The 72,089-nt window shown below is 37.8% G+C and overlaps 1 protein-coding gene and 2 long non-coding RNA genes across 4 annotated transcripts; 2 read left to right on the top strand and 1 right to left on the bottom strand.

Moving 5' to 3' along the window:
• Window positions 1-29,055: 29,055 nt before the first annotated feature.
• Window positions 29,056-30,485, top strand: LOC132642622 (uncharacterized). Its single transcript, XR_009583275.1, has 3 exons — window positions 29,056-29,119; window positions 29,497-29,559; window positions 30,341-30,485. It is a non-coding gene; the product is annotated as an uncharacterized LOC132642622 (long non-coding RNA).
• A 9,466-nt stretch (window positions 30,486-39,951) lies between these two features.
• LOC132641169 (uncharacterized) lies at window positions 39,952-48,350 on the top strand. Of its 2 annotated transcripts, none has more exons than XR_009582739.1 (5): window positions 39,952-40,261; window positions 40,579-40,629; window positions 40,730-40,819; window positions 47,590-47,908; window positions 47,997-48,350. It is a non-coding gene; the product is annotated as an uncharacterized LOC132641169 (long non-coding RNA). The 2 variants fall into 2 exon arrangements; XR_009582738.1 differs by having other exon boundaries at window positions 39,952-40,285.
• Window positions 48,351-49,375: 1,025 nt separating this feature from the next.
• On the bottom strand, window positions 49,376-54,964 carry LOC132641168 (uncharacterized). Its single transcript, XM_060358062.1, has 2 exons — window positions 54,574-54,964; window positions 49,376-49,657 (listed from the first exon to the last, which is right to left on the bottom strand). The coding sequence occupies exons 1-2, from the start codon at window positions 54,867-54,869 to the stop codon at window positions 49,648-49,650; spliced, it is 306 nt and encodes a 101-aa protein (XP_060214045.1). The 5' UTR covers window positions 54,870-54,964; the 3' UTR covers window positions 49,376-49,647.
• Window positions 54,965-72,089: the final 17,125 nt, after the last annotated feature.

Here is a 72,089-nt window from a genome sequence, read left to right as displayed (position 1 = left end):
TGAGAAGGAGCATGACACCTCAGTCCGGTGATTATGGCAAACTCCTTAATGCCAAAACAAACTGGCATGCCGCAGTAGTTTATCCATATCTCATCAGTTTTGCTGCAAATAATTCTTCGTTTGCGAAGACCATACACAATGGTCATTTGAAACCTTGCATTGTTGTCCTCAGGCAAATCTAGATATATGCCAAAACATGTGGCCCTGAAGAAATCCTCCAAGTCCTCCTCCTGAAGTATCTTCCTAAAGTAATCAATGGGCTTTCCCATGACTGATTTTACAACAAGATCACCATTCAATCACCTAGTATATCCTTCGGCATCTGCACATGGAACTTCTCAATACTGAAAGTTTTGACTACTTCATCAGTGGAAGGTCTGTCAATATCAGTCCCAATAGAAAAATCAACAGCCCCGGTCGTCGGCCTTTCAAAAGATACATTTTTATCCTCTTCATTGTCATCATTATTTACATCATCATCATCATCTTCTTCTTCTTCTTCTTCTTCTTCTTCTTCTTCTTCTTCTTCTTCTTCTTCTTCTCCTCCTCCTCCTCCTCCTCCTCCTCCTTCTTCTTCTTCTTCTTCTTCTTCTTCTTCTTCTTCTTCTTCTTCTTCTTCTTCTTCTTCTTCTTCTTCTTCTTCTCTTCCTCCTTCTCCTCCTCCTCCTCCCCCTCCTCCTCCTGCATCCCCTCCTCCTTCTTCTCCTCCTCCTTCTTCTCCTTCTTCTTCTTCTTCTCCTCCTCCTCCCTCTCCTCCTCCTTCCCCTCCCCCCCTCCTCTTCCTGCTGCTTCTTCTTCTTCTTCTTCTTCTTCTTCTTCTTTATATTGTTCATCTACTTGATCTTCTTTACTTTCTTGGCCAGAAACTCCTACTTGAGAGGTTTCCTGTTCAGCAGTTTGTTCAGAAAGAATATTTGCCTGTTCAGCAAGATCATCTAACGATGCCCCCTTAGCTCTTTTACTAACTGTAGATGATTCCTCATTTTTTTTTCGTGAAGACATTTTATCTGCACACAGGAGATAAGCAAAAACACTTTCAATTGATTTGTGCACCATTTAATGTAAACAAATAATGAATCTTTACAACAGCTGAAGCATATGTTGCAACAAGTGTGTAATATATTGGAACAACTCCATCATATGTTCCAACAACTTCATAAGTTATTGCAACAAATTATACATTTGTTGGAAAATATCAATACAGTTACTGCAGCTTCCTCAGCAACTGTATTGATTATTTCCAACAGATGGATAATCTGATGTAACAACTGGTAAAGTTGTTGGAACATATGATTGAGTTGTTCCAACAGACTAATCTATTAGAAACCATCAGAACAGTTGCTGCAGCTTCCTCAGCAATTGTTTTAACAATTTTCAACAAATTTTAAATCTGTTGCAACAACATATTCACTTGCTGCAACAACCTCAACAACTGTTTGGGTTTTTACCAACAGATAAGAAATCTGTTGTAACATATTACTCAGCTGTTGGGTAAACAAAAAAAAAGGCAAGGCCCTTTTTCCTAAGCATTACAAGGACAACAACATCTATTTCACTATCAGGGGGCAATATCAGTGTATTACAAACACACAACAGTCAAAAATTGAACAAAATACACAGCATTGCATAGACACCCTGCCCATGTTCTTCCTCTTCTTCTTTAACCAAAATTAATCATTTTCGTACTTTTATTTCAAAACCCTAACTTTTGAACCAGAAAAACATTTGTTTCAATACAAACACACAACCATCACAAGTTAAATAAAATAAATCAACCTCAACTATCAAACAAGTGCTGAAGTTGCTGGAACAACTTACTCAGCTGTTGGAAAAAATCCAAAAAAAAATTCAAACCCTTTTTTCGAAACCCCAAAGAGAACAAGAACACAAACAATACCAAAAACCATAATTTCACAACCACATACACTATTTAACAACACAGAAACCCCAACAAATGGAACAAATAGAGCAAATACAGGTTTTGTCAAGCCCAACAAGCCTTTTTTTGAATTCCTAAGGAGAACGAGAACATAAACAACACCAAAAACCAAAATTTCACACCCACATACACTATTTACAAACACACAAACCCCAACAACTCGAACACATACAGCAAATAAGGGTTTCTCAAGCATTGAACAACAAAATAAACAACATTGCAGACAAACCCATGTTCTTCTTCTTCTTCTCTGACCAAAATCATCATTTTCTCACTTTGATTTCAATACCCTAACTATAAAAGAAGAAAAAGTTGAGCGATTTTACCTGAGAGAAATGGAGAGCAGCAGTTCGTTTCTGAGTCGGCTTTTTAAGAGGTTGACGACGGTTTCAAGAAGCACAATTAGCAGTTAAGATCAGTTCGTGGGTTTGAAGTTGAAAGTTTGAATGAGCAGTTGAGATCAGTTCGTGTTTTGAATGAAGTTCGTGTGGTTTGATATTAGACCGATGTTGAGTTTGAAATAAATAGGGGGGGGGGGGGGGTGGATTAAATGGTTTGAGGTCTTTTTTGTATTTTATAAAAGATTAACAAGTTTGGCAAAATACATTTTTTTCAACCCCAATTTTCTTAATCTCAAATTTAATTGGGTTTTGACTTGATGTGGTCCCTACAAGTCACCTCTAGTAATTTCCAAAATTAAAAGACACTTCCAGTTAAATTTTCGTGTTTTTAGGATTTTTTTTTTCAAATATTGCTCGTTAAGCTTTAACCTTCTTGTATGTGTGTCGGAGTATTTTGAAGCTTCACAGAGTACAAAAACTATCCATTCCATGGTTTTCTTGCTCAAAGTTGTTCCGCGCATCAAGTTCCTACTTCTTTCCACCTATTCGAACCAAACTTCAGCTCTTGCTGCAAGTCTGGTAATATCACATGACTTAAAAGCTACTGCAAAGTAGATTCTGTTATCACCCATGTGAAAATCGTAACTTCAAATATAATCCCCGAGATATGATTAGCAAAACAAACATAATGCAAAAGGACGTCAGAAATAAACCAAACGATCACGGGAAAAAGAGATCCCCCCTCGCCGGGAAGTATGCCTCAGAGCTTTTTAAAGAGAGAGAAAATGGTGTGTCTCAATATTTCACTTGAAATTCCCAAAAAAAAAAGTTTGTTGTCTTTGCTGTGTTGTTATTCCAAATTTGAATATGCCAGCTTCAGATTTTAGGATTTCGCGAGCATTTGACTTAAATGAAGGCATTGGGCACATGTCAAAATGCAAACACTAGTCTATTTGTCCATTTTTTTCTGTCTTAGAGCAAACATTCGTTCACTAAATTACTAATGATTCTGGTGAGAATTAGTCATTTCATAGTTCTCGGTCACTGCTTATTAGGATATTAGAAATAATAGACTGTCTTCGATGCTCTTGTTCTGACCCCTCGAATTGAAGGACCAAAAGTTAGCGGTGCATGGAGAGTGGAGAACTTTAGGGCCTGAGAGGATAGTAAGTTGAAAGGTATGGTGTGGATAAGGTATGAGGATCTGGGAAGCTAAAAGAGAAGGAGTAGGAGAATTCTGTTCTCAGAAGGAAGTCTAGTTTTTCTTACTGAAAATCATGAGTGACTTTGCCGTGGAATCCAACTAAGAAAAGATTATCTTATTCATCATTTATGCTCTAAAATATTACAAGCAACAGAAAGCATGGTGTCCAAGCACAAAAATAGACACCAGGTAAAACATTAGGAGAGTAAAATATCATCTGATTGTCACTCAGACCACTGAGCAAAAGAAAACAATTATTGGAAAAAAGGATCTGTGAAGGGGGGGGGGGGGGGGGGGGGATGGGGGGCAGTTACTACAAAAGTCAGGAAGGAAAAAGTGATGATGGTTCCATCTATCCCGGGTACCTATATTGGTGGGAGGTAGCAAGTAACCCGTGGAATTAGTTGACCTTATTGACCCTTTCCCCCGAGTCTCGTTAATATGACCTATGACTTAGTGAAGCCATTGGTTTGGGTCCCAAGGCATTCGGGGATGTTTTGAGTCTCGAGTGAAGGCTTAACTTCATAGTGTTAGGGTTGACTTCGTCAACACCGAGTTGATCTCTTTTGGGAATTTTGAGGTCACAGTTGCGTCCGTAGCGTGGTTTACAATCAAAACGCGTATATGGTTTGTGTTCAGGAGGTTCCGGGGGCTAAAATGAAGTTTTGAAAAAATCAGAAAATTGGGCACCCGTTATAGCGAAGGGTGCAGGGTGCACCACTGCAGCGGGTGCACTGGGTAGAATTTCGTTTTTAATTGCCTTTTGTTTTTCAAGTCTTTCCCCTTATAAACCCAAAAACACTTCCCTAGAACATAAGGGGCTATTTTCCTACGGCTAGGGTGAAGTTCATCCTTGAAGGTAAGTGCAAACCCTTATATGATTCATTATCATTCCTTCCTCAAATTCCATGACAAGCTTAAGCTCCATTAATGGTGGGTGCAAGATTAGAACCCAAGTATTGATGAAACTTTTAATAGTTGGAGGGTTGGGGAGAGAGTAATGAAAAATCATTTATAAGCACTTTGGGGTAAGATTCTAACCTAGTATCCATGATTTATTTGTCGATTATCATCATCTCATAGTCATCCTACACACTAATTGTGAAGAACTAATGGGTTAAGAACCCTAGGGCTAAAAATAGAAAAGATGAATTTGGACATCTTGTGATGAATGGAATTCCATGAAATTATTGAAGGTTAAATAAATGATGGGTAACATAATAATGCACTAAATTTCCCGTTTTACCCTCATGAACCCGGTTCACATTATAGGGGTATTTTAGGAATTTTTCTAAAAGTATAGCATTATGGGTATTGTTGGACTCGTTTAGAGTCGTAGAGTACTATTTTGACTATATTGTATCTGAATATTCAATAAAATTATAGTTTTACCCTTGTGGCTCGGGTTTGGCTATTTTGGGTCTATTTTTGGGTTTTGGGTAAAACTATGGGAATATGGGTATCCTTAGAATCGTATTCTGACATAGAATTCATATTTGATAGACGTTAATCATTTTGAGGTTCTCCAAAGAGGAAGGCAAGGCTAAAGTTTGGCGATTCGAGACTGTTGCTGGCATTCTAGGTAGGTTACGACTTACTTTAGTTAGACTTTGATTAGCGAAACGTATGTATTGTGTAGAATTGACGGGAGAAAACATGATTAGGTCTTCGGACATGGTGTTTTGGTTGGATATTATCTAGGTTGGTATGACTTCTGATTTTGTGAGCTCGTGGCCATTACGTTATGTATTGAAATATGAGGTGAAGTTGTATTCATACTGTGGTGATTCAGGATGGATTTCTATTAGATTGATTTTTGTTGATGGTGGCTTGTTGCCCTGTTATTGTGATTAGACTTATTACCTAAATTGTCGTGTTGTACTTAGTTCTCTCTTATTGTGACACGTATCATCGGAGAAAGGAAGGAGACTGAGTTGAGACCTGCATTGTGATTTATATATTTATGATAGTACGTAGATAAACACTGGATGTATGATTTACTGTTAATGATAATATATGGAAAAGTGGAGCTTCGTGGTGATGCATGACTTAGTTATGAGGTGTACTTTCTATATGAGGAAGTAAAGAGGGATATAGACTCTTATGTTGGTTAAGACGGTTTGTATAATTCATTTCATGGTTGAGTTGATCCAAGTCTTGATATGACTTGTGGCTTTGTGACTTATACCTTCACTGTTGCTTTATTGGTTTGCATTGATTTACTATGTTTACACTCATTTATGCATTCATACACTCATGCATGATGGAAATGGTTGGAAGACTTGTGACATGATGCCTTGTTTTTGACATTGATATTGCTAATTGTTCATAGTCCATATATACTAATGAACTGGAATACGTTGAGACATACATTGTGATGTGAAATTAGTGAAGAAGTTGATGTAATCTTCTTGTTGAACTTGTGATACTACTTGATACTTGGTACTTGATGAATTGATCATTGAGAGTGATGTGGCAGTGTTACTATACATATGAAAAGACACATTTGACTGGGAGTGAGGATGTGGCCAAGTTGTGAGCTCGTGGTCCGAGGTTTGTTCCGAAAACGAGGGACATATTGATATGGCCGTGTCCGAGGTTCTTTTTGAAGCGGAGTGGTACATGGACACGATGGGTCCCCTGCAGGTCATGACTACTAAGCCATGAAATTAGTAGCATGTGTGTACAATATGTATTTGGCCAGGGCATTGCATTACATTGCATTGGACATCATTATATTTTGCATTGCACATCATTAAATTTTATTTTGCATTATTATATGGCTCGTTGAGTTCTGATTTTGGTGTGTTTGCTAAAACGGTTGTTGTGGTATTGATATGATCATTGACTAAGTTAAATTGTGGATCAGTTACTCTACCTAGGGAAGGAACTTGAGCTTATGCTTATCAGGTGAGATTATTGGGACTAGATAGACTTGTGGTTTAGAAGCTTCATCTTAGGTTGTGACTCTGTTATGGGATATTCTGTGACTTGGATTTGAGTATCAAGTGCCTATCTGTTTATCTTGTTGAGTTTATACTTATATGCGTGAACTAATCTTAGTCAGCCTATGATGCTTACCGGTACATAGTGTTTGTACTGATACTACCTTGCTGCACCCTTTTTGAGTGCAGATTGTGTTCCAGAGATTTCATCCAAATTAAATCTCTAGCTTGAAGCTAGTTTGCTCGATCAGATCCGAGGGTGAGCTTCTATCCATGCAATGCCACCTGAACATCTCTCATTCCAGATGTCTATTTTTATTCCAGACATCATTTGTTATTATAGTTGAGATATACTTCATTCTTTAGACAATCATTGGTTAAAGTCCTTGTACGATGACTTTCAGATTTTGGGGGTGTAATAGTTAAAACTTCTGCAATTATGTTATCTATTAATTATGAATTATTTTATTTATTTATTTATTCACATTATCATTGATTGTTTGAGTATAAATGATTAAATCCAAAAAAACTAGCTAGTGATTAATGGGTTAATGGGTAAGGGTTAGCCTACTAGTTATAATAAGGTAGGTTCCCGCACGATCGATAATTAGGGTCGTGACAGTTGGTATCAGAGTCAGGTTCGTGAATCTCGTTGTATAAGGACGTGTCTAATAGAGTCTTAAGGATAGGTACGAAGCGCTCCGTATCTATCTACGAGAGGCTATGGGGCACTTAGGAAACTTTCACTTCTTTCATTCTTTCGTGCTACTTCATTCAAATTGGTATCTAGACGATTCCAATTGCTCTCTGCACTTCCTTGTCTTATTCTTCCCCGAATGGTGGAAACCCCTCCGCTAAACTCTTATGCGAGTGGTTTGTGATTATTGTCTGGTTGTATTGAGTCTATTTGGGGGTGACGTAGGAATTTAGACTTCCGTTGGGGATTCCAAGGCCACGAGGGACTCCATATGGTGTTTTACATTAATATGCATGTTTTGTTAGTGTTTGTGAGGCATCGGATGAAATGTTGGGTGATAGAGTGAAAAACTGGGCAAAAGTCGTGCTTGCTGCCCAAATTGGACCGCTGCGGCGAGGCTTGTACCACTACAGCGGTCCGCTATAGCGGTGAGCCTCTCGCCGCCATGTCACGACCCAGCTAGGGGCCGCGACAGGTACCCGGGGCTAACCACCGAGCACCGCTCGTTCTATTACTCATTGTACTCATTCGACGTTCCCTCATCAATTTCACACTCAAACTATAAGAAAAATCACCTTCCATTTCAAAACATAAAGCTTTTATATACATGAGCCTTTAGGCTATCAAAATAATATATGTATACATATACATAATGGCAACCTCGTGAGACCACATAACCCACACCGTGTATCTACGAGCCTCTACTGGAGTACAAGACACATAGGCGGGACAGGACCCCGTTGGGCCCAACATATACAAATGTACACAAAAGAATCATCATAAGCACCTCCGGAACAAAGGAGTGCTCTCAATCAGATAACAACTCCTACGAGTCTGGCTCAAACTCGCCTCCCTGTCTACCTGTGGGCATGAACACAACGTCCAAAGAAAACGGACGTCAATACGAACATTGTACTGAGTATGTAAGACTGGAATGAAATAAAAATAATAGAAGGATCATGAGCCATAAGAGAAGGACATGACCTGCATGAGTGTCATAGGCAAATACATTCCTTTCATATATCATATTTTACATATTCATGATACATATGTCATCGCATCACACATGTCATCACATATATCATCACATCGTAATCCGCATTGTTAACCCGCGTCCGGGTAACCATCATATGCCGCCCACAAGTGGTGATCATGCCCGGCCCTCTAGGCTCGGTGTAAACATAGCAGCCCGCCTTAGCGGTGACATGCCCGGCCATCTAGGCACGGTGGAATCATAGCAACCCGCCTTAGCGGTGACATGCCCGGCCATCTAGGCACGGTGGAATCACATCGTCATATAGTCAATAATAACCCATCATTATTACACATCTCATGAACATATTATATCTTATCATAGCTTGACATTTTCATACATAACATAGACATATTATAAGCTAGCATTATTGATCATCTTGTAGACATACCATGACTTTGCATCATTTCACATTTAGCATTGAGAGCATACATTAGACTTTGAAGACAACCATGGCTATGTCGGGGTGACGTAAGGTCGTAAAACCCCAATTATATTATGAACATTTATGAGTACTTTGCCTCACCTTGAAGGAAATAGTGCATAAGGTGAATGTTAACAATAATGACATCATCATCGTTATGGGATCATCATATCATGAACTATCGAATCTCTATACTTTAATTCATCATCATCATTAGCATGATCGTATGCAGTTTAGTATATTTAAGGACTCATAAATTCCATCATATAGGAGGATCATGGAAAGCTTGAAAGATTCATGCCTTTGAAAGAAGGGATAAGCCTTACATACCTTTGTCGTTTACTAATCTATCGCTTGCTTGTTCTCCTTTAGTGCATACGTTCTACCTTCAATAGAATTCGTATCTACATTAGCCAACAATTATAAGAACGACTTACTAACGCTAGAGAAAATTGGACAGCATTTCCTTCGTTTATACAACTCTTCCCATATTCTATATCAACTCTCAAACGTTCATAACAACATTCTCAATATGATAGACAACACTCATCATTCGTTTACAATATCCGTATTTTACAATTTGTCTTCAATTTCTCCATAATCATGGCCATGGTTCATTGTTGCATTTTTCTCATATAGGATACTTATTCCATGTTCTAAATGTCATTCATAACATTTTTATAATCACAAATTATGAATGATCATGGCTCAATTCAAACCTTTACTCAACAATGCTACTATTCACACTTTCATGACCCATTTCTTACATCCTTCTATAATCCATGTGTTTCAACTCTTCCATACCCTAAATAATATGTAAATGCCATAAAACTTACATTAGATGTTGTAGGAACAAGCCTTGAGTGGTATTACACTTCTTGCACCAAAACCCTAGTTTACTTCTCTTGAAATTTCTTAACTTGGATGAACTTTGATGAGTTTCCCACACTTGGTTTTGTTGATTTGATGAAGTTGATCATCAATTTCTCATGAGTTCTTGTATATGAAATGTGTGTTAGTTTCAAGAGAAGTCTTGAATTGTGGAGAATGAAAAATGAAAATGAAATAAATGAACTTGGGTCTCTTATTTAAAACTTGAAATCTGATTCGAAATGAACAGTAGTTGAAAGTGCACAGTGGTCGTAAACTCGGTTTACGGTCCATATTCTAGAATACGGGCCGTATTTCATGGGTGTATTTAAGCATAACAGGACCAGAAATTCAGGTTGAGGACATGGTGATTTACGAACTCAGTTTACGGGTCGTATTTCAGTTTACGGTCCGTATTTCAAGTCGTATTTAACCATTCAAGTCTTTGGCAAAAAGTTGAAGTTTTGGAATGTTGAAAGATGACAAGGCAGTTTACGGGCCGTATACCACTTTACGGTCCGTATTTCATCGACGAGACCAAAGTGCAAATCTGCAACTTTTCACATTTTCAGAACCTATAAATAGTCGTTGGGCTCATAACCTACCTTTTATTCCCATTGCCTTTGAAATCTTACTTAGGGTCGTCAAACGTCATTCCCTTCTGATTAAAACATCGTATACTCGTATTCTTCGTTAGTCTATTCACTGTACGAGATTGGAAATTTCTGAGGCGTAACATTCTTCCCCCCTTTTGGAACATTCGTCCTCGAATGTTAAGTCATCGGGGATTCTAGAAAAATTTCGCCAGAGTTGCCCCTGTAATATGGCACTACCATCTTGTCACAACAACCCATAATATCATTGCCCTCACAGGGCTACATCACAATGTCAACATATCCATGGCCACACACGACCAAAAGCATGAAAAGTAAGCATATATACCTTATATCGTTGGCGTTTCATCTTGAATCTCTCATGGGGGTTGAAATAAATGCGGGTACGTGGATTTTATCTTCTCTTCCACCTCCCAAGTCATTTCTTCCCGGTTGTTGTTTCGCCATAAGACCTTGACTGAGGCTACTTCCTTATTTCGAAGTCTTCATACTTGCCTGTCTAGAATAGCAATAGGCACTTCTTCAAAGGTTAGCTTTTCTGTTACTTGCACATCATCTATCGGGACAATCTTTGTGGGATCTCCAACTTACTTGCAGAGCATCGAAACATGGAAGACTGGATGGACTGATTCAAGCTCCGAAGGCAAGTCCAATTCATAGGCGACATGACCCACCTTGCGGATAATTTTATAGGGTCCAATATATCTAGGACTTAACTTCCCTCTCTTGACAAATCTCATCACCCCTTTCATTGGCGACACTTTCAAAAATACCCAATCATCAACTTGGAATTCCAAGTCTCGTCGGCGATTGTCCGCATAAGACTTTTGGCGACTTTGGGCTGTCAGCAATCGACCTCGGATCACCTTAACGTTTTCCACCGCTTGCTGAATCAATTCGGGGCCTACTAGCTATACTTCTCCTATTTCAAACCATCCGATTGGGGATCTACATTTCCTCCCATATAAAGCTTCGTATGGAGCCATTTGAATGCTAGAATGGTAGCTATTGTTGTATGCGAATTCGATTAGCGGCAAATGGTCGTCCCAACTACCACCGAAATCCAGCACACATGCTCGTAGCATATCTTCCAAGGTCTGAATAGTACGCTCGGCTTGTCCATCGGTCTGCGGGTGAAATTTCGTGCTAAGCTTCACTTGAGTGCCTAGACCTTCTTGAAAGGACTTCCAGAACTTGGCTGTAAACTGTGCTCCTCTATCTGTGATAATAGATAACGATATACCATGAAGTCGCACAAGTTATTTGAGATACAACCTCGCATAGTCTTCTGCTGAGTACGTGGTTCTAACTGGAAGAAAATGGGCTGCTTTCGTCAATCTATCCACGATTACCCATATAGAATTATACTTGCCACAGGAACGAGGTAACGCCACAATAAAATATATGTTGATTACTTCCCATTTCCAAGTGGGGACCTCTATTGCTTGCAATAAGCCTCCTGGCTTTTGATGTTCAATCTTTACTTGTTGGCAATTTGGACACTATGTTACAAATTCCGCTGTGTCTATCTTCATGCCATCCCACCAATATATTAACTTGAGATCATGGTACATTTTGGTGGCACCTGGGTGAATAGAATACCGAGAACAATGTGCTTCTTCTAGAATTCGTCGGCGCGATTCCGCCACATTCGGCACATATATCCTGCTTCGGTATCTAAGAATTCCATCTGTAGAAACTTCAAATGGATACTTCTCTTTTCCATGAGATATGTCTCTGTAATGGCACAGTTTAGGATCCTCATACTGGTGCTCTTTCACTTCCATGTTCAAGGATGAGACTGTGGGATCATTAATACTAATCCCTGCATTACCCGAATCAATTACACGTACTCCAAGATTAGCTAGTTGATGGAGCTCATGAACTATCTCTTTCTTTTCCGGAGGAATCTCACATATATTGTCCATTGATCGGCGGCTAAGCGCATCAGCTACTACATTCGCTTTTCCGGGGTGGTATAAAATGCTAACATCATAATATTTCAGTAATTCTAACCACCGCCTTTGCCGCAGATTTAACTCCTTCTGTTTGAAAATATATTGAAGACTCTTGTGATCTGTGTTAATGTCAACATGCACACCATACAAGTAATGTCTCCACATTTTCAAGGCATGAATGACCGCAGCCAACTCGAGATCATGAGTTGGATAGTTCTTTTCATATTTCCGCAGCTGCCTCGAAGTATATGCAACAACCCTACCGTGTTGCATCAATACACATCCCAATCCAACACCGGAAGCGTCACAATACACAACATAGCCATCTGACCCTTCTGGAAGTGTTAAGACTGGAGCTGAGGTCAATCTGTCTTTCAACTCTTGGAAGTTGCGCTCACAAGCATCATTCCTTTGGAATTTAGCTGACTTCTGGGTTAGCTTCTTCAATGGGGCTGAAATAGATGAAAAGCCCTCTACGAATCTCCTATAATAACCTGTCAGTCCCAGAAAACTACGAATTTCTGTAGGCGTCGTAGGCCTTGGACAAGTCTTCACAACTTTAATTTTCTGAGTGTCAACTCGAATGCCATCATCTGAAATGATATGGCCCAGAAAGGTTACAGAATTTAGCCAAAAATCGCACTTTGAAAATTTTGCATATAATTCTCGAGCTCGAAGAATACCAAGTACGATACATAAATGATCTGCATGTTCTGATTCCGTGCGAGAATGTACCAGGATGTCATCAATGAAAACAATCACGAATAAATCCAAGAGTGGCCTGAATACATTATTCATCAAATTCATAAACACTGCCGGAGCGTTAGTCAATCCAAACGACATCACTCGGAATTCATAGTGGCCATATCTCCTTCTGAAGGTTGTTTTAGGAATGTCTGCTTCTCTAACTCTCACTTGATGATAACTCGACCTCAAGTCTATTTTAGAAAACCACTTGGCGCCTTGTAATTGATCAAATAAATCATCAATTCTTGGAAGAGCATATTTATTCTTTATCGTCACCTTATTCAACTGCCTGTAATCAATACACATTCGTAGGGAGCCATCTTTCTTCCTTACAAATAGAACGGGTGCTCCCCACGGTGAAGAACTGGGTCTAATAAATCTTTTTTCAAGCAAATCTTTCAACTGTGCCTTTAGCTCTTTCAATTCTGCCGGAGCCATTCGATACGGAGGAATAGAAATAGGCTTGGTGTCCGGCAACACATCAATAGCAAAATCAATTTCTCTTTCTGAAGGAAGACCTGGAAGCTCATCAGGAAATACATCTGGTAATTCATTCACTACCGGAACGGATTGGAAAGTTGGCGACTTTGCCTCGGTGTCATGAACTCGATCTAGATGATAAATATAGGCTTTAGCTATCATCTTTCTTGCCATAAGTTAGGAAATAAACCTACCCTTTGGAGATGCTATATTACCCTTCCATTCAAGCACGGGCTCTCCCGGAAATTGAAATCGAACCACTTTCGTTCGACAATCAACATTAGCATAGCATGAGGCCAACCAATCCATACCCATAATTACATCGAAATCTATCATTTCCAGCTCAATCAAATCAGCCTTGGTCTGGCGATCGCATATCACAATTACACAATTTTTATACACTTGTCTTGCTATCACGGGATCACCAATCGGAGTAGACACCTCAAAAGGTTTGATTGGCTCAGGTTTCACCCCAATACAACCAGCAACATATGGAGTAATATAAGAGAATGCAGAACCCGAATCTATCAATGCATACACATCGCCGGAGAATATAGACAGTATACCTGTGACCACATTCGGAGAGGACTCAAGATCCTGCCGTCCGGCTAAAGCATATACACGGGGCTGAATGGCGCCTAAAGTAGGTGCTCCCCCTCTGCCTCTACCTCTTCCTGCTGAAGTCTGAGGAGTCTGCCCTACCGGACGTACTGACGAAGAACCGGTTGCTGAGCCTGTGGGCTGAACCCCAATTCTACCATACCGCGAGGGACAATCTCACATCAAATGCCCAGTCTGTCCACAAACGTAACAAGCATCTGTGTCCTGGCGACACGACCCTGAGTGTAATTTTCGGCACCGGCTACATCATGGAACTGGTGGTCTCCTCTGACTGTAATCACCCCCAAACTGAGAACCCGAAGCTCTCGAACTCTGACCCTGTCCTGAAGGAAAAGAGCGATCAAATCTCCTATCCGCTAATCGTAGAGGCGCACTAGTCGCTGACTGGCCTGAATGTCGGGAATAAGTCTGCCTCGATCCCCCTCTATAATCACTGCCTGTGCCCACAGATCTGGCCCTCGTGTTTTGCCTCCTATCAATGTCGCGATCACTCCTTTGTGGTTGCTGTCGCCCCTCTAAGTTCTGGGCATAGGCTTGTATACGGGAAATGTCAATCCCATCTTGCAATGAAGCTGTCAAACAATCTTTGAACAAATGTGGCCCTAAGCCACTCACGAATCTATGTACCCGATCTCCCATGTCAGCCACCATAGTCGGGACATTTCTAGCCAAATAATTAAGTTGCATGCTATACTCCCGGGCACTCATATTTCCTTGACTCAAATTTAGAAATCTATCCGCTCTAGCTCGGCGGACCTCGGGTGGAAAATAGTGACGGATAAAAGTATCTACAAATTCTTGCCATACAGGTGGAAGCGCATCCTCTTGTCTCGATGCTATCCAATTATTATACCACAATACCTCCACATCTCGAAGTCTATAAGAGGCCAACTCAACGGATTCAGTCTCATAGGCATGAATAATCTTTAGGGTCCTCAACATCACATCAATAAAGCCTTGCCGATCTTCATCCTGCTTCGACCCGAAGAGCTCCGGAGGATTTAAAGTTATCAAATCACGGGCTCTAGTACTGGCTGACCGATCACTTGGGCCCGCATTTTGCCGCTGTGCCTGGGCGGCAACCAACTGTGTCAATAGATGTATAGCCTCAGTCATTTGTTGACCCGAAGCAACCGGTGGAGGAATTGGAGCTGGAGCTCCTCCTTGTCCTTCCACATTAGGCGGGGCGGAGGAAGTATTAGATAGGGCCTAATTATGTGACTCGCCCTCTTCTACATTCATCGGAGGCTCTCTTTCCACCCGCCTCTTTGTCGTAGTCTTGCCCTTCTGGGCGGCTGTAGATTTTCCCTTTGGCGGCATTTAGAAATCACAACACACTATAAACAAGACTCTACTAGACACGACTCGTAGACACTTCCTAGGACTGAAATGCTCTGATACAACTTTTGTCACGACCCAGCTAGGGGCCGCGACGGGTACCCGGGGCTAACCGCCGAGCACCGCTCGTTCTATTACTCATTGTACTCATTCGACGTTCCCTCATCAATTTCACACTCAAACTATAAGAAAAATCACCTTTCATTTCAAAATATAATGCTTTTATATACATGAGCCTTTAGGCTGTCAAAATAATATATGTATACATATACATAATGGCAACCTCGTGAGACCACAAAACCCACAACGTGTATCTACAAGCCTCTACTGGAGTACAAGACACATAGAAGGGACAGGACCCCGTTGGGCCCAACATATACAAATGTACACAAAAGAATCATCATAAGAACCTCCGGAACAAAGGAGTGCTCTCAATCAGCTAACAGCTCCTACGAGTCTGGCTCAAGCTCGCCTCCCTGTCTACTTGTGGGCATGAACACAACGTTCAAAGAAAACGGACGTCAGTACGAACATTGTACTGAGTATGTAAGACACGAATGAAATAAAAATAATAGAAGGATCATGAGCCATAAGAGAAGGACATGACCTGCATGAGTATCATAGGCAAATACATTCCTTACATATATCATATATTACATATTCATGATACATATGTCATCACATCACACATGTCATCACATATATCATCACATCGTAATCCGCATCGTTAACCAGCATCCGGATAACCATCATATGCCGCCCACTAGTAGTGATCATGCCCGGCCCTCTAGGCTCGGTGTAAACATAGCAGCCCGCCTTAGCGGTGACATGCCCGGCCATCTAGGCACGGTGGAATCATATCGTCATATAGTCAATCATAACCCATCATTAGTACACATCTCATGAACATATTATATCTTATCATAGCTTGACATTTTCATACATAACATAGACATATTATAAGCTAGCATTATTGATCATCTTGTAAACATACCATGACTTTGCATCATTTCAGATTTAGCATTGGGAGCATACATTTGACTTTGAAGACAACCATGGCTATTTCGGGGTGACGTAAGGTCGTAAAATCTCGATTATATTATGAACATTTATGAGTACTTTGCCTCACCTTGAAGGAAATAGTGCATAAGGTGAGTGTTAACAATAATGACATCATCAGTGTTATGGGATCATCATATCATGAACTATCGAATCTCTATACTTTAATTCATCATCATCATTAGCATGCTCGTATGTAGTTTAGTATATTTAAGGACTCATAAATTCCATCATATAGGAGGATCATGGAAAGCTTGAAAGATTCATGCCTTTGAAAGAAGGGATAAGCCTTACATACCTTTGTCGTTTACTAATCTATCGCTTGCTTGTTCTCCTTTAGTGCATACGTTCTACCTTCAAGAGAATTCGTATCGACATTAGCCAACAATTATAAAAACGGCTTACTAACGCTAGAGAAAATTGGATAGCATTTCCTTCGTTTATACAACTCTTCCCATATTCTATATCAACTCTCAAACGTTCATAACAACATTCTCAATATGATAGACAACACTCATCATTCGTTTACAATATCCGTATTTCACAATTTGTTTTCAATTTCTCCATAATCATGGCCATGGTTCATTGTTGCATTTTTCTCACATAGGATACTTATTCCATGTTCTAAATGTCATTTATAACATTTTTATAATCACAAATTATGAATGATCATGGCTTAATTCAAACCTTTACTCAACAATGCTACTATTCACACTTTCATGACCTATTTCTTACATCCTTCTATAATCCAAATGTTTCAACTCTTCCATACCCTAAATAATATGTAAATGCTATAAAACTTACCTTATATGTTGTAGGAACAAGCCTTGAGTGGTATTACACTTCTTGCACCAAAACCCTAGTTTACTTCTCTTGAAATTTCTTAACTTGGATGAACTTTGATGAGTTTCCCACACTTGGTTTTGTTGATTTGATGAAGTTGATTATCAATTTCTCATGAGTTCTTGTATATGAAATGTGTGGAAGTTTCAAGAGAAGTCTTGAGTTGTGGAGAATGAAAAATAAAAATAAAATAAATGAACTTGGGTCTCTTATTTAAAACTTGAAATCTGATTCGAAATGAACAGTAGTTGAAAGTGCACACTGGTCGTAAACTCGGTTTACGGTCCGTATTCTAGAATACGGGCCGTATTTCATGGGCGTATTTAAGCATAACAGAACCAGAAAGTCAGGCTAAGGACATGGTGATTTACGAACTCAGTTTACGGGCCGTATTTCAGTTTACGGTCCGTATTTCAAGTCGTATTTAACCATTCAAGTCTTTGGCAGAAAGTTGAAGTTTTGGAATATTGAAAAACGACAAGGCAGTTTACGGGTCGTATACCACTTTACGGTCCGTATTTCATCGACAAGTCCAAAGTGCAAATCTGCAACTTTTCACATTTTCAGAACCTATAAATAGTCGTTGGGCTCATAACCTACCTCTTATTCCCATTACCTTTGAAATCTTACTTAGGGTCGTCAAACGTCATTCCCTTCTGATTAAAATATTGTATACTCATATTCTTCGTTAGTCTATTCACTGTACGAGATTGGAAATTTCTGAGGTGTAACACGCCAGTGGTCAGCCAGTGATCATGTGTCTATCGTGGGGGGCTATGTCCCGCTATGGCGGTGCTCTATAGCAGAAGATGGGCCCCCGTAGCGGTGGTCGGGTTCCTCTTGGTCTGCTATAGCGGGCACCTGGCTGCTATAGCTAGACCGCTGCAGCGGTAAATTGACCGCCGCAGTGATCGACGGTTACAGCAAGCCATGTTCTTATGATTATTTGTTTCTTCCGGGGGAGAGTTCCCTTGCCTTATCTTATTATTATCTATCATCTCAGGCTTGAATTAATGGTGCAAATGTATGGGGACTAGTTGGAGAAGATGGGTTTCTACCTTAGCATTGAGAATTGAATAATAGGCTTTAAATATTAGTTTAATTAGTGAGTCTTGCCTCTAGTAAGATGGGATTTCATGAAGTAGAAAATCATAAGCTTGAATATCTAATCTAGACTAAGATTGATTAAGGATAAAAAGGGGGATTGTTGAAAACAAGAGCTAATAATTTGAGAGTTATGTTGAGGTTGTACAATGTGAAGTCGACTCGAGTGTTATGTATGAATTGGTAAGTTCTAGTATGTCATAGGCTATTAGGGACATTGATTGGATAACAAAAACGAAGACTCTAGTGGTTATTGTGTTACTTATGGCTAGTGAGAAATGATATTATGTATTGTACTCTATTTTCGTATTTACCTATGTGGTTATTGAGCGTACATATATGTTTGTTGGTTGGTGTTCCCAAGTTGTACGACATCTTGCTAAGGTATGGCTTATTTCTGAGATATCTGCGTTAAGTTCCGTCGTATTAAAGTAATGGTGATCTTAGTGAAATTGGTTGTCTAAGTCAGAAAAGGGTTAAGTATGAACTTTGTGAAGCAGGTGTTTGAGTCCCGGTTTGTTAAGATAGATATGAGGAAAAATTAATGAATTGATGTTAGTTGAGATTTGTCTAAGAGTTGATATACTGTTGTGATTTCCTGATAAATAGTAAATTTGTCATAATGTGAGAAATATAGGGATGTTAAACAGTTCCGATAGGAAGAGATGTCATGAAAAGTGTCCTAATGAATTAGTCTCGAGGAAAAAAGGGTAAATGAGTTGGTAGAATAGATAAGGTTGTTGGGTTTCACGTGGTCCTTTTGTAGTATTAAATAAGTGATAGAAACAGAGAGGTTCGGGTAAGTCCGTGATAAACTATTACTGGTCTTAAATGATTGATAGGTAAAATGTTGACATAGTTGACATTAATCAAAGCATGTTGAGATACGAAATCTTAGTTTACTGATCTAAGAATGATTTGCTAATCGCATTGGTGATTATAAGGGTCTAGAGAAGTTGTAATCATTAGAGGAATAAGTAGGGATTAGTATGATCAATTTCGATATACTAGATGACGCATATGTGTTATAGCAATTCCTGTGGTAGGTTCGAGTACATAAATATGTAAACTGGGTCTTTTAGCTAAGCTATAAGAAGCATTGATTGGTAAGATGAACGGATAGTAGTCAGGGCGCACTTGGTGCCATGGAGGCTTACATGTTGTTATAATGCATGTCCTTGGGTTATCGTCAACTTTCGTACTCCCCTTCTTCGTTTGAGGACGAACGATGGGTAAATTAGTAATGTAACGACCCGTTTGGTTGTTATAGTGTTTTGACCCATTTAACCTTATTGACCCTTTCCCCCGAGTCCCGTTAGTACGACCTATGACTTAGTGAAGCCATTGGTTTGGGTTCCAAGGCGTTCGGGAATGTTTTGAGTCTCGAGTGAAGGCTTAACTTCATAGTCTTGGGGTTGACTTGATCAACAAAGAGTTAAAATGATCTCTTTTGGGAATTTCGAGGTCACGGTTACGTCCGTAGCGTGGTTTACAATCAAAACGCATATATGGTTTGTGTTCGGGAGGTTCCGGGGGCTAAAACGAAGTTTTGAAAAAATTAGAAAATTGGACACCCGCTATAGCGAAGGGTGCACCGCTGCAGCGGGTGCACTGGGTAGAATTTCGTTTTTAATTGCTTTTTTTTTCAGTCTTTCCCCTCATAAACCCAAAACACTTCCCTAGAACATAAGGGGCTATTTTCCTGGGGCTATTTTCCTAGGGTGAATTTCCTCCTTGAAGGTAAGTGCAAACCCTTATGTGATTCATTATCATTCCTTCCTCAAAAGCAATCGAATATCATTTATAAGAACTTTGGGGTAAGATTCTAACCTAGTATTCATTATTTATTTGTCGATTATCATCATCTTATAGTCATCCTACACACTAATTGTGAAAAACTAATGGGTTAAGAACCCTACGGCTAAAAATAGAAAAGATGAATTTGGATATCTTGTGATGAATGGAATTCCATGAAATTATGATTGAAGGTTAACTAGATGATGAGTAACATAATTATGCACTAAATTTCTCGTTTTACCCTCATGAACTTGGTTTCACATTGTAGGGGTATTTTGAGTAGTTTTCTAAAAGGATAGCATTATGGGTATCGTTGGACTCGTTTAGACTCGTAGAGTACTATTTTGACTATATTGTATCTAAATATTCAATAAAATTACATTTTTACCCTTGTGGCTCGGGTTTGGCTATTTTGGGTCCATTTTTGGGTTTTGGGTAAAACCATGGCAATATGGGTATCCTTAGAATCGTATTCTGACATAAAATTCAAATTTGATAGACGTTAATCATTTTTAGGTTCTCCAAAGAGGAAGTCAAGTCTAACGTTTGGCAATTCGAGATTGTTGCTCGGCATTCCAGGTAGGTTACGACTTACTTTGGTTAGACTTTGATTAGCGAAACGTATGTATTGTGTAGAATTGATGGGAGAAAGCATGATTAGGTCTGCGGACATGGTGTTTTGGTTGGATATTAGCTAGGTTGGTATGACTTTTGATTTTGTGGGCTCGTGGCCATTACGTTATGTATTGAAATATGAAGTGTAGTTTTATTCATACTGTGGTGATTCGGGATGGATTTCTATTAGATTGATTTTTGTTGATGGTGGCTTGTTGCCCTGTTATTGTGATTAGACTTATTACCTAAATTGTCGTGTTGTACTTAATTCTCTCTTATTGTGACACATATCATCGGAGAAAGGAAGAAGACTGAGTTGAGACCTGCATTGTGATTTATATATTTATGATAGTATGTAGATGAACACTTGATGTATGATTTACTATTGATGATAATATATAGAAAAGTGGAGCTTCGTGGTGATATATGACTTATTTGTGTGGCGTACTTGCTATATGAGGAAGTAAAGAGGGATATAGGCTCTTATGTTGGTTAAGACGGTTTGTATAATTCATTTCATGGTTGAGTTAATCCAAGTCTTGATATGACTTGTGGCTTTGTGACTTATACCTTCACTGTTGCTTTATTGGTTTGCATTGATTTACCACGTTTACACTCATTTATGCATTCATACACTCATGCATGATGGAAATGGTTTGGAAGACTTGTGACATGATGCCTTGTGTTTGACATTGATATTGCTAATTGTTCATAGTCCATATATACTAATGAACTGAATACGTTGAGACATACAATGTTATGTGAAATTAGTGAAGAAGTTAATGTAATCTTCTTGTTGAACTTGCTATACTACTTGATACATGGTACTTGATGAATTGATAATTGAGAGTGATGTAACAGTGTTACTATATATACGAAAAGGCACATTTGACGGGGGGTGAAGATTGGCCAAGTTGTGAGATCGTGGTCCGAGGTTTGTTCTGGAAACGAGGGATATATTGATATGGCCGCGCCTGAGGTTCTTTCCAGAGTGGGGGTTTATGCTCAGGTCCGAGGAGTATTCTGGAACGAGTGGTACATGGACACCATAGGTCCCCTGCAGGTCATGACTACTGAGTTATGACATCAGTAGCATGTGTGTACAGTGTGTATTTTGCCAGGGCATTGCATTACATTGCATTGCACATCATTACATTTTAGTTTGCATAATTATATGGCTCATTAGTTCTGATTTGGGTGTGTTTGTGTAATATCCCGTATATCTTTTTTATAGTAGGTATTAAGTATCTAGCAAAAAAAAAAAGTGAGTGGGCCTTAGCCCATTAGAACGTAAATAAGCAGAGGCATAGGCTAAAAATAGGTTCTGCCAGCCACTTTAGAGAAAAAAAAAACGTGAGGGTTCTGCCACTTTCAAGTGAAGGAGCACAAAGGGAATTCAAGCATAGATAACTAATAAAGATAGAAGGAGAAGAGAAAGGTAAATTTATAACCTTAGTTTATAGATTTAATTCATATTTTTAAAGAAGTGGGATTGAGAGTTGAAGAATTAGAGGTCGAAGAAACAGGGAAATTCATTAATTTTCAAGAATTAAGTGAATACAAATATAATTGGACTGAAAATTTTGAATTTCAGTTTATACCATAGGAAAAGTAAGTTGGATAGTAAGGTTGTTCTAGTTGTTAATCCAAAATTGGTAGATCGTGGCCTAATTGAATTACTCAAAGCGTGAGCAGATATAAATAATTAGATTGATTGAAATTTTAACAGGAATCCTAAGGGCGGGGTATTCTAATTTAGTTACTAGTTAGCCAAAATAAGGGAATTAACATGAGATTGATATGATGTGATTATAGATTGATCCAAGAAAGTGGTAAAGATTTGCGTGGTGATGAGTCTGGTATTTCGACACGAGTACTGTGAGTAGTAATCTTACCACAATTTGTATTTTCATAATTTGCATGGTTTATACATGATTTTGAAAATAAGATGTGTTACCGATGCTTTGAAATTGCGTGGGGGACTAGTCCTTTACCTGATATGGTACCGAACAATTTACTTGAGATGTTTACCGGTTATTCTAATTGTTTTCACCGTTACAAGGTATGTTTTACCGACACTTGAGATATGATTACTGTTTCTAAAACGAAATTACATGATTTGATAAGAATTGATATGCCGTGTATTATTTTGAAAATGCTTTATATGAGTATTTGTAGTTTATAAAGAAAAGTATTAATGGCAGGAAACTTTGAAGGATCCCGTAGCTAACAGTGGGTTCGTTAGACCTGGTGCACCTTGTATTTACATATTACAGTTACAGCCCTCGCTAGTGGGAAGGTAGAACTAGCATACATGTACCAATTTCCCTCGAGCAGGGACCTACAGTTATATTGACTCCTTTTACGAAGAGGTCCACGTGATATAGATTACATGATCCTTTCTTGGAAACCTCCCGGATATAAGGGTTGATATGACAGTATTTACAAAGTTTATTATTGAATTGTTAAATGATTTCTGCTTACATGAAAATAGACAAGATGGGTTATTGCTACCCTTTTTGCAAAAAGGGCATTTATTTCGTGATATTTTATGAATATTATATAAGCATGTTTTCTGACTTGTCCTCAATAAAATCGGTTGTGGTTAAGTGTTATTACTCACTGAGCAAGAGTCTCACTCCTCGCTATGTTTTTTACAGAGACCGCAAGTGACGTTGGTGAGGATTACGGTAACTAGAGAGCACGAGTTGAAAGTTCCTGGTGAGCCCCGCACTTGTCCGCGTGGGCCAAGATTCTATTATTTATGATGGTCTTTTCTTTTGAACTCTTAGAGTTTCTCCATAGTCATTTGATTTATTCCATGAGTATTTTATTTATTTATTATAGACTAGTGACTAGTATTAGACGTTTTTCCCGTATTTCAGAGATATTTTAGTATTATTGCATTGAAAATGGGTTGATTGAGGATGATTGCATTTAGTTTGGTTAAGATTGTATATTTCTGTTGTTGATTTGGAGACAGGAAAGTTTTGGATAGTCATAAAAATAGGAGAAACTCTGCACGATTTTCTGTAAATTCCCGTTAAGGCTTGCTTTGGGAATCCTACCCCATAGCGCAGGTCATGGTCCTAAATTGGATCGTGACAAAGTTGCTATCAGAGCCTAGGTTATTTCTGTGTGACTGATGGAGCACACATTAGTAGTAGAATCTCAATTATGGTTATGTTGCCAGCCATTCCTATAATCGTGATTCTGCGAAAGCGTGATAGGATGTGAATTGTCTTTCTTTCTTTCTTTCTTATTCCTCTGTACGTGTGTGACGTTTAGGGTCAACTAGATGAATCTAACATTATTTATTTTGTTAATCATATGGTTAACACTCGATCATCTTCTGGCGGAGCTAGGACAGTTGTTCCACAGGCACCTAATGCCACCTCGGGTAGGCAGCCAACCTCCACCGCTGGGGAAAGAGGTAGAGCTCACAGACGGGGCTGAGGTAGGGGCCGCGGTACCACTAAGAGGACCCGCAGTACCACCACGGGGACTATGAGGTAGCCCACTCCTAAAATGAGTGCTAGCCCACCTCCACCATCGCATGAGGGTGTCACTGCTGAGGCACTTATATCTATGCAGAGAGTTATAGAGGGTTTGGCAGACAGAATGGATAGACAGGAGAGGATTCAACAGCAGAATACAACACCTGCTCAGACACAACCACATTCTCGGGCACTTGCACAGACTCATACTTTTGGGAACAACAAGGTATCTTTGCAAGATTTCCTGAAGTTGAAATCACCAAAATTCACAGGTTTTGAGAATTCAACAAATCCTCAAGGGTTCTTGGATGGCTCACTCAAGGCACTACGCGTTCTCGGATGTTCCAGTGAGAGAGCCGTGGAGCTTGCAGCATACAAACTTGAGGACATGGCCTATACCTGGTATTAAACTTTGTTGCTAGGGAGACCTGCAGGAGCAGCACCACTGACATGGGATGAGTTCACGAAGTTGTTCATGGATAATTTTCTTCCTGACAGTTTGAGATAGAAATATGCTAACGAGTTTGAGAGATTGGTTCAGACTCCAGATATGAATGTATCGACATATAATACCAAGTTTTGTAAGCTGGCTAGTTATGCTCCTTACTTGGTGCCTGATGAAGCAGCCCGATTGCGGAGGTTTGTTGATAGGTTGGTTGGTCGTCTTTACAATGTAGTAGTCCCACAGATAAAGACGTTGACCTACTCAGAGGAAGTTGATCTTGCTAAAAAGATTGAAAACAAGGGTCGCGAGGAACGTGCAGCCAACGATTTACGTAAGAAGGCCATGACAAGGGGATCTTTTAGTGGCTACTTTAGTGAAAATTGTAGAGCAGCGAATCAGGGACAGCAGCAACAGGGTTCTCCGAAAGATTCATCTTCATAGTCTGCATATAGACCGCATCATAGACTGGGTACCAAGGGGCCATCATCATCATCTTCTAGATATCGTAGTTCTGGACAGATGTATGCCACCACTCCATCCTGCCAGACCTGCGGCAGACCACATTTGGGCCAGTGTCGTGTGTTGACTGGAGGGTATTATCGGTGCGGCTAGTTGGGACACTACATGAGGGACTGCCCTCAACCTCCGAGGAATTCCGGCCAAGCTTCTGTTCAGTTAGCTGCACCTACTCAGGCTACTCGTAATAATTCAGGTACTGCTGGTACAGAAAACTAAGGTCGAGGTGTTGGAGATCGTGCTACTGGGAATCATGGACAGGGTAATGCTGATAGAGGACAGGCGAGAGTTTTTGCACTTACTAGACAGGATGTCCAGGCCTCGAATGTAGTGGTTACAGGTATTCTTTCGGTTTGTTCATTTTAAGCACTTGCACTGATTGATCCGGGATCTACCCATTCCTATGTGTCCCCGTACTTTGCTTTAAGGTTTGATAGACAGCCAGACATGTTAAATGATCCTTTTCTTGTTGCTACTCCTATGGGGGCTTCTCTATTAGTTGAATATGTGTATCGTGCTTGTCAAATTAGAGTTGAGGGTAGGGATACTCTAGCTGACCTGATTGTACTTGATATGATTGAATTTGATGTGTTGATGGGCATGGATTGGTCATCTCCTTGTTATGCTACTGTTGATTGCAACACCAAAATAGTTAAGTTTAAGATATCCAATGAGCCCACCTTTGTATTAAAAGGGGGTCAAATTCTAGAGGTTGGTAAAGTCATATCTTTTATGAAGGCTCAACGATTGTTGAAGAAAGGTTGTGTAAGCCTTTTAGCAATAATAAGTGACACAAGAGAGGAAGCGCTTAGCTTGGATAGTGTACTAGTAGTGAAAGAATTTTTTGATGTATTTCCTGATGATTTGCCAGGATTACCACCAGTTCGAGAAATCGACTTCGGTATTGATTTGGCACCTGACACATTGCCAATATCTAAACCTCCATATCGTATGGCACTAGCAGAGCTGAGAGAGCTAAAACAACAGTTGCAGGACTTACTAGATAAGAGTTTTATTAGACCGATTGTATCACCATGGGGTGTGCCAGTATTATTCGTAAAGAAGAAAGACGGGTCTCTAAGAATGTGCATCGACTATAGGCAGCTGAACAAGGTAACTATACGCAATAAGTATCCTTTGCCTCGTATAGATGACCTGTTTGATTAGTTGCAGGGAGTTGTTCACTTCTCAAAGATTGATCTTCGGTCTGGTAATCATCAGCTTAGAATCAAAGAAGAATATATTACAAAGACGGCATTCAGAACTCGATATGGGCATTACAAATTCCTTGTGATGCCTTTCGGGTTGACCAATGCTCCAGCTGCATTCATGTATCTAATGAATAGGGTGTTCAAGCCGTTCATGGATAAATTTGTGATAGTGTTTATTGACGATATCCTGATTTATTCGCGTAGCCAAGAAGAAGACGAGAATCATCTGAGGACAGTGTTACATACATTGCGAGAACATGAGCTTTATGCTAAGTTCTCAAAGTGCGAATTTTGGCTAGACTCAGTTACATTTCTTGGGCATGTTGCATCCAAAGATGGAATTATGGTGGATTCTAAAAAGACAGAAGCTGTGCAGAAATGGCCCAGGCCTACTTCTCCTACAGAGATTCACAGCTTTTTGGGTTTGGCAAATTACTATAGACGTTTTGTGCAGGATTTCTCCAGAATAGCAGCCCCATTGACCAAGTTAACATAGAAAAATATGAAGTTTCAGTGGACAGAGGAATGTGAGCAGAGTTTTCAGAAGCTCAAGACATGTTTGACAACCGCACCAGTATTAGCTTACCAGTAAGTTCTGGAAGATTCACGGTATTCTGTGATGCTTCACGGGTAGTATTAGGATGTGTTCTCATACAGAATGGTCGTGTTATAGCTTATGCTTCGAGACAGTTGAAGAAGCACGAGCAGAACTATCCTACGCATGATTTGAAGATGGCCGCAGTGGTATTTGCTCTAAAGATTTGGAGACATTACTTATACGGCGAAACTTGTGAGATTTATACTAACCATAAGAGCTTGAAGTACATTTTCCAGCAGAAAGATCTAAATCTTCGACAACGTCGATGGATGGAACTACTCAAGGATTATGATTATGCTATTTTGTATCATCCTGGAAAAGCAAATGTTGTGGCTGATGCACTGAGCAGGAAATCTATGGGTAGTTTGGCACATATAGCTCCTGACAAGAGACCGTTGGCGAAGGATATGCTGAAACTTGAAGGTACAGGTGTTAGGTTTGGTGTGGGAAAATCAGAGGCATTGTTGGCTTGTGTTCAAGCCAAATCTTCATTAGTAGAGCGCATAAAGGCCACACAATATGAGGATGTGCAAGTGTCCAAATACCGAGATCAAGTCCTCGCTGGTACCGACTGGTAAAGGTAAGAAAATTACTGTTGATCATGATGGCGTTCTTCGACTGGGTAAACGGTTATGTGTACCGGATGTAAATGGGTTAAGAGGAACTATTCTTGGGGAAGCTTACAACTCCAGATATACTATACACCCTGGATCCACTAAGATGTACCATGACCTGAAACAATTGTATTGGTGGGAAGGTATGAAGAAAGATGTTGCTAACTTTGTTTCTAGTTGTTTGACTTGTCAGCAGGTCAAAGCCGAGAATCAGCGACCCGCAGGATTACTACAACATATTGAGATTCTAGAGTGGAAATGGGAAAGAGTTACTATGGATTTTGTGATCGGGCTACCGCAAACCCTTAGAGGTTTTGACTCTGTATGGGTAATTGTAGACCGACTAACAAAATCAACACGCTTCTTGCCTATAAAGACTACATAGGGTGGAGTGAAATATGCACAGTTATTTATGAATGAAATTGTCCGACTTCACGGAGTTCCAGTATCCATCATCTCTGATAGAGGATCACAATTTACCTCCCGCTTCTGGAAATCTTTTCAAGAGGCAGTGGGCACACGAGTAGATCTTAGTACGGCATTTCATCCGCAGACAGATGGGCAGTCTGAACGTACTATACAGATCTTGGATGATATGTTGAGAGCCTGCATTCTTGATTTTGGAGGTAGTTGGGATTCTTACCTACCCTTAGCTGAATTTGCCTACAATAACAGCTTTCAGTCAAGCATTGAGATGGCTCTATATGAAGCCCTATATGGAAGGCGGTGTCGATTATCGGATTGTTTGAAGTGGGAGAGGCTAATGTATTGGGACCAGACTTGGTACAAGAAGCTATCGACAAGGTCCAGTTAATTAGACAGAGGTTGCTCACGGCTCAAAGCAGACAAAAGTCTTATGCAGATAAGAGAAGAAGAGATTTAGTGTTCACAGTTGGGGACAAAGTTTTCTTGTGAGTCTCTCCTATGAAAGGTGTGATGCGATTCGGAAAAAAAGGTAAATTGAGTCCGAGATTTATAGGACCATATGAGATACTTGACCGCGTAGGAGAGGTGGCTTATCATTTGGCTCTTCCTCGTGAGATGTCTTTTATCCATCCAGTGTTTCATGTTTCTATGCTAAGAAAATGCATATCAGACCCTTCTCGTGTGCTGGAAGCACGGACTATAACGCTTGATGAGAACTTGACGTATGAAGAGGAGCCAGTGACTATTGTTGACAGACAAGTAAGGAAGTTACGATCAAAAGAAATTGTGTCCATGAAAGTCTTATGGAGAAATCATACCGTTGAAGAAGCTACTTGGGAATCGAAAAATGATATGCGAGTCAAGTATCCCCACTTGTTTTAGTCTAAAGGTATGCCCTTGTTTTAAATTCGGGGACCGAATTTCTTAAGGTGGAAAAAATGTAATATCCCGTATATTTTTTTATAATAGATATTAAGTATCAGGCAAAAAAAAAAGTGAGTGGGCCTCAGCCCATTAGAACGTAAATAAGCAGAGGCATAGGCTGAAAATAGGTTCTGCCAGCCACTTTAGAGAAAAAACAAACAAACAAACAAAAACGTGAGGGTCCTGCCACTTTCCAGTGAATGAGCACAAAGGGAATTCAAGCATAGATAAATAATAAAGATAGGAGGAGAAGAGAAAGGTAAATTTCTAACCTTAGTTTATAGATTTAATTCATATTTTTAAAGAAGTGGGATTGAGATTTGAAGAAACATAGGTCGAAGAAACAGGGAAATTCATTAATTTTCAAGAATTGAGTGAATACATATATAATTGGACTGAAAATTTTGAATTTCAGTATATACCCTAGGAAAAGTAAGTTGGACAATAAGGTTGTTCTAGTTGTTAATCCAAAATTGGTAGATCGTGGCCTAATTGAATTACTCAAAGCGTAAGCAAATATAAATAATTAGATTGATTGAAATTTTAACAGGAATCCTGAGGGTGGGGTATTCTAATTTAGTTACTAGTTAGCCAAAATAAGGGAATTAACACGAGATTGATATCATGTGATTATAGATTGATCGAAGGAAGTGGTACGGATTTGCATGGTGACGAGTCTGGTATTTCGACACGAGTACTGTGAGTAGTAATCTTACCACAATTTGTATTTTCATAACCTGCATGGTTTATACATGATTTTGAAAATAAGATGTGTTACCGATTCTTTGAAATTGCATGTGCGACAAGTCCTTTACTTGATATGGTACCGAACAGTTTACTTGAGATGTTTACCGGTTATTCTAATTGTTTTCACTGTTACAAGGTTTGTTTTACCGATACTTGATATATGATTACCGTTTCTAAAATGAAATTACATGATTTGATAAGAATTGATATGTCGTGTATTATTTTGAAAATGCTTTATGTGACTATTTGTAGTTTACAAAGAAAAGTATTAATGGGAGGAGACTTTGAAGGATCCCGTAGCTAACGGCGGGCTCGTTAGACCTGGTGCACCTTGTATTTACAGATTACAGTTACAGCCCTCGTTAGTGGGAAGGTAGAACTAGCATACATGTACCAATTTCCCTCGAGCAGGGACCTACAGTTATATTGACTCCTTTTACGAAGAGGTCCACATGATATAGATTACATGATCCTTTCTTGGAAACCTCTCGGATATAAGAGTTGATATGACAGTGTTTACAAAGTTTATTATTGAATTGTTAAATGATTTCTGCTTACATGAAAATAGACAAGATTAGTTATTGCTACCGTTTTTGCAAAAAGGGCATTTATTTCGTGATATTTTATGAATATTATATAAGCATGTTTTCTGACTTGTCCCAGTAAAAACGGTTGTGGTTAAGTGTTATTACTCACTGAGCAAGCGTCTCACTCCTCGCTATTTTTTTTACAGAGACCGCAGGTGACGTTGGTGAGGATTACGGTAACTAGAGAGCACGAGTTGAAAGTTCCTGGTGAGCCCCGCACTTGTCCGCGTGGGCCAAGAGTCTATTATTTATGATGGTCTTTTCTTTTGAACTCTTAGAGTTTCTCCATAGTCATTTGATTTATTCCATGAGTATTTCATTTATTTATTATAGACTAGTGACTAGTATTAGATGTTTTTCCCGTATTTCAGAGATGTTTTAGTATTAGTGCATTGAAAATAGGTTGATTGAGGATGATTGCATTTAGTTTGGTTGAGATTGGATATTTCTGTTGTTGATTTGGAGACAGGAAAGTTTTGGATAGTCATAAAAACAGGGGAAACTCTGCCCGATTTTCTGTAAATTCCCGTTAAGGCTTGCTGTGGGAATCCTACCCCATAGCGCCGGTCATGCTCCTAAATTGGGTCGTGACAGTTTGTTGAAACGGTTGTTGTGGTATTGATATGATCATTGACTGAGTAAAATTGTGGATCAGTTACTCTACCTAGGGAAGGAACATTGGCTTGTGCTTATCAAGTGAGATTATTGGGACTAGACAGACTTATGGTTTGGAAGCTTCATCTTTTGTTGTGACTCTGTTATGGGATATTTTGTGACTTGGATTTGAGTATTAAGTGTCTATCTGTTTATCTTGTTGATTTTATACTTATTTGCGTGAACTAATATTAGTCAGCCTACGATGCTTACCGGTATATAGTGGTTGTACTGATACTACCTTGCTGCACCCTTTTTGAGTGCAGATTGTTTTCTTTAGATTTCATCCAAATTACATCTCTAGCTTGAAGCTAATTTGCTCGATCAGATCCGAGGGTAAGCTTCTATCCATGCCATGCCACCTAAAGATCTCTCTTTCCAGATGTCTATTTTTATTCCAAACATTATTTGTTATTATAGTTGAGATATACTTTATTCTTTAGACAATCATTGCTTAGAGTCCTTGTACGATGACTTTCAGATTTTGGGAGTGTAATAGTTAAGGCTTCCGCAATTATATTATCTATTATTTATGAATTGTTTTATTTATTTATTCATTCACATTATCATTGATTGTTTGAGTATAAATGATTAAATCTGATAAAATTGGCTAGTGATTTTCGCCTAATAGTGATAATAAGGTAGGTGCCCGCACGATCGGTAATTAGGGTCGTGACACTAAGTGAACTGCATTTGTTGTGATTGTCATTTGCAGATGAAATATACACACATTTAATTGTAAAATTTCATATTTAGCCGTGAAAAGTCATTTTTCTTGTCTCAATTCTTGTTCCAAGGGGAAGACAGAATAGCGGGATAATTGACTGATATATGAATTTGTTTTCTGTTATCCTTTCATTAAGCTTTCTTGATTAAGGATGAACACAACTTCTCTTATTGCCAATTTCCTGTGTATAACCATTCAAAACTGCTATCATTTGTAAGGAGGCTTTCCTATGTAACTACTTCGCAGCAGTTTGCTGCTCTTTAATACAATACTTTTTACCCATAAAAAAAAAAACTGCTTTCATTTGATATTAACGACCTTAACTGGTATGCCTGAAGAGGTTTATAGAGGAGGATGTTCCAGCAAAGCTTTCTTCACCAACTATCCCGACTTGGGAGGGAGATTGCTACAATCACCATTTTCTTCCACCTTCTTGTGTGGACTACACACCTTTAAGAATAATCACTTGATGTAGACTTTTGACAAGGTTTTAGTGGAGAATATTATTGCTAGTTTGCTACACTTTTTTTCTCTTGTTCTTTTTCGGACTAATGGTTAATTTGACAAATTCATTTCAAAGAATGTCTATGGTGTACTGGGAATGCATGAATGCCATAGTGATTCTTGGTTTGACAACGCCAAATCTGGTCAGTGAAGGTAGCTGGGAAAATTTTTATATTTACAAAAAAAAAACTGCTCTTGATGCCAAAATATACTAAATTGTATTTTATCTTCTTCAACCGTTGATGATGGTATTTGTATTGAATTCCCACATCGGTGTGATGTGGATTATTTGCCTTCATTATTTTTTTTCCCTTGGAAATCCTCACCTAATTAGCTAGAACTTAGAGTTGTGTTAGGTTTAAGGTTCATTTCTTATCATTTGAGTTTTCAGAACTGTGGGATATGAATTATTTGTCTCTTTTTTAATATGGACTTAGGGTGATTTTTATTGCTTGAGCAATGCTTTTTTTTTTTTAACCAACTTCTTTTACTAATACCAACTGAGCTTTACAAAACTTCAGCATAGCCACATCCCAGCTTCTAGATCACAGGAAAAAAAAAGATCTAACAAAGAGCTACTTGCACCTAAAATACTAATGAATATTGGTCAAATTAAGACCTTAACTCCAAATACAATCACTTCAATCTATAATTCAGCAGGAAACAAGTTACAGGACCCCAAACTTGTAGAGGCAGAGTTCATAGCTTTTTTCTCTAGTCTAATAGGCACAACAGATAAGCAATTACCTTGTCCTAATCTAGAAGTTATTCAGCAGGGTCCTTGTCTCTCTTATGCACAGAAATGTTACTTGATCAGGCCTATAACAGACATGGAGATTATTAATGCACTAAAAGCTATGCCACAGGAGAAGGCCCCAGGTGTAGATGGCCTCCCATCAGAGTTCTTCACTCAATCTGGGATTTACTCAAAAAGGATGTACTTGATGCTGTTAAAGAATTTTTCAGGACAAGTAAACTGTTAAAGGCCGTCAATTGTACTGCAGTCACACTGATTCCAAAAACTGCAAACCCTACACTTGTTAAGGACTATAGGCCAATTGCATGTTGTACTACTATATATAAGCTGATTACTAAGGTCTTGACTAATAGAATCAAGGAGGTTATTGGCCACATAGTTCATCCATTACAAACAGCTTTCATTGAGGGGAGAAGCATAATTGACAATATATTATTCAGTCATGAGATATTAAAGTGGTACTCTAGGAAAGGATTATCCCCTAGATATGTATTGAAGGTAGACCTCAAAAAAGCATATGACTCCATAGAATGGAGTTTTTTTAAAATATTACTTGAGGCACTGGGATTTCCCTTTAAGTTTATTGGGTGGATTATGGAGTGCATCTCCTATGTGTCTTATTCCCTGGTACTAAATGGGGGCCTCACAACTCCATTCAATGGGAAAAGAGGGATAAGACAGGGGGATCAAATGTCCCCCTATCTCTTTGTGATTGCAATGGAATATCTTCAAAGAGAAATGGCCTTACTCAGGAAGCACAAGGAATTCAAATTCCATCCTAGATGCAAAAAAATGGATGTGGTACACATCTGCTTTGCAGATGACTTATTGATGTTTTGCGATGACTTATTGATGTTCTGCAAAGTTGATGTAAAATCCATTATGCTGCTACAAGATGCCTTTAAAAGATTTTCAGCTGCCTCTGGGCTAAAGGCAAACCCTGACAAAAGTTTTATATACATGTCTGGTGTCAAACCTGAGTTGAAGCAGGAAATACTAAATACTTTGGGCTACCAGGAAGTGGAAATTCCTTTCAAATACTTAGGGGTTCCCCTTTCTTCCAAAAAACTCACAATTGGCCAGTGCTAACCTCTAGTTGACAAAATTACTGAGAAAGTGAGATGTTGGTCTACAAAGTTACTTTCTTATGCTGGTAGAGTCCAGTTGATAAAGTCTGTGATCTTTGGAGTTCAATCATATTGGGCACAAATTTTGTGTTACCTAAAAAAGTACTCAAGATGATAGATAGCATCTGCAGGACCTTCATTTGGACATGCTTAGTATCAACATCCAAGAAGGCCCTGGTTGCATGGGCCAAGGTATGTACACCTTGTGTTGATGGTGAACTAAACATCCTGAACCTGTAGCTGTGGAACCAAGCTACAATACTAAAACAACTTTAGGCAGTCAATAACAAAAAAGACTGCTTGTGGATCAAATGGGTTCAGGAATAGTATATGAAAGGTGAGTATGTAGAGTCATGTACCATCCCATAAAATGCCACCTGGGTGGTGAGGAAAATACTGGAGTCTAAGAAGTATATCATGCAGGTAAATTCTATCTAGGATTCTCTCACAACAAGACTAAACTCTATGGTACATCAGGGCAGGTTTTCTGTTAAAAAGCTATATACTTACCTTATGCCTCAATACCAAAAAGTATCCTGGAAGTGTATCACACTACAACACCACATCCATCCAAGGCACAAGTTTACCTTATGGTTGGCTGCATGGAGAAGGTTGGCCACTGTTGATAGATTGCAAAAGATGGGGATTCAGGTCCTCATGGAATGTATATTTTGTGATGTTGCTGTAGAAACACTGAAGCACCTATACTTTGAATGCACTGTTACTAAAAGCTTATAGGGTAGATTATTGGCCTGGTTGGGACTACACAGAACTATAGGAACATGGAATGAGGAACTCCAATGGGCTTGCAGATGGGCAAGGAAAAAGACAGGCACATGTGCAATCATAAGTTGTGTGTTTGCTATGCTGATTTCTATTATATGGAGGGAAAGGAAAAATATGAGGTTTAATGCTGGGCAATTTCAGAAGGAGAAAATATACAGAGAGATTGCACTTCATGTTCACATCAGAGGAAGGGATGTGAAGAACTGGAGGGGAGCACTAGACAAACTGAACACTATGCCTTGATGTTGCTACATAGTTGGTGTACATGTTTGTTATATCTAGTCATTTTCTCAGAGTCTATTGCCTTGAATTTTTTAGAGTTGTACTGCAGTATCTCTGCAAGCTGTTCATGAAGTGGTCTTGTAACTGGTTTTTGTCTAGATACTACCTAGAGTAGGCTAGTTATATTTTGTTTTGCTATTTTGAGAAGTAGGTGTTGACACCCAATTTTTTCCCACCTCTCCTCTGAAATACCTATTTACGCTTCTAATATTTTTGAAAAAAAAATGATATCTCACTATAATTATTAGTTTTTATTAATACCGGCATCGCATTATCTGTCATTATCTTTTATTACCGTCTCTACTACCATTATTATTATTATTATTATTATTATTATTATTATTATTATTATTATTATTATTCCCAATTTTTATCATTTCGGCATTTTATCCCCTTTTGCATATGCATCGCATTTATTTCGCACAATTAATAGCGTTTATTTTTTTGTCAAAAATATTATTGCACAGCTATTACAATGTCATATAATTTTATCATCTGAGCACTAATAATTACATATTTCATTAAATAATATTTAGTCCGTATTAATTCGGTCCATAATTAAATCCTAAGATTATTTGGGCTAAGGCTTAATTCGTAAGACCAGCCCACATTTAATTCACTACTCAGCCCGCATTTTTATTCATCAGCCCATTTTAATGCCCAACCCACATTTTAATTCACCCCAGCCCAAGATTTTAAACAAACAGCCCAACATCTTAAAACAACCCAGCCCACTAACCTACCCGACCCGACCCGTTTTAATAAAGGAAAAGGGTTTCCTTCATCTCTTTCCCCTCCGCCGCTCTTGTCTCTCTCTCTCTCTCTCTTCTCTCCCGCTCACCTCTCTCTTCTCCCTCCTTCGACTCTCTCTCTCTCTCCCTTTCCACGCCTCCACCACGCCTCTGTCTCCCATTTTCTCTTGTCCCCCACTTCCCTTTGTCCCCCGCTCCTTTCCTCTTCACGCTCCTCTCTCTCTTCTTCGCAACAAACCCTAAATCGCCTTATAAATAATCGTTTCCAAGTAAGTTTAGAGGGGTTTTTGGATTGAGGAAATTCCCTAAGAATCAAGGCTGAGAATCGCAAGAAATCCCTTAGAAGAACAGATCTGGAACCCGAAATCCCTAAAAATAAAGAGTTTTTTCGGTGGCCAAAAAATCCCCTAAAAAGAAAAGATTCTGAATCTGTAATCGTGCTGAATATCGAGTCAAGAATACCCAGTCCTTTTTGTTCTCGTTTGCGTCGGTTTGGGCTTTTAATCCGAGCATCACAAACTCGGATTTAACGAGTGTTCGAGTGTAGATCTAAAACCCCCGCACCCCATTTCGCTGCACCCGAAAAAGGTAATCCTATTCCCTTTAAGTTATTTTCAGCATTGCTTGCTTATTTTCTGCCTATACGTTAAATTGTTAGTATAGTCATGTTAATCATTAAGTTAAGATTGTTTTTTTTTTTTTGGTAATTGCCATTCCTTGCTTAGTTACGCCATTTATTAGTTAAGCGCGTTTACATGATTTCGATTCCTGTCTAAACATGTTCATATGAATTGGTTGTTAATCTGGTCTCGATTAGTTAGGTTCAGTGATCAGTATGCAAGAGTTAGATAAGTATATGCCTGTTTTAAATCATGTTCAGTTTGTATGGGTTAACTACTGATCCCGAAATCCTGCTTAGTTACTTTTCTTGGTAACCTAGTCTCTGTTGTGTTTGTTGTGATTAGCTGAGGATATTCCTGGTATTCGAAAATGTTGAATGAGGTTAAAAAATGCAATCTATACTTTCAATATTGGCTTAATGCTGTTTGGTAAAGTGGAACAAATATATGACTATGTTTCAGTTAGCCTTAATCTTGATGTTTGTTCATGTTTGCATTATTTGAAGATTACCTTAGTATAAATCTGCATCTGTGTATTGGCTTGTTTAATCAAATAGTATGATTGATAATCCTTAACTAACATACAGTAATCTCTGCCCTAAAACCGTAACAAATATGTCCCCATGTCAATTCATAAGTTAGAGATGGTAAGTTTGGTGTTAACATAAGTTGTTTGTTTTATCTAGTCCTCAACATAACAAAAAAAAATGATTTCTCTGTGATGGGTTGCTTGAGTCAAGCATTGTTCTTAAAATGTGTTGCTGTTTGGTTTGCTGTTGTAGTATCACAAGTCTCAACAGCAAATGTGTTGTTCTTAAAATGTGTTGCTGTTTGGTTTGCTGTTGTAGTATCACAAATATGAAGCCTTGCCATTTGGTTTGCTGTTTTAGTATTACAAGTCTCAGAATGGTTTTTTTTTTTTTTTTAAAGGGATTAAAAGGATTTTCGATTTAACTTCAGCATTTGTGAACACGCAAGTTTTGAGTCATCGTATTTTTATCTGATCTTTATCATATTCAAGTTGTGTGATGTGCTGCCATATCCCTCTGTTCATGAAAACTCCATTCATTTCTTTGCCTAAAAAAAGTTTCGATCTAAACCTATTTTTAAGTTATTACATTCTGTTTTTTTTTTGTCTTCTCTGTTGAATCTGTTGAAATTCTGAGATTTGATGTTCCAAGTATCTATCGACACTTCGTGTTTCAATCGTTTGTTTAAAGCTGTGAGTTTCTGATTGTGGCTGTTGGTAACACATTTGAATGCCTATGCTTAACTTGAGTGGCTTGGTATGTGGACTTATTTATAAAGTGGTTCAGATGTATGATTGATAGTTGGTTGCTTAATTCCGTACTAAATGATTCAATAAATAAGATTTCAGTTCTGTGAGTAAGTTGCGTCACTTGCATCTGTTAACTTTTATATACTCTTACGTTCAATACGATTGATAGTTGGTTGTTTATTTGACTGTTCAGATGTGGGATTAATAGTTGGTTGCTTATTTGACTGTTTTGTTTAGTATTTGGGCCTAAGTTATTCAATGATATAAAATAGACTACCTGGGCTTCAACCGTCTTTTTTCATTATGACATTGTTTGGGTTTGAACATTTTCTCTAAGTGTCCCATTATTGTGTTATGTGATAACTTAATCTACGTATTTAGTTTCTTTATTTAGGCCTCAGTCTTTTATTGTATACTAATCCTTTTCCTTTTATCTTTTGCATGAACCTCGCATACGAATCCGAGGGACTCGTTTCTCCCCCGCATTCGGTGTTAGGCCAAAAACCCAACATAATATTCTCGAGTCATCCCTCATCAGCCCAGTCCGCAGCAAAACAAAAGGAACGGAAATTCTGGGCCAAGGCCCAATAGCGTGAACAATAGACTGTTCACAGCAGCCCAACATGGGCTAAGCCCATCTCATCACATTTTTTTATCTGTGTTATGTTGTTGTATTTAACTTGTATTATGTGACTAACTTTTTTTTTTTTTTCTTAATTTAGGTGAACCTTAGCGAATTTAGTGGGTTAGCTTTAGCATAATGGGTAGTAAATTTAAGAAAGAAATTCAATTAATATCATAAGTTTCATTTTCTTCTTTTTACATTAAAGTTATTTATAGTATCTCAATATTTACTTTCAGAACAATTGATTTTTAAATAGTATATTTTGAATCAAAGGAATTATGTTATTTATTACTATCTTAGAAAATTAAAACGTCACTAATACGTGAACATTAAGCCAAATGTATTTTATGAACATTTTTTATCCGATTATACATATTTTAGTCGAATACAACTAAATAAAGTTAGAGGAAGAAAACTCATTACCTTTTGCATTGTATTAAAAAATAAGTCTAGATTTTCTCCACTACTATATTCATATGATATAATTTATCTCAGGTTTAAATTGGTTAGTCTTCTTTTGTTTTGAGCTTCTAATTATGTGAAAATTATCGTATTTTGCAAGTTTCAATAACATTATTATTTAGGGTCTTAACAATATTTATAACTTATTTTAGATAGCATTTGAAGTTTCTTTTGTCCCAAATTATCCTACAAGTCTTGTTTTAAAATAACACTCTTTTAAAAGCCTTAGCATATTTCTAAGTCTTTTTTTTTAAACAGTGTTTTCACCTTAGTAGTATTATAAAGTAATTTTCTTAAAGTTTAAGCGCTTTATTTAACCTTAATTAATTAACCTAAGTTTGACCGGATAACCGTAGTTAGCGGATTCTAAAGGATGCCTAACCCCTTCCCTTTAGGATAATATAGAGCCCTTACCTAGAATCACATTGGTTAAGCAGACTATTAACGGAGGTTTAGTTTTAACTTTACCTTAGTTAACATCTAGGTGTCCTAATTCACCGTTAAATTAATTAGGTGACGACTCCTTAAAATAAGCAAAATAGGAATCACCAATATGTTGTACTCCTAAATTAACCCAGTTAAAATGGGGTATAACAGTAGGTGGTCAGCTCTAACTTAGTCCTGTAATTATTCACTTGGTATCAATAATACAGTTTGTTTACCCAAAAAAAAAAAGACCTTAACTCCATAATATGTTTACTAGAGTAGAAATGTATGTCTTTCAGTCGCTAGTGTAATTAAGTAATGCTATCTACTTTGTTAAATGCAAGCCAATATTTTAGAGTTGTTCTTCTATGAACACTAACATGACATATAGCTGAAGTTTGCTTTATATTATCTCTGATATCAATCAAATCGTGGGCCGTGTAAGCATGTTTCTTCCTTGACTTTCTTCATATAAATGATTTCATTTGTGGTATGGAATCATATGAATAAAAGCTTGTTACATCTGACTTCATTAAAAAAAAAAAAAAAAAACCAACCCGATGTAGTAAGCTCTCACTATACGCTGGATTCGGGGAAGGGTCGGACCTTAAGAGTCTATTTTATGCAATTTTACCCTACATTTCTGCAAGATGCTATTTTCACGACTTAAACTCGAAACCTGCTGATCACATGACAGCAACTTTACAAGATAAGGTATTTCACCTATACAATGTGTCAATCTATGACTAGGGAGCTAACAAATTCCCAAAATTGGCCCGTGCTGAGGGCAGGGGTTAACTTAACCCAATTAAAAATACTAAGTAGACACTTAGCTTTGAGGGAGGAGTTTGGAGTTGAGATTCATCAAAACATCTTCCATTTCTTTCAGTCCACAAACATCAAAAGAATAATAGCAGGAATCATCTACCATATCTTCTTGATGGCCTTACCCCTAATCTGTCTTGAAGTTTGCTTGATGTTCTTGAGGGTGGTGAGATTTAAACACATAGTATTTTAATAGGTAATTTGAAGCACATAAATTTCAACATCAGCTGTCAGCGATTTCGTGAGTAGCTGCCTCTTTCCACATGTAATAGTTCTTTTCACGATTATGTACTAAATAGGTTACAGATTTCAAGCAAATAATCTGAAATAAAAGGGAAGGGAAGGTTTATGAAATGAATTAGAATAGGTAATGCTTTTCTTGATTAAAAAGTTTGTCATCGGAACTAGTAATTATTTTTTATGCTACATTGCCTTTTGATTTGATTAAACAAACTATTATTGAGAGGATATGTAATGTATTTCCCTATATGATGTTCTTTGATACTTGCAATTTCAGCGTTTAAAACATTGTTTACGTTTTTTTTTTCATGTACGTAGAATCCCCCATATTTGGGCAAAAAGGATGATATAACTCTTCAGTGTCCACGGGTAAGTTCTCGATAGACTACCCTTTCGTCTGCTACTACATCCTATGACATAATCACTACCATCATTGTAGTCAAACGTCCAATCTGTCTAATTTTACTAGGTGTAAGAGACTCTTTCCTTGTGGTAGAATCCTTATTCAGCAACAACCTCATAGAAGCGTTGTGCAGCGTGACGTGAGGAATGATATCAGGTATTCTTATGCTCCTTAAAATTATATTTGTACGTTTGCCTTGTCATGTCTTCTAGTCAGGAAATTTGGTACATATACTCCTTAAATTTCTTAGATCATTACATTCCGAAGCCTGGAAATGTTTGTTGTTTTCCCACCTAAAATTTTTGTATGAATTACAGCTTTTTAGAATAGAGTAAATTAGAAGGTTTTTCTTGATACAGACCTGCAGAACTATACAAATAGGCTTTGGTATATGTCATGTAGCATTGAGAAGTTGGGCAGAGCTGTTATTCCCATTCATGAAACTTGTTGCATTACTTAAGAAGTGGAAAAAATGGCGTTACAGGTGTCTGCCTGATATTCCCTTGTTTGCCAAAATTTATTCATCAAACCTCTCTTTGGTTTGGATGTGTCATTGACAGCTACAAACCTCTTGAGCTTGTTGGAATACTTTATCCAAATGGAATAACTATTCACTTACCATTTTACTTCCACATTTTGCAAAATAGTGATATAGCTTGGTGTAACTTCGCCTGTGTGAGCTCGCTCACATTGCCGGTCCCAAGCCCGGATAAAGGAGGAGGGTTGCCGAGGGTCAATCGGAAACAGCCTCCCTACCCAGGTAGGGGTAAGGCTGCGTACATCTTACCCTCCCCAGACCCCACTATTGTGGGATTACACTGGGTAGTGACCAAGTGATATAGCTTGGTGCTTTGCAAATATTCCGCCTGAGAACGCCACAAACGGTTATATATTCATACATGATGAGGGTGGTTTAAACCAGCAAAGGATCGCTCTATGTTTCATGTCTTATGCTAGCTTTTATTCCCATCTGTATATATTTGTCTCTGTAACTTTTAGTTATTTCTTATTTTGGATGTTGTTTAATGAATGAAAACTAGTTATTGACTTTGCTAAATTATCTGCGGATCTATGGAATCTGTTATGTGTTCTCAAAGGATTTGTACCACTTTAATTGGTCATGCATTTTTTGAAGCTATGCAATAATGTTACAGTGGCCAAAATTATGAATGCTACTCTTATTTTGCTAGTATTAAAGCAAGATCAGATATGGAAAGACCAAACGTAAGGGAAACTTGACTGACTCAGCTATTCGTTGCTTATAAGGATGGATGTTGTAGATTTTGTATGTTGCACCATAGTAAGATTTAAGTCAAACTGCATAGAAATTAAAATTGAGGTTTTTGTTTTTTGGTAATTAAAGATATTTTATTTACCAAAGTGTAACATTACAGCTCAGGTTAAAAAAACCAAAACCAGACGTGCCTGTACTTCTATTATACTCCAACTACATCTTTACTCCTATCATCTAGACTTAGGATAACAATTTAGCATCTGTAACAGTAGTCTATTCCTTGGATTCATATTTTCCATGTAAAACACGTCTTGTGCAATTTGTTTAAGGTCCCTTTAGTACATCTGGTTTCCTTTCCTGCTGGAAGAATCTGTTGTTCCTTTCCTTCCATACATAGTAGATAGTGGCAGCAAGTGCTATTTCGTATACTTCAGCCCGACTTCTCTTTCCCTTACACCATGATTCTGCCCACTTGAGTTCCTCAACCCAGTCCAAATTGCTCCTGCTAATGTGTAGCCATTGGAGTATCCTGCACCATATGCTCCTAGAGTATGCACACTTAAAGAAGAGATGATTAAGTGTTTCTATCTCACTATTTCATAACTTGCACTGATCATTAATATCCATACCCCATCCTCTAAGTCTGTCACAAGTATATAGTCTTTCTAAGGCAGCTAATCACAATATAAATATCCACTTACGAGATCCCTGATTACCACATATAACCTCTTTCCAACTGACTTTGTCAAACTGTCCCTAAAATCTCTGGTATATACTTTTGATGGAAATGTGGGATAGTTGGTGAACCTCCTCTTTTGAATATCCAGCTTCTTCAAAGTGTTTTTTTTTTTTTTTTTTGCTTTGAATATCTTCTGGACCACCCAGGATGCCTTTTTTGGTTCCACCTCCCACATATTTCTATTCTTCCCATAGTATATCCCATTTTACCCACAACTTATCTTTTTTCCTGCACATGTTTCACAACAGCTTGCACACAGCAACTTGATTCCATTTTACAATGTCAATAAAGTTCCAACCCTTAGCTGATTGGGGTTGGCACAATCTGCTCCAAGCCATTAGTGCTTTCCTTGTACATTCAGTGTTACCAGTCCATAGAAATCTCTTACACATTTGTTCTATCAGTGCAATGATTTTTTGGGTAGAATGATTATTTGGGACCAGTATGTTTGTAAAGAAAACAAGACACCTTTGATCAGTTGGCTCCTCCCTGCATAAAGGAGGAATTTAGCTGTCTAGGAGGATATTCTTCTTAGTATCTTCTCTAGGAGAGGCTCATATTGGGCAATGGATAGTCTTTTAGTGCTCACAGGGAAACCAAGGCATCTGAACGGCATCTTCCCTTTGTAAGCCCTGTGTATTCAAGAATCTGATCCTGTATTGCTTGATTTACTCCCCCAAAGTAGATAGAGCTTTTGCTTCTATTTGCTTTTAATCCAAATTCCTCAGAAAATTTTGTAAATGTGTCTAATATGATCTGTACTGACTTGAAGTCCCCTCTGCAGAATAAAAGGAGATCATCTGCAAACCCCAGTTAGATTATGTTCAATTTACTGCACTTTGGATGGAGGGGTACGGACACCATTAATCATATGATAGAATAAGAAACAGTTTTTAAGTATTTCATAAGCTAGTTTATGAAGATTGTTGGGAAGTTCAGATACCTCAGAATTTGTTCTACAAATGGCCACTCAATTGAGTCATAGGCTTTTTTCATGTTCACCTTTAACATACACCTAGGTGACACTCCTTTCCTGCCATATCCTTTCACCATTTCATGGCTTAGAAGGATATTGTCCACAATAACTCTGCCTGGCACAAAAGCTGCTTGACTTGCATCAACCAAGCAACCAATTATTCCTTGCATTCTGTTAGTTAAGATCTTTGATATGATCTTATACAATATGGTGTAGCAGGAAATTGGCCTGTATTCTCTGATTGAAGATGGATGTTTCACTTTTGGAATTAAGTTTATCGAGGGGCAGTTTATAGCCTTGCACATCCTGCCAGTTGCCAAGAATCCTTTAACTGCCTTTGTGACTTCCTCTCGTATGATGGGCCATGTCTTCTTGTAGAATAAAGCATTAAAACTATCACAGCCAGAAGCCTTATGGTCATTTATTTCCATCAATGCCTCCTGAACCTCTGTGTCTGTAACCTCCTCGATCAGACCTAATTGTTGTTCCCTATATAAGACTGGTCCCTTTTCCATAATGTGGGGGTGGACAGCAGGAAGTTGCCTAGCTGCTGACCCTAGTAGAGCTTTGTAAAAGTTTAGAATTTCCTCCATTATCCCTTGTTCATCTTGTATGAGTGTACCAATAGCAGAAGTAAGACTTGTTATGTGGTTTTGGGCTTGTCTGTTCTTTAAACAAGCAAAGAAGTATGCATTATTGCTATCCCCATCTTTAAGCCAATGTACTCTAGCTTTCTGTTTGGTGATGCTTTCTTCAACATGTCCCCATTTCTCTAGTTGTGCTTTTAATGATTTCTCCTCAGTGAACATATTAGTATTAGGATCAATGTAGCTATCCCTCATTTGCTCTTGTAGTTCTTGGAGCCGGCTTCTGATGAGTTGAACCCTGGTATGCACACCTTGGAATTCCCGAGTTCTGAGATTCCTCATGGGATTCTTTAGTGATTTGAACTTTTGCCATACCTCAGCCATTGAGGTTGCCCTTCTAGTACTAGTCCAACATTTCTCAATAGTTTCCAATAATTTAGGATGTTCAGCCATGTAACTGAAGAATCTGAAAGGCTTTGGGCTAGTAGCCTCCTATGTTTCAATCTTGATGCCCAATGGGCTATAATCAGAGAAACCAGGTTCCATGACTCTATACTCCAAATGTGTCCACCTTTGTAGCCAGCTAGCATTCACCCGTGCTTTGTCAATTCTGCTAAAGGTGTGCCCATTTGTCCATGTGAACTCTCTGCCTATTGTCTTCAATTCAGTGATGTCAGTGTCAAGCAAGCACTATTTGAAGTCTCTTATTTTTTCCTCTTGTATAGCTGAGCCCACCAATCTATCCTCTGCATAGAGCACTGCATTGAAATCACCCATCACCACCTAAGGTGCAGTCTTGCCATCAACAAATCCCTTTAATTCTTGCCACATTTCCTGCCTCTCACATATAGTATGCAAGCCATACACAATACTTAGGTTGAATTCCATGTTGGTCTTCCACTAGTGCCATCTACATAATTGTTACACCACTTCACTTGTTTGCAATTTTCTTAACAATATGAGTTGCTTTGTTTTCTTTGACTCTAGTTTCAGCTACTGCTATTAACCCTACTTTATTCTCCTGTATAAACACTCTAAGTTCATTGTGTTTATACACTTTATTCAATCCCCCCAACATTCCAAGCTATTATATTCACATGGATTTGGGAGAGGAAGTTGAGTACCCCCTGTACTCCTGGAATCATTGCATTGTCCATTTTCATAACCCCCTATGTGTTCAGTTTCAGCCTGACTAGGATCCAGGCTATTGAAATCATTTTTAATGCTCACTTGTATTTGACTTGCACCAGATTTGTCAGGCTTTGATGCAGATTTCCCTTTAGCTATTTTCCACCCCTCATCTGTAGCAACCTCTTGATTTTGTGGCACCAAGCACCCAGTGCTCAATGGTTCCTGTTGTGCATCAAATATTACCCCTGTTATTGGTGCATCACCTTCTGCATTTTTGTTTGGTTGCCATTCCCGTCTAGCTGGACTATTCTTCCCCTTATTCCTCCCCTGTTGTTTGACCTGAGCTCTATTATCATGTATCTCCTTCAACCTTTTCTCCTTTTGTTATTGAGCAGGGCGGTTATGCCCAACCATACAACAAGTAGGACAGTAAACAGGTTCCCAATCATACATAATGGACTGCTTCAAATTTCCCCCAGCTGGATCCTGTATTTCTATTTGCTAGTGTAGTGGTTTGGGGATGTCCATTTCAATAAGTGGCCTAGCATAGGAGATCCTTCCCAGAGAGGTTGTACATTCATCTGCATAGAGGGGTTTACCTAGGACACCTACCAATTTTGTTTAGTACGGCCTTGCTCCACCAATGTAATGGTAGTTAAAGGGAGTTGCACTCACAGTGGTATGGTTCTTAGTACCTCCTGGTCAAAATCAAACTCAGGAGTCCATCCTTTCAATATAATAGGTCTGTTGTTTATCATATATGGTCCAGAAATCAGTACAGAGTTATTTTCCTCAACACTATTTAGTTTGACAACAAAGAAACCATCATTGTGGTAGTATACTCTAGGTTTCAACACAAAATTCCATTCAGTAGCAATAAATCTGATTATATCCCCTATAGATGGAGTATTACCAACTACATACAGAATTACAACACTTTTCCATATTTCACACCAGTTTCCACATCTGATTCAGTTAACTGCACAATCGCCTTTCCTTCATGAATTATTGGAGGCACTTACTGTAATTCTATTCGACTAGCCCCAAGTTTAGTGTTATGGAACAAACCTGTCCAAGTTTTGCCCTCAGGGTTTGGAGTCGTGTTTTGCTGCAGTTCTCGATCTCCGCTAGTAGCTCCGCCCCCTGTTACTACTTGTACATGTGTTCTTCCTCCACTAGGGTTCGTGGATAGTGGTCTTGGACCAGATCCCCCCTCTGGTGTTGCAGTATTTAAGGGTGTGGGCAGTGGTGTTATCATTCTTGTCAATCCCCCACTTTGTTGTTGAGACTTGTGTTGTGATTCCTATGTCGCACCCTTCGATTGACTCGAGTGGTTGAACATCGCCTCCTTCATCAGTAAATTTGTCGCGATATCCCAGAGTGGTTTACTCACAAAAATGAGTTGTTCACAAGCATAAGGAATGATCTCCTAGCTTGCTTAGCAGTTTATATTTGAATGCTAGTTTCATTTTCATGCAGCAGTTCTAAATATAGTTTTCTTAAATAGTTCTAACTATGAATTTCCTGACAAGATTAATCAACATAGTGTTGTACAAATTCAAGTTAACATCATAAGATCCTCAGCCGCCCTATCGTGGTGTAGTTGTAATATTCCATTGACTTAGAAGGAGTACTGAATATGGATTTGGATCTGATAGTGATGCCTTCAGTTTCTTGCCAATTTTGTGTTTTTGGAGGTTCTTTTCCGTATAAAAATAGGCGGATATTAACTAACAGATGTCAGATACGCATGAACTCATCTTGCATGAACGATATTACTGCCCAAATATATGACACCTTTCCCTACTTGTGATTTTATCAAATTCTAAGGTCTAGCCAAAACTCATCGGTTGCATTTACTTGTATCAAATATTTAAGACCCTATCAATTTTTCAACTTTGAGATGTAAGCATTTTTGTTTTGTAATGGTATATAAACTTCACCAGCCCTGCTTGTTGGATCTTTTATTGCTTCATAAAGGAATATGAAAAAAGCAAATTGTTGTATCTTTAGTTGTTAGCATTTGTGTAAAACATTCTATTAGGAATACCTTATAAAAAAAAAAAAACTTACTAGGAATACCTTATAAAAAAAACTTACTTATTGGATCAAGTTTGCGATCTTCGATTACATTCTTATAGGAGGAATATTTTATTGTTCCTAGTAGTTGCTGAACGTGAGCACATAGTTGCAATTTCATTTACAACAGTGTGTTACGTTTTGCATTTGTGTTTCTAAAGCTTATACAATGCTTGCCAGGCGTACAGTCAAGAACATCCCCAAGTACGCTTCAGCAGAGCTCTACATAGATAATGTTTTGCCACGCGTCAAGGAGAAGAAGATAATGTCACTAAAACCTTTTGTCGATCGACTTGGGAAACTGGATTCCCATACTCCTTTAATTGACCTGATAAACTAATTGCGTATCATTCAGGTATGATAATATTCCTCCAGATATAAACAGGCTGAGGTGCAGGGTCAACTATCATGCTCTGAAGTTTCTTCCCAAGATTGAGCAGATGGTTGATCAACTCGTTTCAAGGATGAGAAACCGCACTGGTAGTTCAAATCCTTTCATGTGAGTTATTATGCTTGTAACTGCTGATAAATATGTTGTTTCGCTTCTTTTGATCTATAATGGAACTTAAAATATTTTTCAAAACTAGGGCTCTTCACTTGAGATTTGAGAAGGGAATGGCGGGTCTATCATTCTGTGATTTTGTTGGAACAAGGTCGGAGAAAGCTCTCATGGCGGCATACAGAAAGAAAAAATGGCCTCGGCGATTTAAGGTTATCTAGATTATGATCACTATTCCTATAAAGCCGACAGTGACCGTTTCATTTGTGATATATTTGTCTTCCTTTTTGTTTACTTTGTTGATTATTTCAGTTTATTTTGTTGATGATTTTGTTTAATGAACTTTATTATATATTGGTTAGTGAAGATTATGAACTAGGCGTTGGCCTGTTGCCTTTCAGTTTATTAGACATTTGTTTGAGATTTCAATTTATTTTGTTGATGATTTTGTCTAACAAAATTTATTAGACATTGGTTGATGAAGATTATGAACTAGGTATTGGGATGTTGGCGTGTCGCAGCAGTGTTATAGCATCTTAATAAGGTGTACAATCTGCTCGAAAATGTTTCCCAAAACAAACATTAAAAATCTGATCCGATCAAAGGTTAATTTGGATTGAATTCGGATTGCATTTTACAAAATCTAAAATCCGAAACTATAGTTCGACACGTGACAAATCCAATCCATTCTGACCGATGAACTGGCCTACTACATAGCTGCCCAACAAAGTACACAACAAAAAATAACTTTAATCCTTACTTTTTACAAATTTTAGTCAGTATATTTACTGTGTAATTCGTGTGTACGTTTTACATCAATTATACACTTGTGTTATACAATGAGTACACAACGATAGCGAGCTACAAACTGTAAAGGTTGTTTGGATGAACTCATATTTTACCCACCCAATTAAAAATGTTGAGATCTGATCTTTCTTTGCATCACCCACTCACAGCGCAACCTTTCCAAAGGAAATGAAAAAACAAAAGAAATGGATGGACATTTTTACTTGAGAAATATCAATTCTTAGCCCCTAGTTATTCATGTTTTGACATTGCTGCATTTGCCAAGGAATTTTTACTTATGCTTTTGCTATATAAGAGAACATCGAGGTTAACTTTGTTGGAAACAAAACTTACACCATGCCTATGCTGCATTTTTCTTTCTTTGTGTAGGATAAGAACCACTCTAATACTAGTTAATTGTATTGGGTTTTCTCTCTGATGGAGGCTTCTTAACGCTCTTTGACCTCCACAAAAGCATAGCTCAAATATCTTAAACATTGGAAGAAGATTCCGTGCATTTTTTTCAGTAAATATTTGGCATGAAGGGTCACTTTTTTTTTTGTTTGTAAATATTACTATATCATTTTTCCATTAATATATCATTTTTCCCAGCTACCTTCCCGGACCAGATTTGGCTTTGTCAAACCAAGAATCGTTATGGCCATTCATACATGACACACATTCTATGCAAACTAATTTGTCAAATTAACCATTAGTCCGAAGAAGAACCAGAAGATGGAAAAAAGAAATGAAGAAAACTAGTAATGATCTTCTCCCCTAACCTTTGCCATAATTTAGATCTGAGTGTATGAGAAATCTAAAAGAAAATCAACAAAAGGCAAATATTATTTCAAAAGGTGTAGTCCACGTAGAGAGGTGCAAGAAAATGGTGATTGTAGCAACCATCCTGCCAAATCAGGATGGTGAAGAAAACTCTGCTGGAACATCCTCCTTCATAGGCCCCTGCAGGCATAGCAGTTAGGGAAGTCAATATCACAAATAAAGCTGTTTTGAATGGTCATATGCAGGAAATCGGCAACAAGATAAAAGAGTTTTCGACCTTAATCAGTAGGAAAGCTCGAAAAAAAAAAAGAAGGCCAAATACATAAATGGCCCCCTAAACTTGACGCCATTTTCCACCTAGACACTTTAACTTAAGCTTGTTCCTATTAGGCACTCCAAGTTCAAGAATCTGTACCTATTAACTCCTCAAGACTAACTCGTACAAACGATATAATGCGTGAAGTTCACATGCGTAGACATGGTAAATATAACAAATGAAAAAATGCCATGTGGCTTTTAAGAAAAATAAATAAATGAATTGTTCTCACCCCTGCCATAGTCTCATCACTATTTGTCAGAGAATTCTCAATCTTCTTGCTCTGAAACAAAATATTTTTCTTTGTACAAAAAATACGATCAAGCTACGGAAAACAGATAAAAATTGGGGGAAACCCCCTAGAAGTATTTGTTGAGACTTGAGATTAAAGGATAAACAAAGAGGACATAGCATCTCTTTTGATCTTTAACAAAAACATAAAGATGTGCCAGCATCTTTCCCTATCAACCAAAGAGCAATAGCTTATACATCCTAAGTAAATCCCATTCCCTTAGCTTTTAAAGACATGATTTTATCGTCATATAGATTTTTAAATAGAAGGACACTTGGTTATTATGTAGAAATATGATTTTAGAAATTTTGTGCTTCAAATCTGTGAACAATGGTGGGAAATGAGTGGAAGGTGAGAGGAATGGTGGTGTTGGCGAGGCAGTGATGGAGGGAGGTGAAAGAATGAAGTGAAACAGTTTGATTGAAACTCTATTTGGTGGGTTTGCCGGTGTCAGTCGCGTTTTTCAGCGAGACTCTATTTGGTAGAACTTGATGGTGCACTGGTGGTTGAAGAAAATTGGAGGTCAGATATGTATTTTAGAGTGGAAGGAAGGATGATCCAGATGGTGGTTGGAGAAGAGTCGCTGATCTTCCGGTCATCTTCTCCGGTTAATTCTGATAATAGTTGTTGATTTTCATCTCTTCTCTCTACGCAACCAACTGTGCAATATAGAAAGTTGCGATATTGACCGGAAGGTGGAGAGAGTGAGGGAGGAAGGAAAGAGAATTTTTTTTTTTTTTTTGAACTTTTCACGCTCCAAGAATAAGTGTGGTACACGCATTGTGCCACGTAAGTTGTATGTGTTTAATAGGCACAATTTGAGTATAGTTCAAGTGTCTAATAGGAACAAGCTTCAGTTGGGGTGTCAAAGTGGAAAATAATGTCAAGTTTAAGGGGCTATATATGTATTTGGCCAAAAATGAAAATAAAAAGAATCATGCAAAAATATATCAGCCGCCAGTCTCAACGAAAGTGCTTCAAGATCCAAGAAACGAGAAGAGGAAACAAATTCATATCTGGGCAATTATCCTGCTAAATAGTTTTTGTTTTTGAAAATGGTAACATTTGCTGCATAGTTTTCCCTTTGGAAGAAGAGTTGAGAACCAAAAAATGACTTTTCACGGCTCGAAATTTAACTTTGCATAGATTTCATCTGAAAATGGGAATTATCTCAAATGCAGTTCACTTAGGCAACTGTGGAACTGTGGATGTAGTAGGCAACAGAAACAAAGCTCCATACGCACACATCACAAAACTTGAAAGCAGAAGGGAAAGCAAGCACCACCAAAAGGAATTGTAACCGATGCAAGATATAGTCTTCAAGTTTGAGACTAACAATACCTACCCTTTTTATTTTTCCCTTTTCTACACTCTTATGAATGGTAAGTGAAACCTTCACTCGATACTCATTAAAAGCTTCAGAGTATTCCCTCTAAACTCGTGTGCATGTGCTATAACATACTGTTTATTTTTGGAAAGATTAAGTAGAAAACATTCTACTGAATGCATCACTTTCATTTGCTCTAACAATTTCCACAGACTAAATTTCCAAATATTTTCATGCTGTACGAATTAAACTTGTGCACAATTAGAGTGACACAAAAAGGAATAAATCAGTTAACTAGACAAAACATCAGAGTGCACAGATCTTTTCTCCCCTTTTTTTCCTTTTGCTCAGTGGTCTTGATGGGAATTAGATGACATACTCTCCTACTATTTTACCTGGTGTCTACTTTTGTTTTTGGACACCATGCTTTCTGTTGCCCACTTGCCCCTAATATTTTATAAGTATAAATGATGAACAAGATAATCTTTTCTTACTTGGATTAGCGAAGGAGAATTCAACTGTTTGCTATCGGCATTTTTTCCTACTGCTAAATGTTCTCCTAACCGGCCAAGGTAATCGGCTAGAAACTACTCATCCAACGAGTTGGCATACCTCATAGCAGTCCCCTAAAACCGGTACTAATGAATCTAGAGTTCTCAAATTTTCATGGGCCGGAGGTGTTTGTTTAAAAAATTGAAGTCTTTCGGGAAGAGGGACTGAAAATGCGATCAACTGCTTCCTTCTAATGCAGCAGGTGGAAATCACAACATGCATTCATGATCTTCAGTAAGAAAAGCTGGGAAAAATTAGGTTTCCTCCAAGAATAGAAAGCTCCTCCTCCTCTTCTTTTAGCTTGCCAAATCCTCATGACCTCGTCCCTGCCATACCTTTCACTTTCATTTCCTATCCCCTTAGGCTCTAAAGGTTTTTTTTTCTCTCAAGCACTGCTCAGCTTTTGGACCTTCAATCCGAGGGGTGAATCCAGAACAAGAGCACCGAAGACATGAGCAGTGACCGAGAACTAGAAATGGCTAATGTTCACCAGAATCATTTTAGTTAGTTTGTGGATAAATGTTTTCTCTAAGACAGAAAGATTGAACAAATAGACTAAGCACTGCTTGCATTTCACCATGTGGCCAATCCCTTCATTTAAGTGAAATGCTCACAAAATTCTAAACTCTGAAGCCAACATAGTCAATTTTGGAATAATAACACGGCAAAGACAATGGATTTTTTTACATTACTCTAAGCACTTGCATAGAAAACACTGTATCTCAACTCAAGGAACTTATCTAATTTCAACACTTATACAGGAGTACACATTTCATAATCAACGTTTCACTAGTATATGCGGTTACCTAGCTTTTCCGTTTTGTACATAGGTTAAACTTAAGTCTCTGTCTTATGAACAAACAGAGAAATTACTATTGTAAAATGGACCCTATCACAAGGCACTAGAATAGTTCAATGGTCTACATTGCACACATGTAGAACTTACTTTGCCTTATGATTTAGTGTTTGACTCCTTTTATCCCTACCTTGTGTTACATTAGATATGCACATGCTTGTTTAAATAGTGATCATAGATACCATGATAATTTCATTCACTTACAACAAATTGGAGATTGTTCGCTGACATGAGTCAATCAACCCTTGGCGAATAAACCTCACTTACAATTTTCACCCATCTTAATTAGGCAAATCTAGACCGGAAGGTGGGGCAAACTCTAACTCCTCACAGTAAGACACCCATATGCAACAATCTGCTCTAAGCAGTTGAAGCCCTATTACCAAGCCAACGTTTTCACACTGAGATAAATGTAATATTTTCTACACATCATAGCAAAACTGGTCTACTTACGAAGTGGAAAGGTTGATAGGATTTTACAACACCCTTGAACAGTTCAAGGATTACTCCAATGAGGTGGACAGTTTAGTTTTGGTTGAAGGATAAGCATGCCTATAAATGCATCAGTCCTCAACTTGGTTTCTGGCCATGGAAGATGATCAGCTAAGTTAAAATTCCATACAAAGTGGCATGTTTTACATGGTTAGTGGCCAAACAAGCTGTTTTAACACAAGATAATGTGATGAAAAGGGGTTTACAACTTTGCTTCAGGTGTTTTTTTTTTTTTTTTTTGGGGTGAAACTGAAGCTGAAACAATAAATCATCTTTTCCTTCATTGTAAAGTGATTGAACAACTTTGGCAGTTCTTCATCAATTTGAGAGGGCTTAATTGGACTATGCCAAGGAATACAGTTGAAGTTTTGGCATGCTCGAAACAGAGATGGTAATTTGTCAGGCCATAGGGAGAGATGGAAGATTGTTCCAGCTTGCATCTGGTGGACAATATGGAAGGAGAGGAATCAAAGATGCTTTAAAGATAAAAGTATCACCTTCCAGAAATTGAAGATGAATTGTCTAGCGTTTTTCTATTTTTGGTGTATTCATGAATTCCCCCAAGAGGCAGAGAATATAACTAGTATTCTAGATTGGTTAGAGGGCTATAGATGGTAGGTTTTGCTTTCTCTAACTACTACTTGTAATTACTACTGAAAGTACACCTTTGGTGTATTTTCTTTGTTGATAATAGATATGTTAATTGTTCAAAAAAAAAAAAAAAGCAACAAAAATCTACTACATTGCTAGTCTTCCCAGTACCATTCCTTACTTTAGCAACATAAAAAACAACACCTACACCTCAATCCTAAACTAGTTGGGTCAGGCTATATGAATCCTCTATATCTGTTTGCTCCATTTGAGACCGTTACATTCCAATTGTGCTACTTTTAAACTGAAACTCATCCTACAACAATCACTCCTCCTTTATCCGAACCTTAAACCAGCAATGCAAAGCTCAAATACGATGTGAATCCCACAAAGATCGAATAGCAACGTCCTAAATAATTTTAAAAATTACTTTTTACTCCCTCCGTCCCAATTTTAGTGTCTTACTTTACTTTTTGGCCTGTCCCAAAAACAATGGATCTTTCTATATACACAGTAAGTTTTCCAATTCCAACATTGTACCTAAAAAGGTTTAAGACAACAAGATTTAAAGAAGTACAACCATCTTTAATTTAAGACCACAAAACAAGATTCAAAAGTCTCACTTAAACTCCGTGCCAAGTCAACAAATTGAAACAGATGGAGTGCTTACCTGACTTTCTTGATGAGGATGGATTTGAGCTTACGAGCAAGTTCTTGAGAACGGATTTTACGTTCAAGAATCTTACGAGCCAACACCCGCTTCTCCGAGTTCTTGATATGATGTAACTGTTCACGCTTTATAAGCCTTTCCATTCCACTAGACTGCATTTTCCTCTGCATCAAAAACAAAGCTTGGTCTAAGTTATTGTTCCTCACCTTCACTCTTATTCCTCGCCATTGTTGTAGCACTGGATTTAAGGGTCGATTGAAGATGGTTGATACATGCTTCACCACTGACTTCATCATTTCTAGGGTTTCGTTTTATTGCGATTTTATGAGGTTGAAAGACGATCAACTCTTAGCTTCAATTGTAAGTTATAATTCAAATTGTAACACTCATATGTATCAGTCAGGGATGTTTATGGAAAATAAAAAGATCACAAATTAAATTAAATTAAATCGAAATTTGGTTTTGATTTTTAAATGACAAAATTAAATTTGGTTGCTTTTAAGCGAAAAAATAAAACCAAACTGACTAATATAAATACCTATTTAAAAATTATAATTGCACATACATATATGTATTTTTACATAAATATTTAAAAATTTACGGTATATATTAATCTTTTACACTCTTAATTTGTAATTTAGGTGCTTGCCTTTATAGTTGTCATGACCCGTCTAGAGGGCCGCGACGAGCGCCCGGTGCTAGCCCGCCGGGCACCCCTTGGCTTACACTTATACTTACATCTAGGTGAGCCACATAATTAAACATACATTTCTACTCATCATTCGTGCTAGTCCCATTGGACGACAATGCTTGCATATCATGGTTGGCATCTATACCACGTCAATGGGACGACAATGCTTGCATATCATGGTTGACATCTATACCACGTCAATGTACATGGGCCGACAAGGCTATCAAAATGATATACAAAATATAGGCCGACAAGGTCAGACGTCTCTAACCATATACACATGTCTACGAGCCTCTAAGAAGAGTATAACATATCACATAAGCGGGACAGGACCCCGTTATGCCCGTAATTATATATACAAAAGAATAAATACCCAAAAGCTATGGCTCTGAATGAAATGGAGCTCTGCTAGGTAGTCTCTGAGAATACCGCTATGGATCGAGCCTGTCTCCCTGTGCACCTGCGGGCATGACGCAGTGTCCACAACAAAAGGACGTCAGTACGAAGAATGTACTGAGTATGTAAAGCATGATCAATATCAATATAGAAGCATAATAAGCAACATGAGAAATAGCACAAGATGGGAGATAGTAATATCATCGTCATAGGAACTTACTTGCCGTGCATAGGATCTTTCCGTTCCGTATTTGTACTCGTATTCGTATACATACCTTTATTCACATTCATATCGTATCATATTCGTATTCATACTCGTAACCATATCATATACATAATCATATCATATACATAGCATTTATATAGCATACCCGACCATGCAGGATCGGTGTTTCATACATACTTGGCCAACCAAGGCTCAAGGTTACTCATACCTGGCCCTACCAAGGCTTTAGGGTTACATCTACCTGGCCCTACCAAGGCGTTAGGGTTACATCTACCTGGCCCTACCAAGGCGTCAGGGTTATCCGTACCATCTGCAGAGGTGTGCGCGCGTTACGCAATCATATACATACTTATTTATATATCTTACCCGGCCTCATAAGCTCGGGGTTCCATAATAGTCATACATAGACACATTTACATAATAGCTCATAAGCATCTTTACTATTTACATCATTATCATCATCGTCACCAACATCATTATACTATCATCGTCATTCATCACATTTATCTTTATCGGCTTACTCGTCATACAAGGGATTTAGTACAATCGTGGCGTATCAAGAATCATGAGCTTACTAGCTCGGGAGATCAAGTCATTTGAAGGACATCATAGTCTCATAGAAGAGTTAGGTATTTGGCCAAAGAACCATGCCTTATGAAAGAAAGGTTAGCCTTACATACCTTTTCCGTTCACTATTTTACACTTGCGCGTTCACCTCCAATGCTAGCGTTTCTACTTTCATTAAAGTCTTACTATCATTAGAATCGATAGCTAGCATATCTGACCAAAACTAGAGAAAATCGGACAGCCTCTCCTTTATTTATACGACATTCCTCCATAGCGTATATCAACTCCCAAACGTCAATAATGCATTCACAATACCATAACAATAATCATTATTCGTCCACATTATCCACATTTCTAGACTTACTTTCAATTACTCATATCCATGGCTATAACACACAACTATGCCCATTCACGTACATTGCTCATCTCATGTTCTCAACATCATTTATAACACATTTACATCACAATACATCAAGACTCATAACTCAATTCAAACTATTTCTCAAAATGGCACTATTCCACATTCATGACCCATTTTGCCATACCTCTCTACAATCCAAGTATTTCAACTCTTAAATACCTTAAACAACATAGAAACATCATAAATCTTACCTTAGATGTCGTAGGAACAAGCCTTGGTTGATAATACTCCACTTGAGAAAAACCCTAGTTTATCTCCAATGAGATTTCTTGACTTGTATGATCCTTAATGGGTTTTCTTATACTTGATTCACTTAGTTTATGTTGTTGATCACCAAATATCCTTGAATTCTTGTGGAATTTATGTAGAGAGATGTTTTAGAGAGAAGGGGTGTCATGTAGAAGTGAAATGAAATGAAATGATAAACTTGGTCCCCTTTTTAATAACCCAAAATCTGATCTGAAGTGAACAGTCGTCGAAAGTGCACAGTGGCCGTAAACCCAGTTTACTGGCCGTATTCTGGTTTACGGTCCGTCTTTCACGACCGTATTTAAGCGTAACAGAACCAGAAAGGTTTGCTGGGGGTCATGGTGGTTTACGGTCACAGTTTACGGGCCGTATTTCGATTTACGGTCCGTATTCTGAGTCGTATTTAACCATTTAGACATTTGGCAAAAATTTGAAAGACGATAGCAGTTTACGGTCCGTAAACCACTTTACGGGCCGTATTCTATTTTACGACCAGCTGGGTCGAAGTGCAAATCTGCAACTTTCGCATTTTCAAAACTCATAAGTAGTCATCCCCTTCTTAGTAAAACACTGTACACTCATACTCTTCGTTGGTCTATTCATTGTACGCTCACGGAGAAATTTCCGAGGTGTAACAATAGTAATCTATATTTTTTAATCTTTATTTACTATTTTGACTTGTGGTTTTTTTTTTTTTTTTGATAAGTCCAAGAATCTCTTTCATATTAAGAATGATTTATCGTTTGAATCCTTTAATTATTCGTTATTGTTTAATTGAATGAACTCTTTAATCATTATTTTTTTACATTAAAAAAATTCATTGTAAGAATTTTTTAAGTTCCAGGAAAATGGCTAAATTCTTGGACAATGCTTGTAATTTTAGGGAGGAAGCTACATATACAAGTGCCCCAGTGAGGAGGTGTGAGGGATTGGATATGGTGATTTGAAAAGAGGTTGAGGTAGGTCGAAGAAATATTGGAGAGAGGTGGTTAAACAAGACGTGAAGCACCTAACATACCGAGAGCATGATCCTAGGTAGGAGGATTTAGAGGTCGAGTATTAGCTTAGACGGTTAGTAAGTAGTAGAGCGTTGTCAAATTTCCTTATTAGTGATATTCTTTTTACTCTCTTACTATCTTATTCTCTGATTTTGTTGGTACCAGTAGTTTTCTTTGCTTCAGTTATCATATTACTTGTTGATAATGTTCTTTTCTCATTATTTTTCAAAATAGCTTCTTCACTCCTGTATTTCCTTTTCACACCTGATTTACTTGAGCCGGGAGTCTTTCAGGAACATCCTTTCACCTTCACAAAGTAGGGGTAAGGCTAGGCTGCGTACATGCCACCCTCCCCCATTTATGAAATTATATTGGGTATGTTGTTGTAGCTACATATATAACTTGATTACATATATAATTCATTCTTTTCTTAAAGAGTAAATGTTTGGTAGCGTTATAATGGAATGTAGTCACTTGAATAAGTACTTGGAAGTGTATTATCACATATTTTAAAATGATAAAATATCAAATTAACTGACAAAACAACAAAATCGAAATGATGAAAAATAGACTTAATTGATTTGGTTTGATTCCAATATTTGAAAAACTAACTTAATTGATTTAGTTTTTTTAAAGAAAAATTGAGCCAAATCGAACCATGAACAACCTATGTATCACTTAGGTAAAGGTGAGTGTTAGAAATTTTACCAAACACCTGCTACCTTTCATTATTTGCCTCACCTCTTTACAATAAATCTCGTAAAAGAAGTAAATTGGTAATTTGTTTGAGAAATAATAGAAAAATAGATTCTTAGCTTCCTTGGATTTTTACCTTCATAGCAATCTAGCAAAGTTCATGTCAAAAATAATTTTAATGTTTATTTCTTACATATTTTAGTCTGTACAATCAATGGATGATTACTTTATATACATTGTATATTTGTTATATACTGAAGATAAACTAATAATGGTTATTTATCGGGTGAAAATTAGAAAGTTGTCCTACTAAAAATATTAAGGTCTCAATCTTTCTTTGCAGTACCTATCATAATCCAACCTATCCAAAATAACTGAAAAACAAAAGAAATAGATGGATATGTTTTGTTTGAGAGATATGAATTCTTGACTTCTTCCTTAGCTTCACCTATTCATTTTGCCCATCCAAAAAGAGAAAATTTGAAGAGAGAGAGATGAATATTTTTGTTTGAGAAAATGAATTCTCAGACCGCTGTTATTCATGTTTTAATATTGTTACATTTGCCGAGATTCTTTCTCAAAATACTTGTTATTTTAGAAGTTCAAGATAAAATTAATTATCTTTTTTCCATTTTACTCTTAGTAGTAACTATTATTGAATACTACAAATATCTCAATTGTGCCACATGAAAAAAGTAAATATTCAACGAAGAGAGGTTATATCTTAAGACACAAATTACGGTAAAGAGTAAAACACCCCTCCTAATAATATTTTTTCAAGAGGCATGTAAATGAAAAACATGACGAGAATTGTGAGATGGGTGAGTATATCTTTTTGCTATAGAGAACATCCAGGTAACTTTGGCTTGCTACATTTTTATTGGAAAAAAAAACATATATATTTAAAGTAAGACTTATATTTATCGAAAGTTGTAGGAGATTTTTGTTTACCAAATATAGTAGGAATTTTTTTTCAAAACATATACGAAACCACACTTCAAATGTCGCTCAAGGTTTAGAATTTGGTCCACAATTTCATTTATAAAAACTGTATAAAATGGATATGAAATACGTATATAATTTTGAAAAAATTATATAAAATTCTCTTTAGGTGTTTGGAATAAATCATGCTTCATATCTCGCTCACGATTTTATGTATAAAATCTGTATATCTATATATATATATATATATAACTGTTTAAATTTTGAATAAAGTTCATGTTAGTTTCAAAAATTTAATACAACTACAATAACATTATATACAATTTTCATACAATATTTAGAAAAATTTAATACAACTACAACACTTTACAAACTTATAATACAATTTTCATACAACTTGTCATACAATTAGAATACAAGTTTAATACAAATTTGATACAATTCAACTGTAGCTTCAGACTTCAACAAACTAGGACTAAAATTCAGGTCAAAACCAACTCAAATCTTACCCAAATAGTCCCAAATGCTATTCAAACTCTCCTTGGCGTTCCTGTTCTTTTGAGATATCGCCCACTCAAAACAAAGTTCATTTGAGGCAAATTCATTTTTCGAACTTGAGCTTTGAGCTCCTTTAATGGCTGAAATTGGAGTTTCTAGAAGCTGAAGTTTGAAGAAATTCAAAGCCACACTATTGACAGACCATCAAAATTTGGATATTCCGGATTGAGATTCATTGAAATAAATCAAGTTTGTGTTAAATTGCTAGAAGAAAGAAAGAAGTAAGCACACAAGCACACCTTTTTCCCAATCTGTTATAAAATGTAAAAGCTTACCATCTTTGGTAAATAGGGTTAAGCTATATATTTATAAATATAAGGTCTTATTTAGTTGTAGGGGTGATTTTTCCTTTTTTATTCTGTGTAGGATAAAAGCCATTCGAATAGTTAATTGTATTGGGTTTGTGTTTCTTAGGTCTTGGGCTTGTTTTATTATAAGAAAATTTTACATGGTGTAGATAACATCTAAGAGGTATTTACCGAAAATTTTACATGGTGTAGATAACATCTAAGAGGTATTTACCTACCGTAACTATATTTTAAATTAATTACCTACCATAGCTATACTATATATCTAATTACCTACTGTAACTATACTATATATTTAAAGAGAATACTACACCAGAGAGAAAAATACATCGAGAACAAATTCTCGTTATTCTCCCTCATTTCTTCAAATCTGACCGTCTCCTTCTCCAAGCCTGCTTGAGTCGCTTCGGCGAAATTCAAAGTCTGTTGAGCTCCCACCACGAACAATATCATATGCTTTCCTCTTTCTTGATTTTTTCTCATCATCGTAAGGCCCACTGCCTTTGTTGGTGAAACCGTCGGAAAACTCGAGTCCCAGACCGACTTCATCACCTCCACCGCCGTCGTCATCTCTGGCCGAAATCCATGGCCAAACGACCGAAATTTCTCAGATCTGAGTATTTTATTTCTTGTTTCTCAGATTTGGCCGGATTTGACTGTATTCTTTATTTTTGAGTGTAAATAATAAATACAATATATTATTTCTCTATGTTCGTTTGTATTTCTATATTTCGAATGAGATTTTTTCGGCAAATTCCTATACTTTTTGAAACTTTTGTTGTTTGCATAAAACCGGATTGAATATAGTGTAAAAGTAGCTAAGAATTAATACAATGAGTTTAATACAGACGACTATCCCTATATTTTTTTGGATTTTTGTTATTTAAATACAACCGAATTGAATACAACAAATTGAAAATGACCAAATTGAATATAACAAAATACAACCTATGACAGGGAATTAGTAGCTAAGAGCTGTAATTAGCTAAACTATAGCTATATCTTGTTAGAAGCGTCCAGACAATAATGCTTTCAGTAAATTTCTCTGGTAATTAGGCCTTACTTTGAATTGATACTGAAGTTCAACTCTTGTTCGTGTTGCTGATTCCACCTTTTACTAAAAAATGAAAATTCCCACCCCAAAAGCATTGCTCAAGCAATAAAAATTGGCCTAAGTCCATATTTGAAAAGGAGACAAATAATTCATGTTCCACCGTTGTGATAACTCAAATGATAAGAAATGAACCTTAAATCTAACTCAACCTCAAAATCTAGCTAATGAGGTGAGAATTTCCAAGAAAAAAAAAGGCAAATAATTCACATCACACCGATGTGGGAACTCAACACAAACACCATCATCAATGGTTGAAGAAGATAAATACAATTTAGTAGTATTTTTTGGCATGAAAAGCAACTTTTTTTTTTGGGTAAATATAATTTTTTTTTCCAGCTACCTTCACTGACCAGATTTGGCATTGTCAAACCAAGAGTCATTATGGCATTCATGCATTCCCAGTACACCACAGGCATCCTTTGAAACTAATTTGTCAAATTAACCATTAGTCCGAAAAAGAACAAGAGAAAAAAACTGTAGCAAACTAGCAATGATCTTTTTCACTAAACCTTGCCAAAAGTCTACATCAAGTGCATTAAGCAATCCCCCTACCAAGTTAGGATAGTTGGTGAAGAAAACTCTATTGGAACATCCTCCTTTATAAAACCCCTGCAGGATAGCAGTTAAGGCCGTAAATATTACACATGAAAGCAGTTTTTTGTTTATTGGTAAAAGTATTGTATAAAAGAGCAGCAAACTGTTGCAAAATAGTAACATAGGAAAGCCTCATTACAAATGACACTAGTTTTGAATGGTCATACACAGGAAATTGGCAATAAGAGAAGGTGTTCGTCCTTAATCAAGAAAGCTTAACGAAAAGATAACAGAAAACAAATTGATATCCCAGGCAATTATCCTGCTATACTATCAATTATCCTGTTATACTATCTTCCCTTTGGAAGAGGAATTGAGACACGAAAAATGACTTTTCATAGCTAAATATAAAATTTTGCAATTAAATGTGTGTATATTTCATCTGCAAATGACAATCACTTCAAATGCAGTTCACTTAGGCAAGTGTGAAACTGAGGATGGAGTAGGAAACAGACACAAAGCTCCATATACAGACATCACAAAGCTTGAAAGAAGAAGAGAAAGCAAGCAACACCAAAGGGATTGCAACGGATAAAAGATTCTATCTTGAAGTTTCGAGAATAACAATGCCTACCCTTTTTGTTTTCCCCTTTTATTTCCCTACCCGTCTTATGATTGGAAGTGAAATCTTTATTCATTAAAAGCTTCACGATATTCCCTCTAAATCCTTTTGCTATAAAATGCTGTTTATTTTTAGAAAGGTTAAGCAGAAACCTTTCTGCTGAATGTATCACATTCATTTGCTTTTAACAATTTCTACAAGGACTTAATTTTCTCAATATTTTCACGCTCTACTATTAAGCTTGTGCACAATTAGACTGAGACAAATGGAAAGTTGATAACACCATCAAGAAGATGATACTTGCTGCTATTTTTTTTGGAGTAACTGGAATGAAAGGAACAAAAGATGTTTTCATGGACTATCAACTACTTATCAATCCTCAAAGTTAAGATGTTTTGAACTCTGTTACTGTCACGACCCAATTTCACTACGTCTTGCGGGCACCTACCTTTCCCCACCTCGGTAGGTGAACCCTTAACTCAACGTTCACAAATAATAGAAAATAGCGGAAGAAGTAAAATAGCAAAAGTCTCACAATTATAATATAAATAAGAAAATGCGGAAATAAGGAAAATACACCCTAGAGTCTGGTCTAATCCATACAAGAGCATCTAACTAGAGTTTACGAGTCTGGAATATCAATAATACATCAAGTCCGAATATGTCTTAGAATAGAAAATAAGACATAAATAAGGAAGAATCTTCAAAGAGGCGGACGTCTCGTGCTCACCCTGCAGACTCTAAGCAACTCTCGGAGCGACTAATAGCCATGAGAAATAGAGGTCGAACTCACCTGTAATTTGCATTTATAAAAGAATCTAGCAAGTGCAGGTCAGTACAAAACCACAATACTGGTAGGTATCATAGGCTGACTAAGTTTCCAGACAATAAGGTAAGATAAACAGGTAAATCAACAAGTATAAGTCAAATATAAGCCAGAAACCGAGTACACATCATCACCTTGGGTATAACATCTAAACCCAAGTGTGCCAAGTCTCAATATATCCAATCTAAATCCAAATAACACAAATAAATCATCAGATCATCACAATCAAGCCATATATGCAATGTAATGCAATAATGCATGAAATGTGAATGCAATGCAATGTTGTGTACACAGGTACTCCGGACAGAAGTATCGACGTCTCGGTAGCACAACCCATGGGGGACCTATGGAGTCCATGTACCTCACGGTCTGACAATGACCTGGATACCGCTACCTCACGCTTCTGGCACAAACCTCAGGAGTCGCTACCACACAACCACGATTCCGGGACAACCATCGGATATCGGTCCTCATGTCACTCTCACCCAACTGAGTGCAACTCATCACAGTGTTTCGTCAAGTGTCATCAATGTATCAACTGTATATCATGAAGGATGAGAATACATGCAATGTATGAGTTCAATGTCAATAATCAGATTAATATCACAAGTACCAAGCAAGGGTACACCAATAATATCATGAAAGGTTAAATAAGCCATATAGAATACTATCCTCGTATCAAACATCAACAAGTAAGATACTACAATATCATGAAAAGGCTACACAAGCCATATAGAACACTATCCGCGTATCAAACATCAACAAGTAAGGTACCACAATGTCATGAGCAAGATATGTCAATAGTCTCCAATATCTACTATCACCACGTGGCATCTATCCAACAACAATAGAACAAACCAAGTCGTAACATAATGGGGTGGCTATCCCCAGTCACCTAACAGAGCCCAACCTAAGACAATATCCTACCCAACATCATACCCGAAGGTTTACATGTTTTCTCCTACAATATCGTCTAAATATATGCTTCGCTAAACGAAGTCTCACTATAGGGTAAACCATAACCTACCTGGAAGGCCGAACAACAATAGCACCAGCCATCACTCTTTAGCCTTTCCTTTCCTTTCCTTTGAGCCTCGAGAGAAAAAAAGTCTAAGCATATTAGAATCATGGAATTAGAATTCCCAAATCCCTAACCTATGGAATAGGGTTTATGAACTAGAAGGGTGGAATCAGGGATCTAAAGGTCTCAACATGAAATTAAACCTCTAGGTGATCAATTCCTATCATTAGCAAGCTAGAATAATCAACAATTCACTCTATTTTAGATTCTCGGCAAAACCCCCAAATTTGGGTGTAAACCATAACCTTAAATTCACCATTTAAGCCTTGGAAAAAGGAAGATTCAAGTTACAATAGCTAATACCCACCAATATCAGGTTAACCCATGCTAATTCCCCAAATAGACAAGGTTTTATCATCATAAGATCATTAGAGAAGAAACCCATAAAACCCCCTTTTATGGTCTTACCATTTAAGAGAAATCTAGGTATGGATTATTGATTAGGAAAAGCTAATGAATGATTTATAGATAAGATTGTTACCTTAGAGAAGAAATTAGTGAAAACCCTCCCAAAATCGCCTCCTTAAGCCTCAACAACGAGTATAGGAAATGACTTAATATCTAAGGGTTTTAACAGATTAAAAGGCCTCTGACTCAGCTAATACTGCTTCTAGCGCATCAGGACCGCTGCAGCGGTCCCGCCTCTGTGACCAATCAGACCACCACGGCAGTCCACTCACAATACCCTTAGCCGCTTCAGCGCTAGGCAACAATTATAGCGGTGCCGCTATAGTGGGCACTAGAACCAGATTCCTTAAAATAACACAATCTCAATCCCGAAATCCCGACTAATACTTAAGGCCATCTGCTCACAAATCACAAACACAGACACACATAAAAACACGCTACGAACACATTCGTGGCCTCGAAATTCCCACGGAGGTCTCACTGACCGAGTCAACCCTTGATATCTAAATTTCAACTTCCCAACTCAAATCCTAAAATGCACCCGAGTGCATTGGGAGCCCAACTAGATATGCACACGTCCTAAGTGACCATTCGGACCTTTTAGAATCGACGGATTTTCAAAAAAGGTCCGTTTACCCAAAAGTCAACTTTCAACCATTTTCCCTTTTAAGCCAAATTCCCCCAAAACTTATCCAAATCAACTCTGATGACCTCGGGAAGCGTCCTAACGGTCCCCGCAGGTCAAATATGAGCTAATAAATCTCGAAAAAGGGTCGAAAATGACCAAACGGGTCGTTACATTAGATACTAATTAAATAATCGCTCGTTCTCGAGCTACAAGGAAGTGAATAGGGAAGGGCACCTGAGCCCGCCACAATTGGTGATATTTCAACACATAACGAGCTTCTCCTACTAGGAAAGATTCCCATCAAACCAAAACTGAATCCCAACGAATGATATAGGTACCATCAGAATGGCACTCCTTCAACATAGAAACAACGAAAATCGGATGAACTCCCGATAGGTGTCACGACCCAGCTGGGGGTCGCGACGGGTACCCGGGACTAACCACCGAGCACCGCTCGTGCTATCATTTCCTTAACCCATTTAACAATCACTCATCGATTCCTTGTTAACTTTTAAAAGGATCTGGTTTTCATTACAAAATATAATGCTCTAACATAAGAACATATTTCAATATACTCGTACACATACATACTATCCACGTCATGGAACCACATAACCCACATCAAGTATCTACGAGCCTCTATTGGATGACATATACCAATATACACAAAAGGATCAACCGAATAGCACCTCCGGAATAGTGGAGTGCTCATGTAAATCTGTAGATGGCTCCTACGGATCTGCAGCGTCTCCCTGTCTACCTGTGGGCATGAGCAAAGCATCCAAAAAGAAAAGGATGTCAGTACGAACATTGTACTGAGTATGTAAGGCATACATCAAGAAATAAAGGAGAGAATAAGAAGATAAAGTAAGTGCAAGAATATAACCAGTAACTGCTTGCCTCTTAAGGCGGATCCATGCATGCATACTCATAAAACATCGTATCATATATTGCTGCGGAACATGCAGCCCGATCCATATATCATTATATATCAATATAATGCCGTGGAACGTACGACCCGATCCATCACCCATATATTCTGCGTCCGGGATGAGATCATAATATGCCAGGTGGCTATGTGTCTATAGCGCCTCACCTTTACCCATATCCCCTGAATACATATACATATCATATACTTATATAATATACATAGCATGCATGAGAGCCCAAGAAAAAGCTATGGCTCTATCGGAGTGACGTAAGGTCGGTAACCTCCGACTATATTATGGATTAATCATGATCGTCATGTCTTACCTTGAAGGGACAATTATTATAAGGTGGGACTATCAATGAAGAATACAAATATGAATAATAACATCAAGAGGAAACATAAGATAGGGTCATAATCTTATAAGAAGTCAATCCATATGTTTTTGGAATCTTAGAGAAAATGTAGTCATCATTCATGAATAAAATCGAGAAGTCAATAGATGGCTCAACATTCTCATGTCGTCTTTGAAATCGTAACATTGGAACCTTTAAACATAAAATCGTTCTCATCATAACATGCTCATCATATATGCTCATCGTAATATGCTCATCATAGTATATACATGAAGACTCTAGAACAACTACACTTTATCGAGGTGATAGAAGGTCGTGAACCCTCGATTCCATTATGAAATTTTTTAACCATTCTGCCTCACCTCGAAGGGATTAATGTATGAGGTGAGTATAAGCAAGGAATGACATCATATCACTACTAAACTCATAACATTACTCTTATCTCGTATAATTATTCATGATCTTAGACTCTTAGCCTTTAGGAATGTAGGAGAATCATGAGGATGAAAGAAGAATCATGTCCTAGGATTCATGCCATGGAAGAAAAGGACTAGCCTCACATACCTTGAATGTTTACCATTCTTATCGCTTGCTCGCTTCCCTTATGATGCACTCGTATATACCTTCAAGAGAGTTCATGCCGTCGTTAGTTAAGCAATTATAAAAACGGGCTTCTATTTCTAGGGAAAATTGGGCAGCATCTCCTTTGTTTCTACTACGTTTCTCATATTCTATTTCAGCTCCCAAACATTCACAACAATAATCACAATATAGAAACAAACAATCATCGCTTATATACATTTAGCAAAATCCACCAATTTCCTCCAATTTCTCCACATTTAGTGGTTTTAGCCTATCATCACATCTCCTCATACATCACACTTATCCCATGGTCTAAACATTACTTATAATGTATTCATGATCACAACATATCAACATTCATGATTTCCATCCAACTACCATTCAATTGTGACACTACTCATCCTTTTAAAAACTCATTTTCCATGTTTCTTCTACAATCCAAGCATCTTAGCTTTCCAATACCTTAAGCAACATAGTAAAATCATGAAACATACCTTAGATAATTGTGGAACAAGATTTGAATGGAATTCTTCCTCTTGCACCAAAGTTTCACTTCGCCTCCTTAGGGTTTTCTTGAAGAAGATGAATCCTACTTGAGTTTCATATGATTTTCTCCATGGATTTTATGTTGTTGATCTTTAATTCCCCTTGAATTTTTCTTATGGATGAATGTTAGAGTATTCTCTAGAGGTTTCTTGAAGTGAAGAGTGGAAATGAAATGAAAATAAAATGGAAAGGGTCCCTTATATTTAAAATTGAAATCTGGCCGACCTACTTTATACGGACCAACATACGGTCCGTATAATTTTTACTGACCGTATGTTGGACCGTATGTTTGGTCAAGTGAGCTATATTGTGCTGGGCCAAATCCACGGTTGGACATACGGTCCGTGGATTTTATACGGCCAGTATGTCTGGCCGTATGTTTGCCCAGTTTTTCGAGACTTGTTCTCGTCGACTCGTTTGATCTCCGATCCTTATGGAACCTTCTTAGTACTTGCTTAACACCTCAATACCAATCTTAGGGATGTTATAACATGTCTTTAACCATCACTATGCCATCACAGAAGCGTTACTCATTATTTTCATCTGATACACAACATATGGTTTGCTTTTCCTTACTAACTTTCGTTCCTCATCTCGGATGTCTTGAGAATCTTAATTAAGGCCATTTATATCATTCCTTGCTCGTCAAAACATCGCATATGTTATGTCCTTCGCTCACCTATTTACTGTACATGTACAGAGGATTTCCAAGGTGTAACAATAGGTCTGGTGAAAAACTAACTCATAGAACACAGGATCAAATAACGAATAGTCTAAAATAGGTCATTACACCTCGTGCTCACTTGCCCTCCTTCCCACACCATATGACACCCTACATGGGTGTAACCTTAAAAAAAACCTGCTCGCTCACTTTACCAATCACAACTCTCTAAACTTAGCTCAAGCTTCAACTCTCATATCCCTGTATTCGAATTTCCTTCACTACTGATCCTCGAATAAATGAATTGCTCTACTCAAATTCTCTGAAACATGGTTACAAACCATAGCCCATTCTGAACTGATGAAATACTCTGATTCCTCTGACTTTTCTTTCGTACTTACTAAAGTCGTTTCTCATACCGCGATTCCTTAGAAACACATGAGCACATATGCCAAAACTCTGAGACCACAAGTTACTCTCGCCAGAAAGAATCCTTGATTCATCTGAGATCCTTAAGCAATTCCATCAAAATTGGTCTTACAGACAGCCAATTGGATAGTTCCAAGTCTTCTTAAAACCTCAAATCACAATACGGGAACCATATCACTGAATATCTCGCCGACCAAAGTCTGTCGGAACCAACTGTTCACTATAAAGACCTCTTGCATAACAATTCCTTCTCAAATCTGCACTAAGCTCATTGTATACCATTATTCTGTCCAAGTAACTGTTCTCAGAAAGTATCATCAAATCCACCGGAAAACCCTGACAAAGCTTAGTAAATATGTCATACCTCAAATCTGAGTCGAAACGCTTCGAATTCGTAGATATCTGGAAGCATAATCATAGACCTTTAAGCTTAACTCGAGCAACGCTGACCCCGAATGAATTCACAACTCTCGAATATCACCAATAGTCATTAGAACTGACTCCGAATTTTGAAACCAACCACAGTCCTATCGCACCTCTGTGGAGGTCTCATCTTTTTCCTCACGCGCAACAATTCATGTCTATCACTTTCGACTCCACAAGTTGAGTCCTATCCGAGTTATCCACTTAGTACCGAAGAGCTACACCTTATGATTTCAATCTTCATGTTTCTCAGCCTTACTCGAACTTTTTGATGCAAAACTTGAAGCCTCATATAGTAATTATATAACCATCGAACCTCTCATAGTGTCACCTCGATATGCTAAAAAATTCTCTGAAAGTATCCAGTCTTACACTGCCGCTCTAAATCTCACGCAATCAACTCCAAGTCTTTAATAACCAAAAGTGCTTACCTAAACTGTCCAGTCAATACTACTTGCAACATAAAATATTACCACGAGTAGGGTCTCACCTCGAAAATATAATTCTAGTCCGCACATGATAGGGATTCTACAATCTTCTCCATTAAAGCATGTTAACTCATCCACTGTAGAAGGTCACGGAACTTATCCGACGGGGTACTACCAAGCCACTTTTTATAAACCTCAACAAGTCGATTCATTGAAATATGCTTCTCACTAGTCGCGAATCACGAACCTCATGGAACTCTGTCATATCACATAGCCCATCCCTGTAGATTTCCTTCTTAAGCTCTTGCAAGAAACACATCTCAACTGGAAAATGCAAGAAGATGACACCACAATCCATACTGACCCAAGAAATCCCCAAGATGTACATTTTTTTCGGTTTACAATCATTTATATCTTTTCTCGACTCGTCAATTCTCAAATTTTTAATCACTTCACGATCATCGATACCGTAATCAATCCTCGAATCCACTCCATCGAATACCACATAATCATAAATCTTGCAATACTAGCCGAATTAATCCTGGAGATAAGATCATACCACACACTCTGCACATTAGCGTTTCTTTAATGCTTACCGCTTTGAACTGGACGCTCTCTAAATCTGGCGTATCAAACAACAATATCACTAAAATCCTTATGTATCCCACTGAATCGCCCTTACCCGGATTGCCTTACTCAATTTCCAAAATATATACTGAACTTAACTCCATGAAACCATCATCGTCTATCCTATCATTTCAAGTTCCCATGTTTACTAATCCCTTACTCAAATCCTTAACGTTACTAGTCCTTGAAAATCATCTCCATTATCAAATCTGAATACCTCTAACCACTTGCACGACTATCCCTTTATATTCAATCATCCAAGCCGAGTAATAACACCACTAGTAGGGGGATCTACCCAATTTATACAATGAATACAAGGTTCTCCTCAGCCCATCACTGACCTCTATTAATCTATGACATAACCGAACATACCAACTCATCCATAAACTCTCAAGCCCGCTCTATGTTGTACAATACCCACTAAGCTCTCACATCATTAATTCTTGTTTCCACGATTTTCTTTCTGCCCTTAATCTCAAAGACACCAACCAACCTCATCAGTCAACCTTTTTCTGAACATCATGATATAATGCCCCCATAATCCGACACGACTCATGTACCCATGTTACCTCACCTCAAGTCTCACGAACCTTAATCTCCTGAGCCCGATAGCAAGATGTCTCATTGTAATCCTTCAGTTCCCGTATTTCATTTCAAATCTCTCTATCATTATCAACCAATAAACACTCAAATCCACTCTATCCTCTAAACCAATCATCCTTTATGATCTGAACGAACCACAAACAATATCAATACTCCTCCTCAATTCGAAGTGTAGCAAGCAGTAACTTCCCAAGTCATTAACTCATCGCATAAGCCCATACTTCAAGTCATTTCCATCAGTCGATTACTAACTCCTCAGAAGTCTACAACCTAGTCAATTATCAATCAATGATGTGCCCAGAGCATTTACTTAATAACCGAGTAGTCCTTTAACGTCAATGAGCTCATATCAAGAATAACTTTTGGCACCAGTCGCAACCTTATCCTGACAACCATGTCAGATACCAATTTTTTCCTTGCAAATCTCACAAAAAGTACTCATGTCTAAGATATTCTATGAAGTCTCACTTCGCCACATGCTTTCCACAATAGTCTTCCTTCATGACCTTATTGTCAACTTCTTTTCTTTATTACAAGCGGTCACAATATGTTTGCCCATTTCGATGGTCACTACCGAACTTACACTTGTTCCCATATACTGAAGTCTAATACTATACTGCTGCTGAATCGTCGACCCGCCATTGGTACACCAGTGTCACCACACCATT

The sequence above is a fragment of the Lycium barbarum genome, chromosome 5, assembly GCF_019175385.1.
Source record: "Lycium barbarum isolate Lr01 chromosome 5, ASM1917538v2, whole genome shotgun sequence".
Taxonomy (NCBI): domain Eukaryota; kingdom Viridiplantae; phylum Streptophyta; class Magnoliopsida; order Solanales; family Solanaceae; genus Lycium; species Lycium barbarum.
The sequence above is the reverse complement of the archived record's forward strand: the minus strand, read 5'-3'. Positions and strand labels throughout refer to the sequence as shown.

What these genes read in the sequence shown, in the direction of transcription:
- LOC132641168 (XM_060358062.1), bottom strand. Translation starts at nt 54,869, where the DNA reads ATGATGAAGTCAGTGGTGAAGCATGTATCAACCATCTTCAATCGACCC.